Here is a 72,089-nt window from a genome sequence, read left to right as displayed (position 1 = left end):
GTACGGTGGCTTTGCAGAAGCATCAAACACAACTCTCAGTTTAGTGCTTGAGCTGGCCGGCCTGTAAACGGCATGATGCGGCATATAATACTTGAGCTTTCCAGGGGGATCGTCCGCTTCGGCAATTTCTCTGCAGTGTCCCAGTGATAAGTACTCCTCAATAAATTTCGAGTACTGGAGATGAAGTTCAGGATCCTTCAGTAAACGTCTCTCGAGAAGGAAAAAACGACGGAGAGCCAACGATCGATTATCAGAAAGCTCAGGCATATTCTCACGAGTTGGTAGTTTCACTATGTATCTACCGACATCATCACGCTGATATGTGCTGCGAAATAATTCCTCACATTCGTCCTCTTCTCCAGTGTGAACAGCACTGGGTTCAACTTCTTCAATTTCCCAGAATCGCTTAATCGTCTCATTAAGCGACTCAATGGCAACGCAGTTCACTTGTTGAATGCTTTCGATAGCTGCCACTTCGACACGAATTTCTCCGGCAACTACCCATCCAAGTTCTGTTTCACGCAACTCAGGAAGACCCTCGGCAAGAACGATGTGCCCAACCTTCAACAAGTCAAAGAAGTGACTAAGTCCGATTAGTAGATCTACCGCCGCAGGGACATGGAAATTGGGATCGGCAAGCTGTATATTGGAAGGAATGTTCCACTGAGCAATATTGATTGCCTTACACGGTAACGGACTTGTAATGGTTTCGGTGACCAAGCATTTGAGATTCGTTTCATAGTCACTGCATAGGGAGCGAAGATTTACATCAACGAGACAATAAGCTTTGCTACGGCTGGAGCTGACACCAACGATATCGACGTGCACAGGAACTCCAGCAAACCCTAACTTCCTATACATCGAGGTAGAAAGCAGGTTTGTTTGAGCACCAGAATCAAGGAAGGCTTTACAAGGTACAAGACGACCAGACTTGTCTACCAGGTTCACCATGGCAGTCAATAACAATACATTAGGAAGAATGGCTGGACAGCAGGTCGATGAAATAGACGTGGATACAGAACTTTCAACGGCGGAGGACTGTTGTGGAGGAGAAGACGCTTGGATAGAGACAGTTTGCTCTTGAGGCTTTGGATCAGTGTGGTCAGGATCATCAACCTTTTGCCCTTCTTTGTGCAGAAGAGTATGATGACGCTTGTGACATTTTGAGCAGTTACTCTTAGACGGACAATTTAATGAACGGTGACCGCGACGAAGGCAATTGAAACACACTCGAGACTCTTTCACCTTTTCAATTCGATCTGGTACTGACAACTTACGAAAATCGGAGCACTGGTAATTGAAATGATTACCACCACATAGTTGACAAGACTCGTTGCTGTCTGCAGAAGTGGACGCATGAATCTTTACGTTGACTGATTTAGACGTAGACTGAGAGGACTTGCCGAGAGATGGTTTCGTAGTAGATGGTTGATCAGTTTCACACCTTTCGAGGACACGACACTGTTCATTAAGAAATTTCAAGGTTTCAGTCAAATCGGGCAACTCACCATGAGTGAGGGACCGTTCCCAATATTTGCGAGTAACGGGATCAAGGCACGACGTAAGAATTTTTGTGACTATCAACCCAGATGTGTCATCAACTAGTTGATCCATGTACTTTAACCCTTCAACGTGTCGCGTACACGTGTCTAATAATTCACGTAACTCACGGTAAGACTCTTTTGTCATCTTTCTCAACGTCAAGAGTCCCCCAATGTGGGTGTCGATGATAACCCGTTTGTTTTCAAATCGTTCGATAAGTATTTCCCAAGCGTAATTGTAATTATTGTCCGCCAAAGTTTTGGCATCAATGATACCTGCAGCTGCACCAACAAGAGCTTTGTCAAGATGATGCAGTTTTATTGCATCAGAATCGGAACACCTCGAAATAATGTCTTGGAACATTGTTTTGAATCGCGGCCAGTTCTCATAGCGCCCATCAAAAGTAGGAATGGGTGCTCTGAGAGGCTGCTGTTGAATTATCACTTGGGGAGTATTGACTTGCGCTGTTGGTGCAGCAGGTACAGCGACATTTGAAGCTTGATCGATCAACATCTCCACACGAATCATAGCATCAGTGTGAAGATTCTCAAATTCTGAAAATTTCTCATCCTGCTCATCGAGCTTACCGGATGGGATAGCTGCTAAGATCTCCTTATGGAGGGCAACATACTCATTATAAAACGTTTCAAGTTTCTTGGAGTACACTCGCAATATTGGAAGGCTTACCTCGGTCGGCTCATCCTCGGCTTTCTCCAATGCTTTGACGATGGTGGTAACTCTGCTCTTCACTTGGCCGCGTTGATGGATGATCGGCTTGACAGACTCCATATTAAACTTCTTCGATGGATCTGGTGTGCGCGGTATTGACATCACGATGGGGAAACGTTGCTACGGTAGAGCAACAAGCACAAAACTCTCAATGATGACACCGTTAATCAACAGTAGCACAACCAGGGTTCTTTTTCAGTTCACTTTTTAAGCCTCTTCACAATGGCTTGACCAATGTTCACTTTTTGCATTTGTTAATGTTCTGGATTGTTCTCACTTTTGCAGTAGCAGTAGAAATCACATCAGCATTCAGTTCATCACAACTTTTTCATACTGCACTGGCATCACATCACTTGGACTGTAGTTCGTGTTCGTAGGCCTTTATCCGGCTCGAAGGACCACAATGTCGGCTCCACTAGCCAACGTTACGATGGGACAGCGGGATACTGGATGCTCGAAATCCACCAGCACCAATCTCGAACGGCTCAGAGGACCTTCGTGGAATAATCTCTGGCGCTGAACTGTTTATGCCCTTCAATCGTCTACTGTCCCTATGGCTAGTCCTGAAAAGGACTAACGCTAAACTCTTTCAAGGTGGAACAGTAGCGAGGAACTGTGGCAAGATAGCAGCTTCAGCCAGAAACTAAGAGAACTACGCAGCAGTGAAAGGTCCTCGAAGCGGATACGGAATCAATCAGCAGCAGCGGTGGTGGTGGCAAATAACGACAGCAGAACTCAATTTGCAGCAGGTCAATTCGGCGACAAAGACGAGCAGCAGATAGCTGCACTTCCCAAGGCTCTGGTTTGAATGAACTTCAACACTGCTACTTTGCTGTTTTATTATTTTATTCTGCACTGTATAGAATACAAATTACTTCTATCTTATTCTTCTAGACAACACTTCCTTAAATATCGTTCGTTGAAACAAAATTCGTTGCGATACAACAGCTCGTTCGATTGGTCCACCAATCAGGAACGTCGTTTGATTTGCGGTGTACAAAAAAAAAGTGTTAGCTTGGGTGACCGATTTCCCGCGGTCTGTTCGGGGTTAGTGTGTGTGTGTTACAGAAAGGAATGAGGAAAGGGAAAGGAAATAGAATAGACGTCGTACCGGCTTTGCTTTGTAGCATGGCTGTTGAGTGACGCGATGCTAGGTGCTATGCGACGATGGTTAGGCCAAGAAAATTCGCTATCGCGAACACTTCTAGACATAGAAAAAGCATTCGACAGTGTTTGGCATGAATGTTTGATTGCTAAATTGAAAAGTTTAATTTTCCACTTTATATTATGAAATTAGTTGAAAATTATTTAACTGACAGAACTCTGCAGGTAAATTATCAAAATTCCAAATCTAATCGACTACCTGTTAGAGCAGGAGTTCCTCAGGGTAGCATTCTTGGTCCTATATTGTATAACATTTTCACTTCGGACCTCCCTGATTTGCCTCAGGGTTGCCACAAATCTTTGTTCGCTGATGACACAGGCATTTCCGCTAAAGGAAGAAGTCTTCGTGTTATTTGCAGCAGACTGCAGAAAAGTTTAGATATTTTCTCTTCTTATTTACAAAAATGGAAGATTTCTCCCAACGCTTCTAAAACTCAACTTATAATATTTCCACACAAGCCTAGAGCTTCGTTTTTTAAACCTAGTAGTAGTCACATAGTCACTATGAACGGAGTTCCAATTTCCTGGTCAAACCAAGTGAAATATCTTGGATTAATACTTGACCAAAAATTAACTTTTTAAGATCACATTGAGGGCATTCAAGCTAAATGTAACAAATATTTTAAATGTTTGTATCCTCTTATAAACAGGAAATCCAAACTTTGCCTGACGAATAAACTTCTAATATTTAAACAAGTTTTTAGACCGGCCATGCTTTACGCTGTGCCAATATGGTCTTGTTGTTGCACTACCAGGAAAAAAAGCACTTCAAAGGATTCAGAACAAAGTTCTGAAAATGATTTTGAAGTTGCCTCCCTGGTACAGTACTACCGAGGTACATAGAATTTCGAAGGTTGAGACTTTAGAACAAATGTCCAACAAAATAATGAATAATTTCAGGCAAAAACCGTTGCAATCCTCAATTGCAACGATTAATTCCCTTTATACTTAGATAAGATTTAGTTTTAGTTTTTAGTTTTAATATATCAATTGTTATACTGACATGCAGGTTAAAAAAACCTGTTTAAAATACTTAATTGCCAAGACATGAACAATGTAAAAACACTTAGATATATATCATAACAATTAAGGCTGGTACGTTACTGCAGTAACTGGAGCACCTAGGTTAAAAATGAAATGTAATTTATTTTGAATTTGGAACAAATAAAGAGTTAAAAAAAAAGGCCTTGATGATTGTGTACACCCTGCCGTGGGTTTGGCTGACTGCGGGACGGGATCATCTGTGGTACAGAGTATGACCCAGTTCATCGCTATGCTGCAGCATGTCGTGGCGCAAATGGATCCGGCCAACGGAAAGTATATATGAGTATTGCCGTATGCCCGCGTTCAGTGGATTTCAATATTAATTGTGTATCTTATAATTGTGTTTATTAATGAGAAATAAACATTACTTTTTATTGGTTTTTATTTTATTGCAATTTTTAATAAAATGCGATGAATATATACGAAATCAACCATTGTTCCGGTGTATACAATTTAACCACTTTTGAGAAAAACGTATTTATTCATTAATGATTAAAATGTAATCACTTTCAAGAAAACCGGGTTTATTCATCCGATGAGTAAACAGCGTTTATTTATTTTATGAATATGTGCGGGTTTTCTTGAAATTGATTAAACTTTAGACATTAATGCATACTTTTTTCTTAGCGTGCAACTACCATTTGAAGGGAAACATCAGCTGATATTACCTGACAAAAGTCCTGTAGTTCGTGGTTTAATTGCTGACATCCACCGAGAAAACCTTCATGCCAGATGCAGCAGCGTTCAATATGCTATTAGACAACAGTTCTGGTTGATTAATGTGAGATCTACAATCAGAAAGGTGTTACGAGGCTGTTGTAGTAGATAGAGTTAGTGTTGAATAAATAATGAGTAGAATCAAGTGAGCGTGAAGCGTGATAGCAACAATCAATACAAAACTAACGATTTTAAATTGGCTCACTACTTGACTAGCCTATTGGTCCCAAGCAAACGATTAACGTACCCCATTCTAGTCGAAATTCTAGTACTACGCAATGTTTGTTTTGATTCGCTATGAAAGTTTGACAGATAAAATGAGGGGTTATTGGTTTTTCCTATGTTTCGAGGGGTGAATCGATTAGCTTGGGACCGAAGAGAGTACCAGAGCTGAGCCAAAAAGTTGAGCACGTTATTTCGGGACCTTCTAGTCTTAGAGTTATCTGTATGGTGATAGTTCGCATCACAAACGAAGTGACAGACGGAGCGGCTCGAAAACTTTGGTGACTAACCTGCTTTTGCAATTTTTCAGTGTACCACATGGCAACACCACTACTACTGGATTGTACCACATGGCAACACTACTATTGGATTGAACTAGCATTTTCACCAAATGTACTAGAATATTTTGGTTCTATCTCTTTCCCTCTACTCAAAACTGAAATGCATAAAAAAATGACAAAATGATACGCACTCTTTGCACACTGTCAAAGAATCATTGTACACAAAATCAACTTTGTTCAAATCAAAACAAAAAAACTAACCCATCTGGTGGATGATGGCACAAGCTTCCAAGAAAATTCTATTACAGTGAACCACATTATTTATATGGATTTCTTCGCCAGTTAGTCGTCTGTCACTTCGTTTGTGGTTCGCATGTAAGCAGAATCTCATTGGTTAGAGAATTTTGATAGGTTAGCAGGTATGAAGTACCTAAGCTCGTTGAAGTCATTCTTGTAACGAATTTTGGAGGTGACGGACCACCAGCAGCAGCAGAAACAGCAGCAGCAGAAACAGCAGCAACAGAAACAGCAGCAGCAGAAACAGCAGCAGCAGAAACAGCAGCAGCAGAAACAGCAGCAGCAGAAACAGCAGCAGCAATAGAAGGTCCTTAAGAAACGTGCTAAACTTGACACCTTGTTACTGTGCTGATAGTGTTTCTTGTGTGTTTTTTGGTGTTTCTGTGTCGAACGAGCTGTCAAAACGTTAAGCGGCACCATACAATGTTTACTGGCAACCATGATGGCAGAATTTTGAACCACCAGCAGCAGCAGAAACAGCAGCAACAGAAACAGCAGCAACAGAAACAGCAGCAGCAGAAACAGCAGCAGCAGCAATAGAGCACCCGTGAGAGCTGCATCGCTAATTCGTGTTGCCGTGGCCGAGGCTTGAAACCTCGGTCCGGTCACGACAGCTGTGTCACTTGCTTTCGGGCAAAATCACTACAATTGATCAACAGATGAGAGATTTGCAGCCCTACCGCATTTCCTCGGCCAAAGTCTTCGAGAGAGTCGGACTTGATTTTGCGAGCCCGATTTATGTCAAGCAGTCAGTGCAGAAGGCTACTCAAGTGAAGGGCTACATATGCGTTTTTATATGTATGGTCACGAAGGCCATATTTGGAAGCTGTGGAAGATTTGTCTGCTGATTCAGCGATAATGGAACGAATTTCATCGGAGCCAGGTCTGCACTGCGGGATCTGTACCGACTCTTCAAGGAGGAAACTACCCAAAATAAGATTTTTGAGTATAATCAAGCAAAGCAGATCGACTGGAATACGATCCCTCCAAATGCACCACATTTCGGTGGTCTTTGGGAGGCTGGAGTAAATAACGTGAAGGCAGTGCTGAAGAAGGTGTACCAAACTACATCACTAACGCTTTTCGAACTTTCCACCCTGGTATGCCAGATTGAAGCTATCTTGAATTCGAGACCTTTGTACTCCCTATCAAGTGACCCGGCGGAACCTGAAGTGCTGACTCCTGGTCATGTTATTATCAACCGTCCGCTTTTGGCAGTTCCCGAACCACCAGTCTTGCATATACGGACTAACCGCTTATCTCACTGGCAGCACATTCAAAAGTTACGCGAGCACTTCTGGAAGCGCTGGTCGCCAGAGTATGTCACCGAAATGCAAGTGAGAGGAAAGTGGACAAAGCAAAAGGCGAACGTTCGACCTGAAATTATCGTTGTGCTGAAAGAAGATAATCTTCCCCCATTGTTGGAGATTGGGAAGAGTGGTTAATGTCTATCCTGGAGCGGACAATTTAGTAAGAGTGGTAGATGTCAAAACGAGGACAGGTACATTCAAACGACCTATACATAATGTCTAGTCTGTCTAATGTCTTACCTGACTGGTAGGAAAGCATTCGTCCAGGTGAACTCAGCACGATCCAGGACCTTCTACATTCCATCTGGAGTTCCACAAGGGAGTGTGTTAGGTCCATTGATCTTTGTGCTCTTCATCAATGACTTGTGCCTGCAAATATCTTCTGGAAAGTTGTTTTTTGCCGACGACCTCAAAATCTTCAGAGTCATCAAGTCTGTTTTGGACTGTGTTGCTCTGCAGATTGACATCGATGCCCTTTCACGATGGTGCAAGGAAAATGGAATGTGCGTGAACATCAATAAGTGCAAGGTGATCACTTTTAGCCGTTGTTGGATTCCCATCAATCATCTTTACAATATTGACACTGCTCCGCTGGAACGTGTGCAGTCTATCCGTGATTTAGGAGTTATCATGGATTGTAAGCTTCGATTCAACGAACATATATCCACCGTTACTGCCAAAGCCTTCTCCGTTCTTGGGTTCATTCGCCGCAATGCATCTCAATTCACCGACGTGCACACATTAAAAGCCTTGTTCTGTGCTTTAGTGCGAAGTATCCTGGAATATGCTGCTCCCATTTGGGCACCGTACCATACATCTCAGGTGATCCGCATCGAACGTGTGCAGAAATCATTCATTCGCTTTGCTCTTCGGCACCTACCGTGGAATGATCCTGTCCATCTACCTGCATATTCAGAACGATGTCAACTAATTGATCTGGAACTGCTATCGGCAAGGCGGCTGAAATTGCAGCGGCTGGTTATATTCGATATCGTCCAGAATAACGTCGACTGTTCGGATCTTCTCCTGCAAGTATCACTGAACGTTCCACAGCGTCAGCTGCGGTACTCAGCACTTATCGCAGTTACCGCACATAGAACATGTTATGGTCATAACAACCCGCTCAGTTCTTGCCTCAGAGCTTTCAACAATGTTAGTGATTTGTTTGATTTTAATGTGTCCAAAAATTGTTTTAAAAATAGGATTAAAAACATAGCATAAGTTAAACTAGTCTGTACGACACTGTCGAAGACGAAGAACAAATAAACAAATAAACAAATAAACTTGCACCTTTACCTATTGACGATCTAACGATGACATAAAGCACCGCTTGTGGAAAATAGAAGAACTAGAAAAATTATGTTGGTTTCATAGTTTTGCATGACGAGGTATAGGAAAATAATTTTAATATGCTTTTATTTTACGAATAAAGTATTTTTTTTTATAAATTTCATCATGTATACGGGGTTATAAAATTTGAAATCTGTAGACCTAAGACGAAAACTAAGAAATTTTTTTTAAATAATACGTCTAGCTTTTGAGGTTTCTTCCCCCGTAGCAGCAGGTAAAAAAAAAATATTGTTTTCGGATAATGAATGCTTTTTAGGATTTCTCTCCGTGCAAAATTTTGAAACCATCATTTTTTATTCCTCCTATTCGTCACGAGCGCTATCGTTAGATCGCCAATAGTCGATAATGACCTTAAGGCCCAAGCGCAATGTGGGCGGAAGCGGAACGGAAACGGAAAGTTTGACAGTTGTCACAAATGACATCAAGGTGCCTAACCGAAGTCGAATTGGTTCTAACTAGTTTTCAATCCGACAAGTAGGCTTTCTCAGATCGGGCTTTTCCGCTGTCACTGCCGTTCCGCTTCCGCTGTCATTGCGCTTGAGGCCTTTACTGTGGTATCCATAAGATTGAAGATATGTTTTACTTCAGAGTGTATAAGAGGATGAATAAATATAGACGTTGTAATTACCAGAGTTGCGACCTATCACAATCACCATCATCAAACAGCTGATGGTAGTAACGCTTTGTACATTCCTATCAATGTGGTCGTCGAAGCTCTCTCTATGACCATCCATCAAGTTGACGAAAGAAGTAAAAAGCAACTGGTGAATCTCGTATTCTGTTGTGATCCATCACCGATCTGGTCATTCCTGACAATCACGACACTCATCTGTGCTCGTTTTGATGCAGTTGCTGCTTTGCTTGCTTATGTGAGTGTGTTGGTGAGTGAGCCCAACAGCTTCCGTTTAATGTTGCCTGTTGCCTGCTTTGTTTGTAACTCACACACTCGCGCCTGCCGAGACGAACTTGGAATGCGAAGGCATTGTTTTCATTTTCTTCTGTCGTTTTGCTTTTTCTCATGATCGTACTGCAGAAGTCTTCACTGTTTTCGTTGCGCTTTTCATTATTTGCAGCTAGTGTAACGATTTGCTTGTGAGCAGCGACCATTACTGGTGATTGTTGTTTGCCATGGCTCTAACTCTCACTGCGTGACAAAACGATCTGTAAGCGATAGTCGGTTGATGCGAAGACGAGTGTCGCGTGAGTGTCATGATATTTTGCATCACTGGTAATTACTGATAAAGATCCATAATCTTCATTATATACAAGAAATACCAAGTATATTCCAGGACATCACATTGGCGATCCTGCCTTAATATATGAACCATCTAATCGAGGATAAGGTTTTGAAAAGTAGTGATCTATAAGTGATTCGGTACTCCGAAAATAAATCTGGTAGTGGAAAAAAAGATGCTATGAAATAACACAGACATGGATGCCAATTCATCAAATATCAATATACTCGCGCTTGAAGCCAAAAGTGAGGTATGTATGTTGAAAAAAAAAAGAAATTTGCGCTGTGTTTAGCACCAAGCCAAATGAATAAATAAAAATATACTTGCGCAGAGTGTAACTTCAAGCTAAGTGGAAAAATAAGTAATACTTGCGCTGAGTTTAGCTTCAAGCCAAGCGGAAAAAATAGATTTGCGCTGAGTTTAGCTCCAAGTCAAATGAGTAAATAAAAAGGATACTTGCGTCGAGTTTAGCTTCAAGCCAAGTGGAAAAATAAGTAATACCACAAACGAAGTGACAGACGGAGCGGCTCGAAAACTTTGGTGACGCACCTGCTATTGCAATTTTTCAGTGTACCACATGGCAACACCACTACTACTGGATTGTACCACATGGCAACACCACTACTACTGGATTGTACCACATGGCAACACTACAAATGGATTGTACCACATGGCAACACTTAATGTACTAGAATGTTTTGATTCTATCTCTTTCACTCTACTCTAAACTGAAATGCATAAAAAATGACAAAATGATACACTCTTTGCACCACAAACGAAGTGACAGACGGAGTGGCTCGAAAACTTTGGTGACTAACCTGCTATTGCAATTTTTCAGTGTACCACATAACAACACCACTACCACAAACGAAGTGACAGACGACTAACTGGCGAAGAAATCCATATAAATAATGTGGTTCACTGTAATAGAATTTTCTTGGAAGCTTGTGCCATCATCCACCAGATGGGTTAGTTTTTTTGTTTTGATTTGAACAAAGTTGATTTTGTGTACAATGATTCTTTGACAGTGTGCAAAGAGTGCGTATCATTTTGTCATTTTTTTATGCATTTCAGTTTTGAGTAGAGGGAAAGAGATAGAACCAAAATATTCTAGTACATTTGGTGAAAATGCTAGTTCAATCCAATAGTAGTGTTGCCATGTGGTACAATCCAGTAGGATTGCTGGAGGACTACTGGATTGTACCACATGGCAACAATACTATTGGATTGAACTAGCATTTTCACCAAATGTACTAGAATATTTTGGTTCTATCTCTTTCACTCTACTCAAAACTTAAATGCATAAAAAAATGACAAAATGATACGCACTCTTTGCACACTGTCAAAGAATCATTGTACACAAAATCAGCTTTGTTCAAATCAAAACAATAAAACTAACCCATCTGGTGGATGATGGCACAAGCTTCCAAGAAAATTCTATTACAGTGAACCACATTATTTAAATGGATTTCTTCGCCAGTAAGTCGTCTGTCACTTCGTTTGTGCTTTGCGCACTGTTAAAGATCATATTGCACACAAAATCAACTATGTTCAAATCAAAGCAAAAATACTAGCCCATCTGGTGGCTGATGGCACAAGCTTCTAAGAAAATTCTATTACCCATCGATTTGTCGAACGTAAATATCGCCTTCCATAGCGCCCACCTTTGCAAGCGAGTCCGCCTTCTCATTGCCCGCAATTGAGCAATGAGATGGGACCCATGCAAAGGTGATGACAAAAGATCTTAAAGATAAAGCACTTAGAAGCTCTCGTATTTTCATGAGAAAATGCGAGGAGTGCTTTACCGGCCTCATGGAGCGAACAGCCTCGACAGAACTGAGACTATCCGTAAAAATAAAATAATGATCTAGTGCAAGTGAGGCGATCGTTTCTAGCGTATAATGTATTGCCGCCAGTTCAGCAACATATACGGAACAAGGAGCATGAAGCATTCGAGAGGCGCTATGAAATTCGTTATAAATACCAAAACCTGCGGACGCCTCTATTAGTGATCCATCTGTGAAGAACGATCTTGCGGAATCAACTTGGTCAAACTTTGCAGCGAAAATTGACGGAGCAATCATGGAACGATGATGCTCTGGGATTCCGCGAATCTCTTGCGTCATGGATAAATCAAAATGAACGGAATTGACGAAGTCGGAGAAGCAAACACGATAGGGAGTATGCTGCGAAGGGCTGACATCCTGTGTTATGTACACGTAGTACAATGACATAAAACGAGTTTGAGGGTTCAGCTCAAGAAGCTTTTCAAAGTTTTCGATTACCAGTGGGTTCATTACTTCGCAACGGGTGAGGAGCCTGAGGGACAATTCCGAAAACCGATCCGATAGTGGCAACATGTCCGCCAACACTTCTAGACTCATCGTATGAGTCGAGTGCATGCATCCTAACGCGATACGAAGACAGCGATACTGGATCCGTTCTAGTTTGATGATGTGCGTTTTAGCCGCCGACTGGAAGCAAAAACTACCGTATTCTAAAACCGATAAAATCGTTGTCCGGTACAACGTTAGAAGATCTTGCGGATGGGCTCCCCACCACGTTCCGGTAATTGTTCGGAGAAAATTGATCCTTTGTTGGCATTTTCGTCTCAGATACTCAATGTGGGATCTCCAGGTGCATTTTGAATCGAACCAGACCCCAAGATATTTGAAGGACATAGAATGAGTGATCGGCTTATCCAAACGTTGAAGCTTTGGTTGTGCTGGGCTATGCTTCCTAGAAAAAACGACCAACTCAGTTTTCTCCGTGGAGAATTCGATACCTAGCTGAATAGCCCAATTGTCTAAGGTATCCTGTAAGGGTCCTTGCAGGTCGGCCTCTCTGGGTCCTGTCATAGACACTACTCCGTCATCTGCAAGTTGTCTCAACGTGCAGTTGTCACTTAGACAATTGTCAATTTCTCTGACGTAGAAATTATACAGAAGGAGGCTTAAACATGAGCCCTGGGGGAGACCCATGTAGCTAAATCGTGAAGCTGTTGAGTTTCCATGAGAAAAGCTCATATGTTTCTCTGACAGCAAATTGTACAAAAAGTTATTAATTAATGGAGAAAGGCCACAAGCGTGGAGTTTGTCTGAAAGGACTTCAACCGATACTGAATCAAAAGCCCCCTTAATATCCAAGAAGACAGAAGCCATTTGCTCTTTTTTAGCAAAAGTCAACTGAATTTCAGTGGAAAGCAACGCGAGACAGTCGTTCGTTCCCTTGCCCCTACGGAAACCAAATGAGTATCTGAGAGTAGGTGGTTCAACTCAACCCATTTGTCCAGGCGAAAAAGGATCATTTTCTCCAACAATTTTCGAATACACGATAGCATCGCAATGGGACGATACGAGTTGTGATCTGACGCGGGTTTTCCGGGCTTTTTAATGGCTATAACTCTCACCCGCCTCCAATCATCCGGAACAATATTAAGCTCCAGGAACTGACCAAACAAGTTCAACATGCGCCTCTTAGCGACGTCTGGGAGGTTAGCGTTAGCGTTAGCGTTAGCGTTGTTATGATATACTTCGTAGATTGGATACTAGCGACACTCACGTCTCTTCTGAAATTCTCAGTTAGACTACTTTCAGGAATAATGCTGGGGAGTAAACATTGGTTCCAATCTAAACAAGAGTAACAGAAGCATGACTGTCGCTATTCCCGGCCACGCCCATCTTTACCATAACTAGGGATAGGGAAGGAAATGTTGATGTAGTACTTACTTAACGAGAGGCCACCGACTTAGCGACACCCTCATAAGTGCTACGGAGTTGGAGGGTTGGGTAGGGTATTCGGTTAGGATTCACCTCAAGTTGGCGATGCAACCAAAAGTATGTATTGTTTATTTGTTGTTTATTTAATCTATCGATAGCCGGCTATCGAAAGAACATATTCATTTTGTTTAGTGATCATGAATTTTAAGAGTCATGACGGAGAGCTTGGGATTAAGCCCATGATTTTCTGCTCAGTAAGCAAAAACGATCCCTTCAGGGTCATCGAGCATCTCAGAACCATAACGCTTCGCGACAATACAGGACTACGTTTTCGCTTGATATGCAAATAGTTTCCATGGTTAATGTTCAATATCAAATATACAAATGATGGTGGCGATTTATTGTGCTGTGGAAGAACTTGAAATAAAAATCCATGATTTTCTGCTCAGTAAGCAAAATCGATCCCTCCAGGGTCATCAAGCATCTCATATTTCACAGCGCTTCGCGTCAAAGTCCGAATATATGGATGAACTATCTATTATTGAATAACTATTATTTACGATAATTACATGAAAGAAATAAAATATAAACTACAAACAAAACGTGACTACTAAAATCTCAAAAAGATATTCTCACGAATATATTTCATGCAACCAGGAATCTCAAAACCATTAGACCTATAATGATACTCTGCACATGTTAGACACAAGAATAGGCCAAAAAGCAAGCGTCCGACTCACAAAACCTGCCAAATCCACTTGCAGTCAAAATCAACGGTTCTACGAATCGCGAGCGCTCACGAATCATAAAACCGCTGACTGCGACACTCTGAAAGCGAAATTGACAGGCTCTATGCGTCAAACACCCGCCCTCCAATCTCCTCCCGCATCCAAGAACACAAATCTCCACTACAACACCTAACGAATAAAACTCCGAAAATCACTTTTTCTGCCTATCTTTCTACTAGGCCTGCGGACATGCGTTAGCTTCGAAACTTCTAACCAAACTGGGAAAATTTTCAGATCACAAAAAAAAAAAAACTTTTAAACGTAATTACAAAATAAATATTGATTATTTTACGCAAAAACGAGCACTTTTGTATCGTATGCTAAAAATAGAGTATTAATATAATTAAATGCAAAATTTACTAGAAAATCATTACTTAATTGGTGAGAAGTTTCTAATAAGCCCTCCCAGTTCCTCGGTATACAGAACAAATCTGATACTATAATCAGAATTGCTCAGTCTGCATGAAGCAGCCGATTTCATCAAGGAAGTTCTATTGACAACCAAGAATTAATCGTTTGAGGTATACTGAAGCATTAAGAAGGTGATATGTGTCACTATAGGAAATCATCATCGTTGCAAATATAAAGAAATTAAACATAACCCTTTGCTTCAGTACCGTCAACCTCCATGTCAATGGGGAGGGCCTCTTAGCGACGTCTGGGAGGTTCTTCAACAAGTTGAACTTGATTCTATCAGCCCCCGGAGCCGAATTGCCACACGAAAGGAGCGCGAGTGAGAGCTCCAGCATTGAAAAAAGGCTGGCTGATATCGTCTACCGAATTCGTCGTTTCGCGAGGAACCATCTGTGCCGGCACAGAATCAGGACATACTTTTCGCGCGAACTTGAGAATCCAACTATCCGAGTACTCCTCGCTCTCGTTGTTTGAAGACCGGTTACGCATCCTTCGCGCCGCATTCCAAAGCGTATTCATCGACGTTTCGCGCGATAATCCGTCCACGAATTGCCGCCAGTATCCGCGTTTCTTGGCTTTGATGAGGCTCTTGAGTTCGCGTTCAAGAGCCGAGTACACTTCGAAATGTACGGGTGTTCCACGTTTCCGGAAAAGCTTAAACGCGTCGGACATTTTACGATAAACCTCAGTGCATTGCTGGTCCCACCAAGGGGAAGGAGGTTTCCTACGGAAAGACGTTCCTGGAACCGGCCGAGTTTGAGCTTGAAGCGCGCTGTCCAAGATCAGATTGGAGAGGAAGTTATATTCCTCCAACGGTGGAAGCCCTTCTACCGACGTTAGGGCATCTTCTATCACATTCTTGAACTTTGTCCAATCGATATTACGGGTAAGATCGTACGCGACGTTAACGGGTTCCGACGGATTGAACCCACTGGCAACTGAAACTTTGATCGGCAAGTGATCACTACCGTGGGGATCTTGGATCACATTCCACGTGCAATCCAACGATAATGAGTTAGAGCAAAGTGTGAGGTCTAATTTACTTCCATTCGAGGATGGGCCAGCCAAACGTGTTACTTCTCCATTGTTTAGAATTGTCATATTAAAGCTGTCGCAGAGGTCATATATCAAAGTAGAACGGTTGTCATCATACAGTTGCCCCCAGCCTGTACCGTGGGAATTCAAATCTCCCATAATCAACCGTGGAGCAGGAAGTACCGAACAGACATCTGAAAGTTGTTTGCGATTAACAACGGCTCTAGGAGGAATATAAACAGAAGCAATACAAAGGCTCTTATCTTTAATAATAGCCTGACATGCGACAACTTCAATACCTGGAAATTGTGGAAGATTCACTCTATAGAAGGAGTGGCACTTTTTGATCCCCAAAAGTACCCCTCCTCCACGCGAATCCTCACGATCCAGTCGAATAATGTTAAAATCATAAAAAGGAAGATCGATATCTGAAGAGAGCCAAGTTTCACAAACAGCAAATGCATCACAATCATTATTGTGAACTAAAAACTTAAAAGAATCTAATTTAGGAATGAGACTTCGACAATTCCACTGTAGAACAGTGATCAAATCCCCGACCTCGTTTGGAAAATTATCCATCGAAGGAAATGATTGCTGCAATGAGGGGCCACTTCAATGTCAATTGCTTCAAGAGGGTCTTCACAGAAGGAAGCATTGCCAGAACAATGCTTTTGAGAGGATCAGAAATATTGAGGTACTTGAGAATATCGTCCACAATTTTATCAAATGAGAACAACCCGGAAGAAGAAGGGGCTTCTGTTCTTAAAAATGGGGCATCAGGGGTTTTTGATGTCCCCGGGAGAGATGGAAAATTCTGGTTATAGTCAGTTCTGCGGAAACCAGGAGGAGTTGAAACTTCCTTTTTTCCATCACTCCTTGATTTGGGCAAGCTGATTTGGGGTTCCTTATCTGCAACTTTCCGCGAACGGATGCGTTTTCGTTTCCGTGCAGAACCTTCCGGAAAACTGAAAGAAACTCCCTCCTCAGCCAAGTCAGAGTCAGACTCGTCATCAGACAAAACAGCAAAGGGATTTTTGTCGTTGGTTGATGGTGTGGCTGTTTTTAGCATTGCTGCGAAAGACTGCCTGGAACGCTCCTTAAGAGAGCGTTCTAGTTTTTCCCCGTGTTGTTTGTACGCCGGGCACGATGAGAGACCATGAGGAGTTCCCTTACAGTAGACGCATTTTGGTGCAGTGACTGTGCAGGCGCCATCCTCGTGCTTCTCCCTGCATTTGGAACAGCGTGCCTTGCTGCCACAGTGAAAGGCCGTATGTCCCAACTGTTTGCAGTTTTGGCAGTTCATGACCCGAGGAACAAACAAACGCACAGGTAGCCGAAGTTTTCCCAACTCGATGTAGTGAGGAAGAGCTGAACCAGAAAAGGTCACCCGAAACGAGTCTGTGGGGGTAAAGCTCTTTTTACCCTCGCTGAAAGATACTGAGTTCAGCTTCTGGACTTCCAGTATCTCAACCGTGGGAAGCAAGGGGTTCTTGAAACGACCAACCGCTTGCTTCGCCAAGATCTCGGGGGTCAGACTCGCTTCGGTGACCACACCTTCGATCTCCACATTACGAGCTGGGATGTACACTCTATACTCGAGTGTAAAGAGCTGGGAGGCAGCAATCTCGTTAGCTTGTTTCAGGTTAGAGACAACAACGCGAAGTTTATTGTACCTCACCTTCGAGATTTCGGTCACGGCCGAGAACCGCTTCGTCAGATCATGAGTAATTTGCATTACATTCAAAGGTTTCTTTTTGGGCTGAAAGTAAACAACCCATGGGGCAGTCGAATCTTCTGGGTAGGCTCGCGATCGGGGGCTTATCTGTCCCTGTCCATTACCAGACTGAGATGACGAACCAGGGATGGCATCAACTGATTTCTGGGATGACAGACGTTTTCGAACCTTCTTGCTATCGCGTGGCAAAGTGGTGTCATCTTCTGACAAAACGTCCATTTCGTCTTCCGAAAAAATGTCCATTTTGCCGTACTAGTGAGAGCGAAAAACGCTCTACCACTGCAACGATAATCAAAATTACTCTGACACAATACACGAAAAAAAAAAAAAAAATTGGTTGGCGAATTGGCAATCGCAAAAACAATTTTCCTTCCGATGATGCCGAAAACACACTTTCTTCTCAGAAAAAAACTCACTTTTTGATAAATTTATCGGGAATTATGCCAGGAATCACTAAGCGAGAAAAAACTGATTATTTACGTCAGATAAAAGCGAGAAAACTTCCAAATTAATGGAGCGCGAAACAAGTCGACCGTACTTCTTGCTAGGACGCAGTGAGATGATTTTGGTGTGTTTGTTTTGATAAAAAAGAGCGAAAAATTTCATCGCTACCGAGGGGGCAGCAAAACCACAAAATTACCTTGAATACGGGGGGTATTCATTGGATGAAAGGGACCGTGAAAAAGGACACTAAAATAGAAAGTTTTTCTTCCGACAGTTTCATCTTAGTATTCATCTTTGAGTTTAGTGTCAAACAGTTAAGTTATTATTTTGTTTTAAATCTTGATTTAAAAATCGAGATGAAAGTGTGTGGGTTCGAAAAAAATATCGCTGTGCTCCAAAAACGAAGCTCTTTCAGATGATGTATAAAAAACGATACATTTTTCAAAATTAAAGAACCCAATTGTTGGTCGAGTGTGAAGCCATTCAAGTGGAGTCCGATGTGCGGTTAAGTTTCTGTTTTTTTTTTCAATTCGTTTGTTCACGGTGTGCCGAGAAATATTGTTAATCGGATATTGAAAGCATTGAAAAGTAATGCTCAGGTCATGTGCCTCCTAAACGTTTACAAACTAAGTTTATTGTTTTTGGTTTTCCAGAGATGAGTGGAGTTTGGCAAGAGACCGATGTTTCGTCAGCCGATGACACCGATGGTGTGAGGGCAGCAAAAATTCCTATGCTTGCTTCCCGACAGAACAACGTGAAAGAAAAATCGGAATGGCTGACAGGGTCGTGGCCACTAAAGCAGTTTGATGGATCACTGCCGGCAAACAAACGAAAAGCAGAATGGATCAGATATCGGGATCAATTTGAGCGTATCGTTTCCTGTAAGGCCCAGGCTGATGCAAATATGAAACTTACGGAGTTGAAGATTTTCGCTGGAGATTATCTTCTGAGCGTTATTTTAATGCAGCAGAAAACTGTGTTTGATTTTGCTGGAGATATTTACCAGGCTACGGTGATGGCGCTCAACGAGAGAAGGTACCATATTGGGAAAGCATAATTTTCATAGGGTTCAGAGAGGCTGTTCGTTTGTAGTTTGACCTTCCTTCAAAACCAATTTGGCACTAGAACAATTTAAACTTGTTCTGCATTATTCACATGTTGCAATTATTGAAAAGAGCTCGATATAAGATAGCCACAGAAAACAGACGTTGAGGCTCCAAAATTTCTCTAAAAACTTGTGTAAACATTCCTATTCGACTTAAGCGCCACTAACGGCGACTTCCCTACTTAAAAACCCTCTTTGATAACATGATGGCGCTGGCGTTGTAAAACTTACACTAGACACTAAGTGCTGGTAGCGCCAAGTGGCAATTTTCAGCAGGTAATTTATCGGTACTAGCGCCAAATTGGTCGAAAGTGATAAATTTATAGAGGAAATCAGGAGATGCTAGCGCTACGTAACGGCAACGTTTCCACTTAACTTTACACAAGTTTCTGACCGAACTTGGACATCTGGTCTCTGTGAGATAGCTTAATACAATTAAATAGAAATGCCAAAATCTTTCCGAGTAGTTTAGCTGTTCTGATATCGGTACAGTTTGTTGAGGTCGGGTAGGTATAGTTTTTGAGTATGGATGCCCATTTTGAAATAACTCATATTAGCACAGAGTAATAGTTTTATTGCTAGGGAACTTTCTTTTGGGATCGTCTTTTCTTCATACAATTCTCATTATTCATACTATACTAATCATGTTCAGTATTAGAAAATGTTATATGTTTAAGCCCCGTTCTAGATTTGTTTGTTATTCATATCTTATGCATTGCAGCTCGCGAGAGGTTACCAAATATGGGTTCTTTTTCTCATCCGCAATAGTTTGGGGGGAGGGGGCGATCTGAGAGCTGAATAGAGGCAAATAAAATAGGGAACACAACACCATGACCCAAACGACTAACCAACGCATGCAACTCACACTTAACTTGTTCTATTTCTTTTTCCCCTCATGTACCAATATTACCTACCTGAGAACAAATGGGAACACGGCCAGATTTTCAATAGGAAGAAGGAAAAAAGCGAGAAAACGTAAGAGAGTAGGCAGTCAGAAAGGATTAGGCCATTTGGAAACAGGCAATTTATACTGGACGGAACTGGTAAGTAGGATAAGAATTGTAAAAGGTGTGTGCTTGCATGATTTACCTATTTTAGAATTACCTATAAGCCACATGAGAACCTCATTTCGTTCAATTACTACTCCATTGCAGCACACACCTAATAATGAACATTCATATAGTTTCAGCATTATCGACATTTATAATCAAAAGGTGAGTTGCAAAGTATAATTACCATGCATAGATATAAGTTGATGTACCAGAACCTGGACAGACACGAGCGAAGAGGATCGAAGTGTGCTCTGCTTCTGTGTGGACGCGAAAAATTTCCGAGTGTCAAATTTATGGTTTTATTTTTTCTTGGCGTTTTCTAATTTTAGTGCAAGAAAGTGAAAGTGATTGGTTGGAAATGCATTCGAAAGTGTTTTCGTTTATCATAATCCTTTTCATCAGAACTTTTATTAGGCGATTGGCAATCTGGCCAGATGATTCTGATTGGAGGCAGGCGCAAGAGCTTCTTTGAAGATCCGACGGAATGTTGTGAAATGTTAAGCTAGAATTAGGAGATGCAACAGTCATTGAAGTATTGGCTTCACGTGCAAACCATCGTTCATTTGGTGAGTTCGTTCCTGTTTATTTTTTCACTTGTTTCGATACCATCTATCAGTTTTCTACAATTTTGTCTTGGACATCTTTTCGAAGAGCCACGTTCATACTGTAATTTATCGAGCGCACAATTTTCACATGTTGAGATCGAGTGGGAACGTCAAGATAGTCATCCAAGTGCTTTTGTTTCTGATTTTAGACGTTTGATGTCTTCAGTTCTGTTTTTGTACTTTAAAGTTCCCTTTATCTGTGATCATGGTGGGTCTGAAGAGTTTTTGTTGAGCACGCTGAGGCTGAAATTGCATACCCCCGACCGAAGGTCCCGAAATAACGTGCTCAACTTTTTGGCTCAGCTCTGGTACTCCTTTCGGTCCCAAGCTAATCGATTCACCCCTCGAAACATAGGAAAATCCACTAATCCCTCATTTTATCTGTCAAAATTTCATAGCGAATCAAAACAAACATTGTGTAGTAGTAGAATTTCGAATAGAATGGGGTACGTTAATCGTTTGCTTGGGACCAATAGGCTAGTCAAGTAGTGAGCCAATTTATAATCGTTAGTTGCGTCACAAACGAAGTGACAGACGGAGCGGCTCGAAAACTTTGGTGACTAACCTGCTATTGCAATTTTTCAGTGTACCACATGGCAACACCACTACTACTGGATTGAACCACATGGCAACACTACTACTGGATTGAACTAGCATTTTCGCCAAATGTACTAGAATGTTTTGGTTCTATCTCTTTCACTCTACTCAAAACTGAAATGCATAAAAAAATGACAAAATGATACGCACTCTTTGCACACTGTCAAAGAATCATTGTACACAAAATCAACATTGTGCAAAACCAAAACAAAAATATTATCCCATCTGGTGGATGATGGCACAAGCTTCTAAGAAAATTCTATTACAGCGAACCACATTATTTTAATTGATTTCTTCGCCAGTTAGTCGTCTGTCACTTCGTTTGTGGTTGCGTATTGATTGTTGGTGTCACCTTAAAGATGAAGCCGAAAAGCATTTGGTCAAACGAGGATATTTCGATGAAAAAAAAATACGACTATTCTTTATACGGATGCTTTGCCTTGGGGCCTTGGAGCTGTCCTAGTCCAAGTAGATCTAAATTCTGGACAACAACGCATCATTGCGTGCGCATTAAAAAGCTTGACAAGTGCAGAGTGTAGATATCCTCAATTACATCGTGAGGCACTTGCCATCTTTTGGTCCATGGAGCAATTTGTCTACTACCTCCTTGGCCGTCGTTTCATATTGCGTTCCGATAGTGAAGCTTTGATGTTCATGAAGAAGAACAAAGGTTGTAAAGATGTAGGAAAAAGAATTATGTCCAGAGCGGAAGGCTGGCTTCTCCAGACAGACCATTTCTGTTATGATTTTGAGCACGTAGCAGGTTGTGATAATATAGCCGATGCCGCTTCGAGGATTGGTATTCAAACAGATGACCCCCAATACGGTGCAGATGCAGAAGCTCACGAATTGTGTTCGGTTACTGCGAATCCTGGCATAATCAGTGATCAGCTCTTAGCTTTGACCAACGGACAGGTAAGAAACGAGTTGCTGAAGGATGTTGAACTTCAGACAGTAATTAGTTGGCTCAACAAAAGTGAAAAGTGTCCAGCTGAGACAGCGAAATACCAACCGTTCCAAAGGAAGGTGTACCTGCAGCGAGATATGCTGATGAAGGAGGAGCAAATGGTGTTACCATCAGCACTACGTACAGGGGTTTTGCAAATAGCGGCCTTGTATGGACCGTGAAGTGGAAGTGTTTGTGAAGAGCCCTGAATGTCAGTTGGTCACGTTCTACAGCCATCCACCGCCTATCACGATGACAGAGCTGCCGACTAATCCGTGGGATTATGTGTCAATAGATTTCTCATCGGCATCTGATTTAAACAACTGGAAGGCATTGGTTCTAACTGATAATTATTCGCGTTTCCTAATTGCTATCCCAATGGAAAAAAAAACTGACACAGATTCTGTCAAGAGGGTTTTGAAAAGAGTTTTCAACACATATTATATTCCCAAAACGCTGAAGGCGGATAATGGCCCACCGTTCAACACTGTGGAGCTTAAGATTTGGACCAAAGAAAAATGGGGAGTGATAATGATACACAGCACGCCATTGAATCCAACTGAAAATGGACTGGTTGAAAGAATCATGCAAGGCATAAACAAAACTACGGCAATAGTTAAGCTTGGGAAGCAGAACTGGAAGAAAGCCCTTGCTGACTACGTAGCTGCATACAATTCATGGCCTCATCATGTGACGAAGGTTCCACCAGCTGAACTAATGTTTGGGTGAGTAGTCAGAGGTTTTCTACCAGATTTCTGTACGAATATAAGGCATAAGGATGATGGAGAACTTCGCGACCGAGATCAAATTGTAAAGTTTGATCGCAACACACGAGAAGACAATCGTCGCCGTGTTCAGGAATCCGAGATTTAGGGTTGAGATATGGTGTTAGCTGCTCAGCAGAAGAGAGATAAAGCGGATACTGTTTATAAGAACGTGTTATATAAGGTTGTGGATTTGGTCGGGGCTGGACGAGTGACAGTTATGGATACGTCAACGAACAAAACTTTCGATCGTATTGTCAAATTTCTTAAAAAGTTTGTTCAGCGCACGGAAGAGGATAGTAACAAATCTGTTTTACTAGAGGAGGAAGCGGCGGCAACTGAACGAGATCACGTCATTCAGGAATTACCGGAAGTGGGATCAGCAAAACAATATCACAAGGAGAATTCCGAGGAAGAGCAGCGTAGGGTTCCACGGCAGATTAGACCACCAAAGCGGTACATCGATTCAGTGATTCTCGGAGATGATGGTATCAAATAAATCAGTAATCGATGTTATACTATTTTAATGCTTTTTGTGTAATGGGAGAGTGTGGTATCCATAAGATTGAAGATATGTTTTACTTCAGTGTGTATAAGAGGATGAATAAATATAGACGTTGTAATTACTGATAAAGATCCACAATCTTCGTTATATACAAGAAATACCAAGTATATTCCAGGAAATCACACTTACTTCCAAGGTGACTATATATAGGTGTTCTAATGTGTCAAATTCATGCTTCAGCCATGTTGAATTTTTGTATGGGACAGCGACCGATTTTGTTTATACCTTGTACAGACCACCCCGGGAGCTATTTGACAGCTCCAGTATAATGTCAAGTTACCTCGAAAATTCTGGTCCTCTGGTTCTGTCAGATCGAATAATGGTGGAGTAAATTTACAATTGGTCTTATTTTTGATCAACTAATTTTAAACATTTTTAAGTTTTGTTTTTGTAAAAAACATTGATATTTTTTCTCATAGTTATGCAATCGACTAAACATGACGGGATTGGAAAATGTCTGTCTGTATATGTGCGTGTGAGAGCGCGTAACACATTTTTCTTAAACGAATTTCTCGGCAACCACTTTACCGAATTGAACACAACAGCCATCAAATGAAAGGTACCATGATTCTATCGAATGCACTAATAAATATGTACCATACACAAACGATATCATAGATGGTACGACCATACCACATAAAGATGGGATGATAACCCGAATTGGAGGTTAGGCGCTTCTTATGGTTATTTTTAATGCGGGTGTTAATTAATAGATTTTCAATCGAACAACTGGTCCCGGAGATATGGACGGAACAAGACCCGAAAATCGCGAAATTCGCGAACTAAGTGGTGTTGGTCAGCAACCACATAACCGAATAAACGAAATAAAGGGTGATACGGTCAAAATTTGGTCAAGGGAAAACGCGTGTAAATCGGTGAAATCGTTTATTTAAAAAATCAAATTAAATTTCTTTTTCAAGTTCAATTAGTATAAAATTCAGGAAAAATATTCAGTTAGGCTTCCGCTTTTCCAAATCCGAATTGCCGGGCCTTACGCTTGACCCCTGCCATCAGATTTTGTACAGCCACCTTGTCCACCTTCTTCGCCGCAGAAAGCCAGTTTGCCTTGAACTGCTGCTCGCCCTTAGCAGTTTTTTTGGTCTTCTTTAGGTTCCGCTTGACAATAGCCCAGTATTTCTCAATTGGGCGGAGCTCTGGCGTGTTGGGAGGGTTCTTGTCCTTGGGAACCACCTGCACGTTGTTGGCGGCGTACCACTCCATGGCCTTTTACCGTAATGGCAAGATGCCAAATCCGGCCAAAACAGTACGGAACAACCGTGTTTCTTCAGGAAAGGCAGCAGACGTTTATTCAAACACTCTTTCACGTAAATTTCTTGGTTGACAGTCCCGGAAGCTATGAAAATGCTGCTTTTCAAGCCACAGGTACAGATGGCTTGCCAAACCAGATATTTCTTTGCGAACTTTGACAGTTTCATGTGCTTGAAAACATCTGCTACCTTTCCCCTTCCTTTTGCCGTATAAAACTCCTGTCCCGGAAGCTGCTTGTAGTCGGCTTTGACGTAGGTTTCGTCGTCCATTACCACGCAGTCAAACTTCGTCAGCATCGTCGTGTACAGCCTCCGGGATCGCGCTTTGGCCGTCGTATTTTGTTTATCATCGCGATTTGGAGTCACTACCTTCTTGTAAGTCGATAGTCCGGCTCGTTTTTTGGCTCGATGCACGGTTGTAGACGATACACCCAGCTTATTTGCGGCATCTCGGAGAGAGAGGTTAGGGTTTCGCTTGAAACTACCGGCAACTCTCTTTGTCGTCTCAGTGGCTTCCGGTTTTCGATTTCCTCCCGATCCAGACTTCCTGGCTGTCGACAAACGTTCCCCAAACACTTTAATTACATTTGTAACGGTTGATTTGGCAACTTTTAGCGATTTTGCCAACTTTGCGTGCGAGTAGCTCGGATTTTCGCGATGCGCGAGCAAAATTTTGATACGCTGCTCTTCTTGCTTGGACGGCATTTTGACAACTGAAGAGTGAATTCCAAAATCAAAATAGGAGCAACATTCTACACACACACACCTTCAAAATGAGGGGTGTTCAGGTTTTTTAAATGCAAAATTCAAAGAAATACGTCAAGTTGATATTGACCAAATTTTGACCGTATCACCCTTTAACTAGCTAACAACAGGTATTATGGTCACATTGAATGCTGTTGATCAAATTTAGAATCGGTCAACTGTTTCCGATAAACATGGATTTTTGGAGCTCGTATCTAATGCGAATTGCAAGCAACAACCTTCAAATGAAAAGTATCATGATCCCATAGCCTCATCCATAGAGCATTATTGAACAGATTCAGAATCGGTCAACTGGTGCTGGAAATGTGACAGGAACATGTTTCGGGGAATGTGAGCCATGATACTAAATTTGACCGGTAAGAAATAAAACCTATCATGTGACAAAACCAATTACTTCAAAATATGTTAACCATTTCAATTGTAGGCATTTCGAGCCCCGTGGATCACATTGGTCAGTTCCGGGCATGTCCCAGATGCCCCCGAGGAATTAACCAGACCATACCAAATAATGAATTTTGATTTCATCAAATCGATTAAATTCCAAGATATAAGGAAAATAATGCAACATCAGTAATACGTCTCACTCAAAATTTATTCTTGGCCTGCTTTCGACGTCCACATGAAGTGAAACAAAAACATGTTTTCTGATGTGAAAAAAGTTGTGCCACCAACGATGGCTGAACCCATTGTTTACGTACGGTGGAGACATCTACGATTTGTAAGTGGGTACGTGAAACTAAGGTTTTCTGTCTAGATACTCGGGGGGTGGTACAGACATACAAAGAACACTGTTGTAGCATAGACTAGAAGGTCCCGAAATAACGTGCTCAACTTTTTGGCTCATTCCTAGTTGAGCACTCAGTCGGTTAACAACGTCCCGGTCTCAGTCACGCGGCATCTAGTTTTTTCGGTGTTTTTTTTCCGCCCGAGCGGTTTTTTTCACCCCCCATTGGGTGCCCCAAGTGACCAGTGTGCAACAGAGGAAGTGGAATTCCATGGGCCGAGCCCCTTGGAGTTGCCATCCATCTTTAACCCATCCCGGTAATCCATAACCGGAGGTAACGGCGAGCCCATCATTTCATCGTATCATCATCGGCACGACCCACCAACACCAACCATCACCACCAGCAGCAGCAAACGGACGATCTAGCTGCACCGGCTGATAGGTTGTTTACAACCGGCATAAGTATTAGACAATACATTTTGCAAGTCCATTGCCTCCCTATTGTAGTTTAATTTTGCCTCGTGGCGCGTGACTCTGTCTCTCACACGCAGAAAAATTTACCGTCGAAACAAAAATATTTGAGGTAAATTTAAACGTAAACTCAGTTTGTTCTGGCCACAAACATAAACTAGGTTGATTTCAAACGTATTCTACATTTGAATCCATTGATAATAATGTTTAAAACAAAAATAATGTTACGTTTATTTTAAAAATATTCGTGTTGAAAATAAACGTGAATATTTTTGATTTATTTGAAAACTATATGCGATCAAAAATGAATATGTTTATTTTAAATATGCTTTTCATGTTTAAAATAAACAAACATATTTTGAAATTATTTTAGCATTTGAATGCTGAATAAATCAAAATAAAATGGATAGCAATATATGGAAATTAGTGCGATTATGGAAAGTCTGTGGATGTTTGGATCCGGGGGGCCGTCGGGGTGGGTTTCTGATCCGATCCAGTTCAGTAAAACCGGTGAAACTTTGTGATATTACCGTCATTTTGTCGTTTCTGACGCTGGTCCTCATACCGGCCTCTTTCTAAGTTTAGTGTTCGGGGATGGTCTGTTTTTCTTTCGACGTCGGGTGGGGGGTGAGGATGATATGGGGATCGGTATCAGAAACGACGAATTGACGTTAATATTGTGATGTTCCACCGGTTTTGTCGAGCTTGGAACACTTGCTTGCGTGGGTTTCCGGAACCTCTACTTCGGTTTCGCCGCTTGCAGGCCGTTTTCGGTTAAGTTTGCCGAATGTAAACAAGAAGGAAAAAAGGACACGCTAAAAATTGATTACCCAGATTATGAATTGTTGAAATAAACATGCTTTTGAATTTAATTTAAACATACATATTTTTGTAGAAAACATGTTTTTAATTTACTTTGAACTATTCATATTTTTAATTAATAAACATATATATTTTTAACTTAAATGAACAAAATTTGGTTCCGTGCACCCCTGGTAGGGGAGTATGGGTCATAGTGAGACAACTTTTTGCAAGTAAATATAAGTTTTTTTTTTTTTTTTTTTTTGTTTCGATTTTTTTTTTCTTTTTGATTTGTTTGTACGTCGGGCAAAAAATTTAATTACTAGTAATTAAAATTAATTAATTAGTGAAGGTTTTAATTTTTTTTTTTTTCCTTTTTAAGTGGTTGCGCACCGCTTTTGCGCAACACTTATGGCATCTTCCGATGCCTACGTTACGCGAACCAGATACTATGAACCGTCTTCGAAAGGACCATGGGTTGTCTTTTTTCGGCCCAAAAATAAACCTTTGAAAACTCTCGACATTACGAGAGATTTGCTGCGTAAGTATCCGGGAATCTCGGTACACAAAGAAAGATTCAACAAACTGCGTGTAGAAGCACCGACTTACACGCAGAAAAATATATTTTAAACGTAATAATATTTGACGTAAAATCAATAAGAATTTCATTTTGTTTTGGCTGCAAAAAGAAATCATTATTGTTTCAACAATCCAGTATTTTTGTTCCTCAAAACCCATGGATTGTTAAATCAAAAAGAAAATCTTTTCGAATTTACAAGAGCTTTCATGGTTTTGACGTAAGCTGTCAAATTTGGCAGCTGGGTCATCAACAAAAATATGTTTGTTTTTAAAAGAGATTTCTTGTTGATGCAATCATATTTATTTTATGAAGTCTGACAATTCACGCAGTAGAAATAAAAATATGTTTATTGATTCAAAAATCCGGAGTGATTTGAGATTTGGGCGTAATTACTTTTGAAAACAAACACGTCAATAACTAATTTCTCTTGAATAAAAGCTCAATCTCACAAACAAACTATACCAAATAATAGAGGAATCATTCCTCTACCTCATAGTGTTATTACTTTTCGGGATTGAGCTTTTATTCGCGAGAAATCGGTGATTGACGTATTTGTTTACAAATGCAATTACGCCCAAATCTCAAATCACTCCGGAAATAATATGGCAAATTTTTTTATGTTTTGTTTTCTTTTTCACTGATCATCCTTCGGAAGGGAAATAAAGCCGTTGGTCCCCAGTTAATTAGTTGATGGGTCGATATGTAGGGTCCAGGTGTGGGAGCTGCCTTCCTGGCGTCAGGAGCATTGGTACTCAGTACGGAAAACAAGATCGACGGAAAAAAAATCAAGGAAAAAAATTGATTATATTTAGCAACTGTAGCTCAAACTGCAGCATACTTACTTACCTCAAGTCTCAAGATTTTCTGAAATTTTGACTTATTTCCCGAAATTCACAAGTTTTGTTATTGTTTACATTTTTTTTCCGGGTGAAAACGAGGGAATGGTTGGTAGTTATTTTTGCATTCATGGCCCGGGGAACGGACACAGCAAATAAATGCTAAATTAAAATGAACTATTGTTGGATTAATAATAGAATATTGTTATTTTTACAATAGTTGCAGTTGAAAAGTGGCTTATTAAAACAAAAAGAATCCTATTTTGAATTTATATGAATAAGTATTATTGAAACAACAAAATGCAATATAATTTCAACCGGAATTGTTTGTTTAAATACAACTAAAGTTTTGTTTGGTTCAATGCAAACAATTTTCTGTCCGTGTATGATGTGGCAAATAAAATTGCTGAACACGAGCTTTTTAGTGTTGAGTACAACATCTACATCCCTTCTCGAGATGTGGAGATAGAAGGCGTGGTCTCCGACGCGAGTCTAACTGTCGAGGACTTGAAACATGCCTCGGGAACTTTTAAAAACTCGACATTCGCTACCGCGCTAGTGAAGATACTGGATGTAAGGCAACTGCATTCAGCATCTTTGCTAGACGGTAAAAAAGTTTATAAACATTCAGACTCGTTCCGGGTGACTTTCGCAGGTTCAGTTCTCCCAAACTTTGTTAAAATTGATGGTGCTTTTTTTCCGGTGCGGCTGTTTGTACAGAGGGTATATAATTGTACCAACTGCAAAAGGCTGGGACACTCGGCCAGCCATTGCGGCAACAAAACTCGTTGTGGCAAATGTGGTGAAAACCACAAAGAGGATTCTTGCCACAAAGAATCAGTAAAATGCGCTTATTGTGGCGAGAATCCTCACCCCTTGCAGGAGTGCCCGATGTACAAGCAGCACTCCGATAAAGTGCAGCGTTCAATCTCTGGACGCTCCAAGCAGACTTATGCGCAAATGGTGAAGGCTGCATCAGCCGTCCAAGATGCAAACCAATTTTCGATTTTGTCAGCTGAAGAATCGGACTCTGACTCATCGGATGAAGGTGATTCTACGGTGGTACACGCACCTTCAAAAATGGACGGATCCTCAAAAAGAAAATGCCCCTCCCCGAAAGTGCGCCGTAAGAAAACTAAAATCACCTCCAGAAGATTGCCAAATTCCCAGGGTAATGGGGATGAAAAAACAAAACCGAAGGCTCCTGCTGATCCAATCCCTGGATGCAGCAAGAATTTTCCGCCATTGCCCAACAAAGATAAAAAAAATAAAAAAGCTGCTCCTCAAACTTCTCAAAAGAAATCCAAGTCCGAACGAGGTTTGCTAGCTTTTTCGGACATTGTGGAATTCATATTAAACATGTTCAACATACAAGACCCTCTAAGAAGCTTAGTTTCTGCCTTGCTTCCAACGTTAGAATCATATCTTAAGCAATTGACTGTTTCATGGCCCCTCCTTGCATCAATCATATCTTTCGATGGATAATTCGTCGAACGAGGTTGAAGATATGATCACTGTGCTACAGTGGAACTGCCGTAGTCTAGTGCCTAAACTAGACTCGTTCAAATTTTTACTTCACAATTCTGATTGTGATATATTTGCTCTCTGTGAAACATGGCTTTCTTCCGATAAAGAACTCAACTTCCACGATTTTAACATCATTCGCCTGGATAGAGACGATTCTTATGGAGGAGTACTTTTAGGGATCAAAAAGTGCTACCCTTTCTACAAAATTTCCCTTCCTCCTCTATCAGGCGTCGAAATCGTCGCTTGCCAAATAAATGTGAAAAACAAAGATCTTTGCATAGCTTCAGTATACGTTCCACCAAGAACCTCCATTAGCCGTAGTCAACTCTGGAATCTAGTTTCGATTCTTCCATCCCCAGTATTAATTCTGGGTGATATGAACTCCCATGGTACTGGGTGGGGCGATCTCTATGACGACAATAGAGCGGCTATTTTTTACGATTTATGTGACGATTTCAATTTGACTATTTTGAACACTGGTGAAGCGACACGTATAGCAAATCCTCCGGCTCGAGAAAGCCGACTCGACCTATCTTTGTGTTCAAGATCGCTATCATTGGATTGTCAGTGGAAGGTTATCAATGATCCCCATGGTAGCGATCATTTGCCAATCATCATTTCAATTAAGTGTGGCCCTCACTCTGCAGAACCATCTCGGGTTCCATTTGATCTTACAAGGAACATCGACTGGCAGAAATATGCAACGGCGGTGACAATCGGTGTCGAATCAATAGATGCGCTTCCACCATTGGAAGAATATCGATTCCTAGCCGATTTGATTTACAAAAGCTCACTGGAAGCACAAAAAAGAAAAGTTCCAACTGCACCCTTTAAGAGGAGACCAGCCACACCTGGTTGGTACGAAGAATGCACAAAATTGTATGTAGAAAAATCTGATGCTTTCAAAGCTTTTCGAAGACACAAAACCTCCACTTACTTCGAGGAATATTCAAAGCTTGAGACAAAGCTGAAACAATTAATCAAAGCAAAAAAACGTGGTTATTGGCGCAATTTCGTCGAGGGACTCTCACGAGAAACCTCAATGAACACCTTGTGGAGGGTGGCTCGCAACATGCGTAACCGCTCATCTTTCAATGAGAGTGAAGAATACTCCAACCGATGGATATTCGATTTCGCTAAAAAGGTCTGTCCGGACTCAGTTCCAGCACAAAATATTCTTCGAGAAGCGTCTCCTAGCGGCGGCTCTCTGGATAGACCATTCTCAATGCTGGATTTCTCTATGGCTCTTCTTTCATCGAACAACTCCTCACCGGGAAGCGATATGATTAAATTCAATCTTCTGAAAAATCTCCCAGATATCGCTAAAAGACGCTTGCTAGATTTATTCAATTCCTTGCTAGAAAACAACATTGTACCGCCTGAATGGAGACAGGTAAAAGTAATAGCCATTAAAAAATCTGGCAAATCAGCGTCTGACCATAACTCATACCGTCCGATTGCTATGCTTTCGTGCATTAGGAAATTGTTGGAGAAAATGATCCTTCGGAGACTCGATCACTGGGTCGAATCAAATAACTTGCTATCAAATACACAGTTTGGGTTCCGCAAGAGCAAAGGAACAAACGATTGTCTAGCGCTGCTTTCCACAGATATTCAACTGGCCTTTGCACACAAGGAGCAATTGGCTTCAGTATTCTTGGACATTAAGGGGGCTTTTGATTCAGTTTCCATTGAAATTCTGTCAGACAATCTGCACAGATGTGGACTTCCTGGAATTTTAAATAATTTCTTGTACAATTTGTTGTCAGAAAAGCAAATGAACTTTTCCCTTGGACAACTGACAACTTCCAGAATTAGCTACATGGGTCTGCCCCAAGGCTCATGTCTCAGCCCTCTTCTTTATAACTTTTATGTCAAAGATATCGACAACTGTTTGGCAGAACAATGCACGCTAAGACAACTTGCAGATGACGGTGTGGTTTCCGTAAGAGGTCCACATGCCGTGGACTTGCAAGGACCATTGCAAAATTCCTTAGATAACTTGTCTTCTTGGGCTATGAATCTAGGGATCGAATTCTCGCCGCAGAAAACTGAACTGGTAGTGTTTACTCGAAAGCGGTACCCAGCCCAAATGCAGCTTAATCTTTTGGGCAGAAACATTACCCAATCATTGTCTTTCAAGTACCTTGGGGTCTGGTTTGATTCAAAGTGCACTTGGAATACCCATATTACGTATTTGAAGCAAAAATGTCAGCAGAGGATCAACTTTCTCCGTTCAATTTGCGGCACATGGTGGGGTGCTCATCCGGGAGACCTCATTACGCTTTATAAACCAACTATTCTCTCTGTTCTAGAGTACGGCTCTTTCTGCTTTCTCTTGGCAAGAAAAAGTCACCTAATAAAATTGGAACGAATTCAATATCGTTGTCTGCGTATTGCTCTAGGCTGTATGCACTCAACGCATAACATGAGTCTCGAGGTTCTGGCAGGAGTAACACCCCTCCAGAATCGTTTCTGGGAGCTCTCTCTCAGAATACTAATCAAATGCGGAGTGACGAACACACTTATAATTGCAAATTTTGAAGAAATTCTTGGGCTGAACACACAATCTCGATTTATGAGAATCTACCACCACTACATATCATCAGATATGTGTCTTCCTTGTTATACTCCAGACCGTGTTCACTTCACCAATCGCAGTTCCTCAATTGAATATGATCTGACCATGAAACAAGCAACTCATGGGATTCCCGATCAACTTCGACCTATTATTATCCCACGTATTTTTACTGAAAAGTACCAACAAGTCAATTGCATGAAAAGATATTTTACAGACGGGTCCCGTCTTAATGGACCCACTGGCTTCGGTGTCTTCAATGAAAACTCTAGCGTCTTCCGCAAACTTCAGGAACCTTGTTCCGTTTTTGTTGCTGAGCTGGCAGCAATCAACTTCGCATTGGGGATGATTTCCAATATGCCCACAGACCATTACTTCATCTTCTCGGATAGTCTCAGTTCGATTGAGGCTATTCGGTCGATGAAACAAGGTAGGCACTCATCTTATTTCCTTTCAAAGGTAAGGGAGCAGATGAGTGTACTGGTCGAAAGATCATATATGATTACCTTTGTATGGGTCCCCTCACATTGCTCAATCCCAGGCAATGAGAAGGCGGACTCTCTCGCAAAGGTGGGCGCGCAGGAAGGCGAATTATATGACAGGCAAATTTCACACGATGAATTTTACCATTTAGTGCGTCAGAGTACCCTTTCGAGTTGGCAAACCGATTGGGACACTGGAAATCTTGGACGGTGGTTACATTCAATTATTCCTAATGTTTCTTCGAGAGCGTGGTTTAAAGGCTTGGGCTTAAGTCGTGACTTCATTCGGGTGATGAGTAGACTTATGTCCAACCACTACTCGCTAGATGCTCATCTCAATAGAATAAACCTCGTGGACAGCAACATCTGTCAGTGTGGAAACGGTTACGATGACATCGAACACGCAGTTTGGCAATGTACGGATAATGACGCCGCCAGAGAGCGACTTTTGAATACCCTCGAGGCCCAAGGAAGACAACCCTATGTTCCTATCAGAGACTTGTTGGCAACTCGCGATGTCTGCTATATGCAGTCCGTTTATGTGTTTCTTCAAATGTCTAGTATAAGAATTTAATTCCTTTGTCTTTTGTCTCTCTTTATTAGTTTTTGTTTGTCTTGTCCCCCCGTCTCGATGAGTCTCATCGTCGCCCACTGGTCACCATAGCCGGTCGAACGCCAGACGAAGCTAGAACAGCACTACTATTCATACTGGCGACAATGCTCTGATGAGACAACGAAACCCTACCCCAAGCTCCTCCCCTGATCCTATCCTTCAACAATGTACCCCTCTAACCTCGAGTAAGCCGCGAGTAATCGGCCCAACTCCTACTAGACATAGAATTAAGTGAATTTTGTTACAAACAGTGAACAATGAATTATCGGCTCCGTAAAGCTAACGCGATTGAGCCTTCCAAATAAACGAAATGGATAAAAAAAAAAAACTTTTTGGCTCAGCTCTGGTACTCTCTTCGGTTGTTGTTGTTGTTGTTGTTGTTGTTGTTGTTGTTGTTGTTGTTGTTGTTGTTGTTGTTGTTGTTGTTGTTGTTGTTGTTGTTGTTGTTGTTGTTGTTGTTGTTGTTGTTGTTGTTGTTGTTGTTGTTGTTGTTGTTGTTGTTGTTGTTGTTGTTGTTGTTGTTGTTGTTGTTGTTGTTGTTGTTGTTGTTGTTGTTGTTGTTGTTGTTGTTGTTGTTGTTGTTGTTGTTGTTGTTGTTGTTGTTGTTGTTGTTGTTGTTGTTGTTGTTGTTGTTGTTGTTGTTGTTGTTGTTGTTGTTGTTGTTGTTGTTGTTGTTGTTGTTGTTGTTGTTGTTGTTGTTGTTGTTGTTGTTGTTGTTGTTGTTGTTGTTGTTGTTGTTGTTGTTGTTGTTGTTGTTGTTGTTGTTGTTGTTGTTGTTGTTGTTGTTGTTGTTGTTGTTGTTGTTGTTGTTGTTGTTGTTGTTGTTGTTGTTGTTGTTGTTGTTGTTGTTGTTGTTGTTGTTGTTGTTGTTGTTGTTGTTGTTGTTGTTGTTGTTGTTGTTGTTGTTGTTGTTGTTGTTGTTGTTGTTGTTGTTGTTGTTGTTGTTGTTGTTGTTGTTGTTGTTGTTGTTGTTGTTGTTGTTGTTGTTGTTGTTGTTGTTGTTGTTGTTGTTGTTGTTGTTGTTGTTGTTGTTGTTGTTGTTGTTGTTGTTGTTGTTGTTGTTGTTGTTGTTGTTGTTGTTGTTGTTGTTGTTGTTGTTGTTGTTGTTGTTGTTGTTGTTGTTGTTGTTGTTGTTGTTGTTGTTGTTGTTGTTGTTGTTGTTGTTGTTGTTGTTGTTGTTGTTGTTGTTGTTGTTGTTGTTGTTGTTGTTGTTGTTGTTGTTGTTGTTGTTGTTGTTGTTGTTGTTGTTGTTGTTGTTGTTGTTGTTGTTGTTGTTGTTGTTGTTGTTGTTGTTGTTGTTGTTGTTGTTGTTGTTGTTGTTGTTGTTGTTGTTGTTGTTGTTGTTGTTGTTGTTGTTGTTGTTGTTGTTGTTGTTGTTGTTGTTGTTGTTGTTGTTGTTGTTGTTGTTGTTGTTGTTGTTGTTGTTGTTGTTGTTGTTGTTGTTGTTGTTGTTGTTGTTGTTGTTGTTGTTGTTGTTGTTGTTGTTGTTGTTGTTGTTGTTGTTGTTGTTGTTGTTGTTGTTGTTGTTGTTGTTGTTGTTGTTGTTGTTGTTGTTGTTGTTGTTGTTGTTGTTGTTGTTGTTGTTGTTGTTGTTGTTGTTGTTGTTGTTGTTGTTGTTGTTGTTGTTGTTGTTGTTGTTGTTGTTGTTGTTGTTGTTGTTGTTGTTGTTGTTGTTGTTGTTGTTGTTGTTGTTGTTGTTGTTGTTGTTGTTGTTGTTGTTGTTGTTGTTGTTGTTGTTGTTGTTAGTAAGTTCTGCGGAATCCAGGAGGAATAGAAGTCTCCTTTTTTCCACCACTCTTTGATTTGGGCAAGCTGATTTGGGGTTCTTGATTGTCAACTTTCCGCGAACGGATGTGTTTTCGTTCCCGTGCAGAAGAACGGAAAGAAGTTCCCTCCTCAGCTAAGTCAGAGTCAGTCTCGTCATCTGACAAAAGAGAAAAGGGATTTTTGTCATTGGTCGATGGCGTGGCTGTCTTAAGCATTTCTGCAAAAGACCGCCTGGAACGTTCCTTAAGGGAGCGTTTCATTTTGTCCCCGAGCTGTTTGTACACCGGGCACGATGAGAGAGCATGAGGAGGAGTTCCGTTGCAGTACACGCATTTTGGTGCAGTAGCTGCGCAGGCGCCATCCTCATGCTTCACCCCGCATGTGGAGCAGCGTGCCTTGTTGCCGTACTGGGAGGCCGTATGTCCCAACCGCTTACAATTCTGGCAGTTCATGACCCGAGGTACAAATTTTCCCAGCTCAATGTATTGAGGATGGGCAGATCCAGAAAAGGTCACCCGAAACGAGTCTGTGGGGGTAAAACTCTTTTTACCCTCGCTGAGCGATACTGACTTCATTCTATGAACGGCCAGTATCTTTACCGGAGGAAGCAAGGGGTTCTTAAATCGGCCAACCGCTTGCTTCTCCAGTATCTCGGGGTTCAGGCTCGCCTCAGTGACCACGCCTTCGATCTCCACATGAGAGGCTGTAATGTACACCTTATATTCCAGTGTGAAAAACTGGGAAACAGCAATTTCATTGGCCTGTTTCAGGTAAGCGACGGTCACACGAAGTTTGTTGTGCCTAACCTTCGTTATTTCGGTCACGGCAGAGAATCGCTTTGTCAGATCATCAGATATTTGAACAACATTCAAGGGTTTGTTTTTGGGCTGAAAATAGACAACCCATGGGCCAGTCGAGTCATTCGGGTATGCCTGCAATCTGGTGCTTTTCTCAGCTTGCCCATTGACAGACTGAGACGACGAACCAGGGATGACATCATCAGTTTTCTTAGATGAATGGTCATCCATGTCGTCTTCCGACAAAACATCCATTTTGTTCTACTAGTGGGTGCGCAAAACGCTCTCCCACTGAACTGATGTTTAAACTCGTACAGACACAATACACAGAAAACACTACAATACAGAAATACAAAATGAAAATTTAACTAATGGGGGTGTAAAAGAAACAAGAAATAAACAAAAACTTATCTGATAATCCTATACTACTACCACCGAGCGTTATATGTGTAGGCGTTTACACAGATGGCTGGAAGCGACGCGCAGCGTGGATGATCTTCATTGTGGTGCACTTGATCGAGGCTCGGTACTCAGCGCACACAGGCGCAAGATGATTGATGAACGATGTAGATGTAGAAACGGGTGCTCACACTCGATGATGATGATACGTGAGCGGGTATGCGTGAGCATGCGTGAGCGCGTATACGTGACCACGCAACGATGATGCCCAAATTTGTTTACAAATTACCAATAGCACGGATTAATCTTTCCGAAAATGACACTTTCTTCTAAAAAAAAGCTCACTTTTCGATCAATTTACCGGGAGCTATGCCAGGAGTCACATAGTGATAAAAAAACTGATAATTTATATCAAGCGAATACCGAGAAAACTTCCAAAACAACGGAGCGCGAAACAAGCCGACCGTACTTCTTGCTAGGACGCAGTGAGATGTTGTTGTTGTTGTTGTTATTGATATTGTTGTCTGTTTTGTTCTTGTTGCTGAACTTATATGAATTTTCTTGGTGATGTTCCTTTCGTTGCTTTCGCCTACGTCTGGCCTTTTCTTTTTCTTTTTCCTGAAGGCGACGGGAACGCTGTTTGGTGTCATATGCAGTCCAGTCGCGTTTCCATATTTTTTTTATTTCCTAGTATTTGCCTGCCGTCGTTCTGCAGTTCAATTTCTATGTTGTTACATGCAATTGGATTGCAAGTGTGTACTGCTGCAGAAAAGATTTTTGCCATTTCTTCCATATGTGCTTTTACGTCGGAAGCTAGAATAGCATTTGAGTCCGCTAAGCCGTTCTTACTTTCCGTAAATAATTGCGGAATTAGGTCAATTGAGTGCACTGTTGGTGTTGTTGTTGATGTGATGGCTTCTACTGCTGCTGTTGCTGCCGAGTTGACCGCCTTTTCTACAGCGATACAGGCGTCTGCTGGAGGTGTGTCCAAAAGTGTTGACAATTTACTTTTTATTTCAGTGGAACTAGTCTTGCTGCTGCTGGCGAGGTTGGAAATGGTTTGTTTAACGTCGACAAGCATTTTCTCAATGTGGTCGAGCGTTTCGTCATGAGTGGCGCTAAGGTTTTTGAAATTCATGAGGAGTTTGTGGTTTGCTGCCAATGTATGTCCGATGTTTTCCGTGATATTTTGGAAAGACTTGGACAGTTCCTTCATGTTGAGTTCAGCAGTGAACTTTTCCTGACAGTCTTGGTAAAGAGGCAGCATGAAGGTCCGCAAAATTTGTTCATGATTCCGCTGTGCGCCTACGCAAGCTGCGTGGAAAGTTCGATTGCAGCCACCATGGCAGCGTCATAGGAAGCGATTGTCATTTTGCACGCAATTCACGATACCGCACTTCATTGCACTCACGTCGGGTGATAAAAAAAGAAGACCACATGCTCCGGCGTTTCATCGACGTTGCCACACTCCTGACAGAGGGAGATGACACTGCGTGTCCGAACCGATGCAGGTATTTCCTGCAGCAGCCGTGGCCAGACAAGAACTGCGTTAGGTGGAAGTTGACTTCTCCGTGTTTTCTGTTCACCCAGGTCGAAAGAATCGATATTAGTCGATGTGTCCATCTACCGTTCTCCGTCGTGTTCCACTCCTGTTACCACTTAGCCGATGACTCCACTCTCACAACTTTCCGTACTCTTCCGGCTTCTCTCCGCCTGTAGCACTCGCTGTTCTCCGCCAAGGACTCTCATTCTCATTCGTGCAGCCTCTTGCAATATGACCTTTCTCTCCGCATTCCTTGCACAGATCAGATCTGTCAGGACCATTGCAGTAGCATCGCTCCAGTTGCTTGGTAACCCGAGGAGTGACTTTCAGCGAGCACACTGACCTTGCCCGTCTCCAACAGCTTATTCGCTGCAACTGTTGAAAGCCGTATCACCGCCGTTTGCATGCCGCCGTTTGCATGCCGCCGTACGCTTTCCTCATCCGGATTGACATCGGGGCATCTCCCAGATCGCAGTGCACTTTTAACGCACTTCTTAGCTCCTCTTCTGTAGTGATTTCATCCAGGTCCCTGCACTCGACCACTGTCTCCTGGGATAGAGCTCTTACACTCGCCCCTCGCCCCTTCACTTTTCGACGAGCTCCTTGAAGGCTGAGCTCTTGATCGCAGGATCCTTCTGCAGCTCAAAGAGAATCTTGCCTTTCCCGGTGCGCCTGGTTTTCACCACGTTCTCTCCTATTTGCTTCCACTCCGGATCCTCTGCCTTCCGGAGGAGTGCCGTTTTTTCCACTTCTCCTTTGGCTTATCGACGGTACGCCATCCTTCCTCCTTGTTGTCTTCCTTGTCGTTCTTGATTTTTTTCAACTCCTCTTCCTCTCCTGGTGTTTCCCTTTTCCTCTTCTCCGAGCGTGGATTTCGAGGTTCCTTCAGCGTCGCCTGTCTTTCAGTTGCTGTTTTCTCGTTGACATCGATCAGCGCCCTTTCGGCAGTCACGGATCTCTTCCTCAGCGCATCCTGTTCACGTTCGGCAGCCATCATGGTGGATTTGATGCCCGTCACCATTTCCTTTATTGCCTTGTGGACGTTGCTCTTATCCTTGATGAAGTCATGGAGTTCATTGATCCTCCTCCTGACCTCCATCAATTTGGTCTTCCCAAGTAGCAATCCTTCTTGGGGTGTGCTACTGCTGGATTTCGGTGTGAACATCTGGCTTAGCATAAGACCTAGCTCTCCTTGGTGTCCTTGTTGCTCACCTTGGGGTTTACTGCTGCTGTTGGAACTCGCTGTGGCCTCCAGGTTCAACACTGGTGATCTCTGAAATATTCCGCTCCTTGCGAACACGTTCGATCTTCCGTTTTCACTTTCTGGCGTCTTGCCGTCGTCCTTCATATTTTTTTGGGTTTTCTCATTTTCTTCTTTTTTGTTTTTTTCTCCGTTTTCTCCATTCTGTTGGGTCCCCCCTCGGGGCCGCTATCTCCACTCGTTGAATGTAGTCGCCTATCGTGATCCCATGCATGCTTGGCTTACACAGTTTTGCTCACGAACTGCTCATTTGCTAATAACTTTGCACAGAGTTGACGAAACATAGTTCTGTTTGAAGCAGTCGATAAAATAGAGTTTAAGGGGAGGTTTACTTGGATTTGGCTGAAAAACAGTTGAACTTTGGAATTTTTTTTCAGGAGAATGAAAAGACATACGAACTTCCGGTTTCGATAATTATATTTGTCCACTATTCCTGAATACTTGGAAATTTTTTGAAGGTAAAAAAACAAAATGGCGGCTCGCGTGGAGGAGTGTCAGTCAGGTTTTGCTGCAGAACTTCGAGTGCACACCCTCTGGTGGTGAACTGAAATGAAATTTTTTTATTGTGGTTAAAGTTGATAATATTCCCTATGGCTTATACCTAACTAGAACGAAATCCGTCAAAAATTGACCAAATTATGGACATTTGAAAATTTAGTGCTTTTTTTACCCCTTTTTTTCTCACTTTGACCTTGCTTAAAAAATAGTAACTAACAATTTTTTTTTCATTTTAGGTATAAGCCATACAAAAAATAGTATCCTTCAAAGCGCAATTTTCCGATTGTAAATCGGATCATTTGTTCAAGCCCTATGCTCTAAGTTGTTATAAAAAATATGGTTTCGAGAAAAACGCGTTTAAAGTTTTTGTAGCGTCCCTCAGCGCGCATGACAAAGGTTCACTCAAAGCACCGTAACTCGCTAAATATGTTTCGGATCGTAAAATCCTTTTGGCCACATATTCTACACACTTGTAGCTTTCATTTTATGCAAAAAATTATTTTTTTTGAAAAAATCCAAGTAAACCTCCCCTTAAGCTTTTTATAGGTTTGTAAAAAAAGGAGATTTTAATTATAGTAATAAACTGTATTTGATTTTGCGTTGCAAAAATGAAGTGAGAAATGCTCGCTGCACATCTCGGACTGTAAAAATTCACTGGTGTTGATTCAAATTATAAGATTTACCTACTCTTTGCACGTCTACAGTAAACTATGATCCTAATCTATCAATTACTTTGAAGAAAACTAAATTTCCACAACTGAGTGAAAAGTTATTAACAAATGAGCAGTTGGTGAGTACAACTGTGCATGCCAAGCATGATCATCTATGCAAGCAGGGAGGCCATGCTATGGTTGACACGGTCCTTCATGGGGGCCGTGTCCAGAGCAGAGCTGGTAAATATCACGGCCGTCATGTGACCATGAGAAAACAGGTCCTCTCACTATCACGAAACGAAACTACCTATCATTAGCTTTCTTGTCATTTTTCAATAATCAAGCATTCATGAGAATAATTCTTATGCGGTTTTGACATCAACATTTCTAACTGATTTAGATGAATTTAAGCAAACAACCGTATGTAATCGGTAGAGTGAATATATTATAAAGGTTTCCTCGGTAAAATTAACTTTAAAAGCATTAAATGAGCTAGTAATTACGATGATCACAACACTGTCACGTTTTGTCACGACAAAAAATTCGATGAGATTTTGAAGAAAATCTCTATCATCGTTTTCTCATCCAATGATAGTGACAAAAGTATTTCTGTAAATATCGCGTGAGATCTTTAATTGAAAATGACATTTGCCAGCCCTGGTCCAGAGTCAGGAATGTTACATCTGAGCCTACTACTCACCAACCACCAATTGGTAACGAGTTTTGAACGTATCCGGTGTGTGTGTGTGTGTGTGTGTGTGTGTGTGTGTGTGTGTGTGTGTGTGTGTGTGTGTGTGTGTGTGTGTGTGTGTGTGTGTGTGTGTGTGTGTGTGTGTGTGTGTGTGTGTGTGTGTGTGTATGTGTGTCATCCTTTATCCCTCACCCAGTCGGGGGCGTTAGACAAGTCAAATTGCGAATAATTTGATCAAATCTCAAGCTCCGTTATGGTGCCCTTGTGAAGACTAGTACTTCAAAAAGGGTAACTTTTGAGGCAAGACAGGGTATCCTCAACTAGTTAAGGGAACAGGATGCACTAGACATCCACAACAGGTACAGCAAAACATCACATAGACGGCCTTATTCACACTTAGTACTCAGGGGGTAGAAGGTCCAGAAGAGCCACCGTCGCCAACTAAAGCTTGAACCGGGTACCTGGGACTTCCACGATATACCCGCGGCAATAGTCAGCAGACGATTCCCTGTGCGTATTTAGTATGTAATATGTTTTATTTGGATATGCTGAATGTTTGAAACCATGCGTCATCAAAACGATAATTTGCATCACCACAAATACACTTTTCAACAATCTTCACCTGGAATGTACTCACCAAATCATTACACCCGGGAGCGCATTCCCGATGCTTCCACGCATATTTTGACGTAGGATTACGTCTTTCGGCAACATATTAGGGGTGCAATTCCAAAAAAATCTAGATCGACCGCGTTACGAAAAGTTGTCAGGTTTTGACCACTTATAACTCTGTCAATAGCGGATGGATTTTAATTCTACATGAGGCAATCGATTGGAATTTTTTCTACAAATCTGCTAAAGTGAACTTTTTTTTATCAATTTTAAAAAGGTCATTATTAACAATTACCCAAATGGTCAACTGTTGCAATGGGGATCAAAATTATCACCGATTGCCTGCAAAAAGTGCTTTCCCTAAACAGATTTCAAAATCGAATTCCATCTGGTCTCGCCAAACAGTGCTTATTCAATCACCGTGTGTGGTGGTGTCCGAGCGGTCATCATCAGCAGCAGCAGCAGTGCTTTCGGCACGTGGCATTGAACATTGTTCTCCAATACACAATGAAAGGCTGATCGCAAGCAGCTACCTGCAGCTCAGTTGCTCCTGAAATTTCATGCTGGTAGACGCTGATGCCCTGTTTACATTATGCTAGTGAGCTTTTTGCTAGCAGCTAGCTAATTAGCGCTAGTGAAATAGCATAAGTGTAAACACCCCTTAAATATCACTTTTCTACGCTTGTCTTTTTCAAGTAACTCTGTGCACAAAAGCAATGCATATAGCAAAAACTTTACAATAGATCAGCGCGGTCGAGTCACTCCGACAACAAAGGGAAGCGAGAGCACACCAGGCACATAAGCAACAGGGGGAAATATCAGCACAAACCATTCCAAATAAAATTATCGCGCCCGGGACAAAAAACTATTCAAACCTGAAATTAAAAAAGGATCACTAGCGATGCCTCAAATTTCTGTTCCGGGAGCATAAGCGAAGAATAAAAAACAAACAACGCAGATAACGACATCTCTTTTGATGCTTGGAAACATGATGAATCACGTTTTCTTTCTCGATTCTAAAACTTCCCAGAAAGCAAGAAAACCACCAATTACACACGTATAACCATCCGGGAGGCAGAGTGCAGAGTTAAAAGCAGCCGAAAACTACAAAAGCAAACGCACGCACAAAACATATAGCAAACTTTAAACACAACCGTATCCGAAGGGGTTCGAAGCTGAACTCATGTTCTTTTAATACATATTTACAGATTAATTGGCATATTTTATTTATTGGCCCTAGTGATTACATGATGATTTACTAGCATAAGATTATCTTCGATTTTCAATTAAACAGACAATTATTATATCTAAAGTAAGGGTGCGACTCTTGTTTACTGGCCACAAATTAAAAATAAATGCAATTCTAATTGTCATGTCCATTGCTTCACATTATCCGAACAGCTCAAATCTGATAGTTCGACAAAAGATTTAGCTGTCAATTTGTCGCAACGTACCAAATCCGGGTACCCTGTACGTTGCTATTAAGAAAAAATATAAATATGGTTTGAGATTTTAAGATCTGAGTACAAGCAAAATAAAGTCATTGGAGACGTGTTGCAAAAATTGGACTCTCACTGTATTACAAACTAGGTTGATTGGTCAACAACAAACAACGTACACTCAGCTATTTATTTGCCAATCGTTGAAATCTAGACGTTAATTTTAATCATGTTCTCAAATTAAACTTTTGTTAAACAGCGTTAATACCTAATGCTAAGTTATACTAATCCGTTAATTATATACATTATCTTTCGCAGTAGCATTGTTTATCAAAATAAACTGACTGCTTATTTATGTTCTATACAATGTGCAGTCCAGTAGCATCAGCCAAAGCAGTTACAATTTTGTGAGCTTGTGCAGTTGCTTTGCATTGTGGAATAAGTGAAAAATGTACTGTTTAATCAACGTATGTTATGTATTGACGTATTTAAGTGTCTTTTTTATTCGTCGCGTTTGTTGTCATGAGCTGAGAGTTCTCGGTCCTACATAACTTACAGTGATGGCCTTTCAATTAGCACAATAGGCCGATTTTCATACAAACTAGCCAACTTTGCCATGTTGCAACTATGTTAACGGGTGTTCAATAAAAAATGAGAATGATTTCAGTGCCGTCCAGCGCTCTTGTGAGAGCATCGCGACTAAGTTGCGTCGTACGGCTGACCAGGGCCCCTTTAATCTCGTTTTTTATTGAACACCCGTTATACTGCTACTACTACTACTGGTAGATCACCGTTTTGTGGTACGTTACGGGATGTAAGATCTACCACCGATTCCTAGTCTTGACTACTTCAAACAAGGGGAACAGGATTTTTCAGTAATCAAACCAACGCATCTTAGTCCTTGTTGATAGTGATAAGCCCTCGGGTTGCCTGGACCGAGGATGATCTTGAAACAAGGAAAAAATGAGTTCATTAGTCTTCACCTATGTGATTCCAAATTTTCTATTCGTTGTTCCCCAGTTTGAAGTAGTTAATACTAGGGTTCTGATGTATGGTCATTATCGGTGTCATTGCTTATATTTCTTGCTACGGAATTCAATTTTGACTGAAAAAGTGGCGCACCTTTGGAGGGTGTTCCAACACTCCGAAGGGTATAAATAGCGGGACCATTCAATTTCAAAGAACAGATTCCTTGCGATAAAAGCAAGAACTGTATCAAAACCGAATACTTCATCATTTCTCAATAGTAATGAAGTAATACGACATGCACTAAACTAAGGACACGGGATATACTACAATAGATCAAATTGCTGGTCGCAGAGGTGTTACGTCCCGAATAGAGGAAAAAAAATGCTGAATTTTGCGTGTACGTAATATCAAATTATAGGAAGCACTTGCTGAAAATTGACAGGCTGGTTGAAAATGGCTTACTAATTAGCACATTTATAATTCAAAATTTCCAAAGTGTTATAGTTTTTAAATTTTTAACCATATTGCCAATAAACGACGGCGTGCTTAAGAAAGTTATTTTCGATATGGTCAAACATTTCCGAAATAATAGACTTCGAAAATTTCGAATTATAGATGTGCTAATTAGTTGGCCATTTTCAACCAGCCCCTCAATTTCCAGCAAGCGCTTCCACGCAAAATTCAACATATTTGTAGTTCTGTGTCAAAATTTCAGCTCATTTGATCATAAAAAAAACATAGTTGCAACATTCCAAAGTTGGCTCGTTTGTATTAAATTCGGCTTATTGTGCTAATTTAAAGGCCACCACTGTATATCTTTCTCGCACCACCGAGAATTCATTGGTATGCTCAAAACGCACATTGTATATACACATTATAATTAACTATTTTGAACTAGTACACTGGAAGGCCAACACACATAAAGCATCACTTAATTCTCTCATGCTATTTCTGGGAAGCACAAAACATAGCCACAATTTATGTGGGGATGTCAACGCTCGTGGGCTGTTTCTCATAAAAGGCTGTTGGTGGGATCGAAGGTGTGAAGTACATACATTTGTACTGTCAAAGTCTAGTTCATATTATTTTTAAAGCATTGAGTTTATAAGCAAACATTTGGTTGTACCAAATTTCCAAATTTGGTGAAATTGGATTGGAAAATCAGCCTTTAAAATAAATAAATTAATCCCGTAGTTTTCAGAAAGATTTCAACATTTTTGCACATTTTCTTCAAATATCGCAGGGATCCAAAATAACGGGATTATAACTTAAGTAATAAAATAGAATTTTGGGTTGAATGAACTGAAAGCACCATAATGATGACGCGCTGTTAAGTTGACGTGTTTATGTTTTGCTGTGGCGTTTTCGTGTTAAATTTGCATTTTTAATAAATCATAATTTGAAGTGATATTACAATAATAGTGTTCAAAATGTACTACGCAACACTAATCAATTCGATTTCCAATCTTTTATGTTACTTAAGAAAATATTAAGGTTCAGGAAGACGGCAATTTGTTCCAGATAAATTGTTGTTATTTGTCTTATTCGTTCACGCAAAACAAATGGCATGAACATCAACTGTAAGTGTGGATTTCTTACATGTTATATATATATTTTTTAAAGAAAATGTAATGGCTTGCTTACAGTGGACTGTAGTGTATAATCACTTTTTTTTTCTGAAATGAATATTTTTGTAGAGAACCTTCACGAAATGATTTTTTAGTCTTCGTGCATTTGGACAAACAATCTTTGCTCGAAAATTTAGCTATCACAAAAAATACAAAATAATAAAAAAAAAAACCTTCCGACCACATTAGAGAATATGTTGATGATGTGAAAATTTCAAATTGTATAGAATTATTATGCAAATCTGTAATATAATCGCACATTCGCGGTTGGAAACTTTTATAATAATTTTATAACTAATTAAATACGCGTCAGTCAGGTGTTGGATTGTTGGATTGAAAGTGTCAGTACAGTATCAGTGGCTGTGCTGATACAAATCGTTCCTTCTACACTCAACATAGCTGAAAATGAAGACAACCTTTAAGGCCCAAGCGCAATGACAGGGGAAGCGGAACGGCAACGGCAGCGGAAAAGCCCGATCTGAGTAAGCCAACTTGTCGGATTGAAAACTTGTTGAAACCAAATCGACTTCGGTTAGGCATCTTGATGTCATTTGCGAAAACTGTCAAACTTTCCGTTTCCGTTCCGCTTCCGTCCACTTTGCGTTTGGGCAAACAGATGGACAAACTACCAGCATGAATCTGAATTTTGACATAACAACATTCTCTTGATCAAGGCAACCTCTGAGTATCGTACACGGTAAGAAAAAAGTACCCAAAATTGAATTCCTTTCACTAAGTTCATTAAGTTCATTAAGTTAAAGAAGAAAACTCAATTTTGAGTAATCCTGATCATGAATCCACGTTGACCAAGTTGACAAAAAAATAATAAAATGGAGCAGACTGGAACCGAACCATGGACGTTGAGATTACGGGGCCCGTGTGTTGACCACTCGTCTATCAACACTTGTGAATATGAAATGGTTAAAGGCGCATAAGAGCAACCTCAATGAAAATAAACTTATATTTGAGTTCATTTATTATTACTCAATAGTTGAGTAAATTTTAACCAACGCCGCTTTTCTGATTCACTCAACGGCGGACCTCAAATGATAGAACCCAACGTTGAGTTTTTTTTAACTTAATGTTGAGTATTTTTTCTTACCGTGTAGTCAACATTTGTTTTTCTTCATTCGTGGCTGGATGTTCATTATCGCCTCCGTTGTTGTCAATATTAATATTCATCTTCATCTTGGTGAGGATGATTTTGAGGATCAAATGCAAAATGATTATTTTCGTTTTACTCAAATACAGCGCTGAAGGACGTGTTAGTTTTTACACACAAACCGATGGCAAATTATTGTCTCAAGCTGAACTGATGATAAAATCCCCGTTTTAGGCTCTGTAGTCGACAATATTAAAAAAAACAAATCATTTTGCCCTAAATGAATTTGATTATTTTGCTTTTGAGGATCATTTCTGATTTTGATAATTTTGGGTTGGATAATCAAGCACTGGAGAATATCAAAAAACGCGTACTCGTTGATGTATAATGAACTCATTTGTTCATTTCGCTCGTACGTAACAGCGAAGATTTTCAAAACAAACGCAATTCATCTACACCGGGTTGAAGCGATACTCCTTGCGTGTGATGGTAAATGATAAAAGCAGACACTGATCAGTGGTATATTAGTATCGATTATTTGTTGGGGCAAGGGCTTATCGTGTGTGTAAAAGCTGCGGAATGCTTGCGTTCTTGAAATGGGCTATTGGAGCTACGGTAGAGCTATAAACCTTCTAACTCCCAGATTAAGGTGGGTCAACTTAACAATCCCTCCTCACCACTGCTTTTTCGATCTGTATTGAGGTCCCCAACTGCTGTGCAAAATTTGAAAGAATTTAGTTTCGTTCGGGTGAACTTTGAAGTTTGTATGTGAAATGGAAAGAAACACTTTATTTACGAGTCTAAAATTAAATTTTGACCAAACCAGAGATTTAGATTGGGAAAGCATGCAGAAAAAGTTTGTCAAAGATTTTGCCTTTGTTATGGCAACTCCCTTAAATTTAGTTCTTAGATCATACATTTTTGGTGATTCATTTCTTCAGCACTCAATTTTCTAGACAACTATTAGAACCGCTAAATACACGTAAGAGACTGAAATACTCTAAGTCGCTATAATTATTCCTTGAAGAGTTATAGCACATTTTTAATGTATTTTTTGTTAACTTCAAGCGCTATCAGGGGGAATGAGGCAAGTGGAATTACAAAACTTCCTGTTAGCTTGACGCTTGGGTTAAATACTATAAAGTTATGAAGGTTTGGTTTGTCACTTTTCTCCGATATTTGAGTACGGTAGCTTACATGTTCATTGTTTCTCATATATTTTCAGTTTTTTATACATAACTTTTCTGTATTTAATTTTAAAACATACAATGTTCTAGAGATCGATTGAAATAGTAAAAACATATGTGTTGCGTACGCCCTTCGTGCGACACCGCACCTACTCATTCAGGTCATTGATGCAGCGGCGCTGTATCGATGCTTTGCGCAACGGAGTGAAGTTAGCGGTGGAAATCTACAAGCAGGTCTACTGTCACTTCACCTGTCAGAAGAAAATCGGCAAATCATCGTGTGTGAGATTTAGGAAGTAGCCTGAATAATAATCAAACATAATATCACAGACAAACAGACGTAACTCTTCAATGTGTATCTTCGTTCATGCATTTAACGGTTGATTTGAATATTATCAGTTCCGCGAACTACTCGCCGCAGCGCTGGCATCGGATCACTTTGACGTTTCTATATATTCTATAGAACTTTTATGCAATATTGTTTAAGAGTTAGCGAGCAAGCTTGTTTTCCGCGAGAAGCCAGAGAGATGTCGTTACTGAGGTTATATGTTTTGAGATACTATGTTTTCAAGAACAAGTTTTTCAAAGAGTTACGTCTGTTTGTCTGTGATAATATATTACCTAGTGATCTATCTACCTTAAAACTAGCTTAACATTATTGAATTCTTATTATCTATCGCTTAAAAGTAAGGTAGGGAAATATATACAAACATGAAAACTAAAACTAATACGAAAAATTTGTGTAGGTTGTAGGTCAAGTAGTGTGGTAAAGCTACGTGCACCAGAAGTGCGTCGGAATTTATGAGCTGTAAAGTAGCTGAGGTAAATTTTAGTTAGATTCTTATGTTATCTCTAACTTGTATTCTAAAAATAATGGTCTACAGGTATTATTCAAGCGCTGCATACATAAAACCGATCTGGTTAGCGAATTGGAAACCTGCACAAACGTAAGATATAAACGTATGTAAACAAACAGTTAACTAACCTAAAACTCCATGTTTCACAGGAAAATTTTAACCGTTCCCAATAAAAAAAGACGCGTTAAAATTCGGACTGCATTTTCATTTGTTGCCCAAGCAACACATATGTTTTACTGAAGATAGTAAATATAGTAAATCTTGACTTTATTAAATTTTTTTTTATTTTATGAGCTCATAGGGGAAATACATAGTCATTTCGTCTTCTCGAAGCATAGGTCAAGAACTATAAAGCTGTGAAGGATTGATAAAGTAGCCCTAAAAACGCAAAAAAATCTAAATTGCACATGGTACACATCCTAAATTGTTTTGAAACATTTAAATATTTAAGGCAAAGTTTAGAATTATAGCTCAGATTTCATTATACCAAATCACGACAATTTAGCATAAACAATAAAATCTTCAAATCCTGCGACTCATCTAGGACAGCCCACTAAATTATGTTATTTCTGTTCATATGTTCCAATTCCCGAACAAACTCTTGCCTCTTTTTTTTAAATGTATAGTTTTTAACCATATTTTTTTTTAATCTGATCTAATTTTGATTTTTTGTGGATCCCGAGCACGAGCACATATGTATTGCATTATTGTTCAGTCCATCTCGAACTCGTGATACTAAACAACGCGAGCTGAAATATTTTCCGCACAAGCACAGCATTTTCCCATTCACATTTCATTCATTCATGATGATTTCCTCAAATCCACAAATACGCATGAGAGCTCATCGTCATCGTCGAGAGGGAGAGAATACGCACCACCGAAGGAGCAGAGAACGAAGGAATCCAATCAAAACATAAAATTCACGACGCTTATGGCTCTCGTCCGGGTGGTGTACATCCCGCCGGCGTACTCAACTATGATCATTCAAGTCTGTAATACACGAACGTGCTGGCGGAGTCCCCTATCCATACCATGCCATACCCAGTAAAAGACCCGATCGGATGTTGAACATATGCAGCCACAATACAAAGACGACACGATCTTGAGACTTTGCCCAGGCGGCAGTGGATGTGTAATTTTCTCTAACGATATCCAGAAATGTGTATACTCTTCGGTCGATACCATGCGGGATAAGACGGTACAATTTAGATAATTCGTTAAAGAGTGCTCCTTTATTCACAGAGTGAAACAGTGTTCAATGGTTTAGTGTTACGCTAATGTGGTGTATTCTAAGAGAAAAAGAATACGTTCCTGATGGCGTCATGACGCAATACATTTCAAAATGTGATATGCAAGCCAAATGCAAAATTAGTGAAACGACGTTCTTTTACGATGTGCAAAAATGATTAAAAGTGTGTCATATATCCAGATGATGAAAATTAAGTGAAGGCTACTTCTTTTCTGTGTGCAAAATAGTCGTGTTTGTCATAATTAATTCACTGCTTACTCGTTGTTTATTCGTTCGACATATTTGTAGTATACATTTGCTGCCGATCACCATGTACTCAGGTATGTTCAGCTTCTAATCCACAAATTACGTTATGAATGCTAAAAGATACCTAGTCGATCAACTTTAACTTGTCGTAGGGGGAAATGTATCCAGCATTTTTTTTTGGTTTTTGAAATCATTGTCGTCTGTTTGAAATATTTGGATAACACAAATATATGATAATCAAACTTGTACATTTGATGCAAGTTATGATTGGTCTTCACAAATACGATTTCTAGAGCTCAGTTTTGTTATTATAAATGGAAATAGGGATAGGATTTTCAAACAAAATCTAATATTATATATTTTCGATAATTTGGTAAACAAGACACACGATAAATGTAACACACACGTTATGAGTTTTTTAGATAAATGTAGCAAGTAGTACAGCATGCAATATTCGCTTAGTATTAAGAGATGAGATAAGTGTAAGAAAATGACTTCCAAAAATATGGTGTCACAACCATCTTCTTCTTCCTGGCTCATTCTACTAGAAGTTATGTTTGCTTGCAACTTAGTATTCTTTAAGTGCTTCCACTCTTGTTAAGAGTGGAAGTTTCAAGTCTTGTAGTATGTGTAAGCACAATTATACTGAAGATCTTTCTGCGCCAAAAGATTAACATATATGGTATTTAATCAAGATTAAATATGCGGACTACATGGATTGGCTTTTTTTAAAAGATATATGATTCAAGTTATACATAAGATTCAAATTACTTTGAACATTGGCGCAAATACAAGGAAATATTCCTACAAATCCATTACCTACACCCACAAATTAATGATGTGATTTTTGTAGCATTCCTCTTCATTATATTCACTTCAATGTACCAATCTTGTGAAAAGATGAGTAACGTTCTAGTGATGAAGCATTGTCCTTTATAGGATAGAGAGTCCTCATCTAAAGAATGAAGTGTGTTTTTAAATTATTCTCCTCTGTTCGGCACATAATTCGAGTGTGACCAATAATTTGATCTATTATGATATATTCCGTGTCCTTAGTTTAGTGCATGTCTTATTACTCCATTACTATTGAGAAATTATGAAATATTCGGTTTTGATACAATTGTTATTCTTGCCTTTATCGCAAGGAACCGATTCTAATTGAAAGGTCCCAATATTTATATTCCTTTGAAGATTTAAAACGGATTCTCTAGTAACAAAATCAAGCAATGACATCAATATTGACCCAAACGAGAGAACAAAGAATAAAAGATTAAGAAACAAATAGGGTTAACTACCCCATTTCCGGCCTATTAAGCACAACCCACACTTAGTCTTTCTTTATCTAGCGCAGTTTAGTACCAAATGGAATGTTATCATTACTGATGGCTTCCAAATTTATTTACCTTTCCGTACGTACCAAAAGATTTGATAAAGAGAAACAAATCGTTGAGATATTGTCAAAAGTCTAACACTGCTTCTTGACGCCAAACTCGGCCTACGGATTCTAAACTCGGCCTAACGCTTTGAAACGCCATTGAAACGCCAATGAATTCACTTCGGCCTATCGGATGAAGATAAAACGTGATTCGGTCGGAGCACTTCTTTTGTTTTTGGGAATAATTGATGCAAACCTTCATATCACGCGTTCTCATTGACTTCGCTCCTTAGCTTATAAACTAAAGTATCGTACCAAACGCACAATTGACTTGTTAACTCTGAAATCAAGGATTTATTTGAAGTTTTTTGCTCGATAGGCCCAAAATGGGCGATTAGGCCGAAGTAGTTCTCTACCCTAGAAGAAAAAATTACTTGCTAATTTTTTCCTTGTTTCAAGATTATACTCGGTGGAAAAACCCGAGTCTTGTCACTATTAACAAGGGATAAAAAGTAACAAGGACTAAGATGTGTTCCTTTGATTACAAATAAAATCCTGTTCCTCTAGTTTGAAGTAGTTAGGACTAGGCCTCGGTGGTAGATTATACCAGTAACGCATGGTGAAAAGCTCATATACCAGCGTTACTGGACAGAACGGTGTATTACTCTTCATTTCAAAATCATCTAAAAAAAAACATTCAAAAACCACAATACAAAGTTAGGTCATTCATTGAAGGTCACACCTTGCACATTCTTACGTTTCTCGGTTGAATGCATTACCGTAGAACCCCGTTAGTTCGAATAGCTAATATCGCAATTAAACGGGGCTCTTTTAGAATTTGTTTAACGCTCTGAACACAATGCCCCCAGTAAAATGTGTGACGGAAAATATGCAATGTTTGAAAAACCATAGCCTGAACTATGGCTTATCAAACATTCATTAATAAATAGCAGACCACTTATTGACTTGAATTAAAAATCTATTGACATGATTTCAAACTAAATACTTTAAAGATTTATTCGATTCCAATAGATTTAAAATCTATAGATAAATTAATGAGCAATGATTTTTCAAACATTGCCAATTTGCCGTTACACATTTTACATGAGGCATCGTGTTTAAAGTGTTAACTGGTACCCCTAGAGAGGTAGCCAAGAAGCATCTAAAACAGCACGTTATCAGCAGCAAATGCTTCTTAAAAACCACTTTATGCTAAATATACGGCTGCTTAATAATAATAAACAAAACCATCTTGAATTTATTTAAGCATATCGTATCTCATATCGAAGCATTGACAATGCGGATTTGCGACTATGATGCATTTTAATTGCTGATTTACAACAGATATGCATTTATAACGCTTATATTCAGCAAGAAGCATCTGCAAGATATACTGCAAATTCTAATGGTTAGTGGTTACCTGGGTAGTGTAGGTACCAGTTCTTCTTCTTCTCCTTCTCCTTCTTCTTCTTCTTCTTCTTCTTCTTCTTCTTCTTCTTCTTCTTCTTCTTCTTCGAATTTCAAGCTTATTGCTTATCGCATATTAGCATATTGCGTGCTCTCAACTTAGTGTTCTAGGTGCACTTCCACAGTTATTAATTAAGAGTTTTTTCAGTCCGCATCGTGCTCTCTTGCCGTGCGGATCTATTTGCTTTTTGCTGAAGGAAGTGTTACTACTACCTAAAGCTACAACAAATTTAAACAGCACTTTTCAGTTCTCAACCTGTAAAAAAAATTTCTACCTTGTTCAACTCTTATTCCTCTTCGATCCTTGTTTGGACCCTACCCGAGGTAATCCTTCTTGGATATCGATTTGGAAAATTCCTCTTCGATCCTTCAGATTCTTATAGTAATCTGCTTGGAAGTCGATTTGGATAAAAATTTACTGCCGCCATGGCGCCTAAACGCAAAAGAAAGGGGCAAACACTTGACCCCCCTTCTGATGAAATTAATTTGAGTAATCAATTTGATTTGCTCACGGATGATGAGAATGATCCATCATCCAAGAAAAATTCTAGTAAACTTTCCCGGCTTAATGCCAAGAAGGAAAAGATTCCCCCTATTGTGATAACCACTACCGATTTCCATGCTCTTCGCATGGAACTTTTGAATTTCGTGAAAGTTAAGTTTTCACTACAAATTGGACGTCGGGGTGAATGCCGTGTATTGGCTGAAACCTTGGACGGATTTAAATGTCTTCTCAAGTATCTTACTGAGAAGAAGCACAAATTTTTTACTTACGACACCAAAACTGAACGTGTGTTCAAGGTTGTCATGAAAGGACTGCCCAGTGGTGAATCCCTGGATCAGATCAAAGATGAACTGGCAAAATTACTTGGAGTTGTGCCACTCCAAGTAATCAAAATGAAAATGAAATCCCGTCCTGGCGATTCGCGCAACGGGATTTCTAATGATTTTTATTTAGTTCACTTCAAGTCTAGTGAACTAAACAACCTTAAGGCCTTAGAAAAAGCTAGCCTTATGCTCCATGTTCGAGTGAAGTGGGAACACTTCAGGAAGACTGGAGGAAATTTCCAAAACCTCACTCAGTGCCGTAAGTGCCAGGGATGGGGTCACGGAACTAAAAATTGCTACATGCCAGCTAAATGCATGAATTGTGGTGATTCCTCTCACGCAAAGGACGACTGTCCTGTGAAGGAAGATCCTAAGAAATTTAAATGTTCAAATTGTGGTGAAAACCACAAATCCAATTTTTGGGAATGTAAGACTCGCAAAGCGATCCTACAATCTCGTTCTAACCGTCAGGTAGGAAACGCTCCACGTTTCCGACCAGGTACAAATTCCTCTGCTGTTAACAACGGTCAACGAGGAACAAATTCTACATTCGTACCCGTAGGTACAAATATCTCCCCTGCTTCAAATGTTTCATCTGTACCTACTCCCCTCGCTGCTAACAATGTTCAGCGAGTTAATGGAGCTACCTATGCTGCTATTGCAGCGGGTAGAAATCAAAATACTAACCAACGTTCTAACGGAAATTTTGACAATTTTGACTTAGGAAGCATTACTGCCCCCAAAATGGAATTTTTACAGAATTCATTAATTGACATGATTTCTGATATGCTTAAATCTAACTCCATGTTTGATGCTATTCAAACTGGAGTAAAATTTGCAAATAATATTGTCATGACTTTAAAATTCAGTAATGGATTTTAAAGCATTAAATATTGTAAATTGGAATGCTCGATCTCTTAAAGATAATGAAGACGAGCTATTTAACTTTTTGAGAGTTCATAACGTGCATATTGCCGTTATAACTGAAACGTTCCTTAAACCTGGCCATAAGGTTAAGAAGGACGCAAATTACTTGATTTATAGAAATGATCGTCTTGATGGACCCTGTGGTGGCGTTGCCATCATTATTCATAGACGAATCAAACATAAAATTCTTTCTTCATTTGAAACCAAAGTTTTTGAAACTTTGGGGGTTTCTGTTGAAACAAAATTTGGACAACTTACGTTTATAGCTGCCTATTTGCCATTCCAATGCGTAGGCCAGCAAAAGAATTTTCTCAAGGGTGACCTCCAGAAACTTACCCGTCATAGGTCTAAATTCTTCATTATTGGTGATTTTAATGCAAAACACCGCTCATGGAATAATGCTCAAAGCAATTCCAATGGTAATATTCTGTTTGATGATTGTTCTGCAGGTTATTATACTATTCAATATCCAAACAGCCCAACATGCTTTTCTTCTGCAAGAAATCCCTCCACTATTGATTTGGTCTTAACTGATTCATGTCAACTTTGTAGCCAATTGGTTACCCATGCTGACTTCGGTTCTGATCACCTTCCAGTAACTTTTGAAATATCCCAAGAAATAATGTCCAATCCCAACAGCTCTACTTTCAATTACCATAGAGCTGATTGGGAGCAGTATCGAACATTTATGGAATATAACTTCGATCCAAACATTCCTTTGCAAACCAAAGATGAAATTAATTATGCTCTTGAATCTCTGACTACTTCTATAGTTGCAGCAAGAGCTGCCTCAGTACCAAAATGCGAGGTTAAATTCGATTCAATTATAATAGACGACGATCTTCAGCTCTTGATCCGTCTTAAAAATGTCCGTAGGAGACAATATCAAAGAACACGCGATCCTGCCATGAAGGTTATCTGGCGGGATTTGCAAAAACAAATTAAAAAGCGATTCTCTGCCCTGAGGAACAAAACTTTTGAAAATAATATTTCTAAATTAGACCCGAGTTCCAAACCCTTTTGGAAACTCACAAAAATTTTGAAAAAACCTCAAAAGCCTATTCCAGCGCTTAAAGAAGGTGGTAAAATTTTGATCACAAATTTGGAAAAAGCTCAGAAACTTGCTAAGCAATTCGAGAGTTCCCATAATTTCAGTTTGGGTCTTACTAGTCCTATTGAGAATCAGGTTGCTCGGGATTTTCTGAATATTTTCTCTCGGGAAAATATTTTTGATGATTCCTGGGGGACTGATTTGGACGAAGTAAGGTCTATAACTAAAAATTTTCAAAATATGAAAGCTCCAGGTGATGATGGAGTTTTCTATATCCTCATCAAAAAACTCCCAGAGAGTACCTTGTCTTTCTTGGTAAAATTATTTAACAGATGTTTCCATTTGGCATACTTTCCTGATAAATGGAAAAATGCAAAAGTTGTTCCAATTTTGAAGCCGGATAAAAATCCAGCTGAAGCTTCTAGCTACCGTCCAATAAGTTTGCTTTCTTCAATAAGTAAACTTTTTGAAAAGATAATTTTGAATAGAATGATGCTTCACATCAATACGAACTCAATTTTTGCAGATGAGCAGTTTGGATTTCGCCATGGGCATTCAACTACTCATCAACTCTTAAGAGTTACCAATTTAATTCGTTCAAACAAATCTGAAGGCCACTCAACTGGAGTTGCTCTTCTAGACATAGAAAAAGCATTCGACAGTGTTTGGCATGAAGGTTTGATTGCTAAATTGAAAAAGTTTAATTTTCCACTTTATATTATGAAATTAGTTCAAAATTATTTAACTGACAGAACTCTTCAAGTAAATTATCAAAATTCCAAATCTAATCGACTACCTGTTAGGGCAGGAGTTCCTCAGGGTAGCATTCTTGGGCCTATATTGTATAACATTTTCACTTCGGACCTCCCTGATTTGCCTCAGGGTTGCCACAAATCTTTGTTCGCTGATGACACAGGCATTTCCGCTAAAGGAAGAAGTCTTCGTGTTATTTGCAGCAGACTGCAGAAAAGTTTAGATATTTTCTCTTCTTATTTACAAAAATGGAAGATTTGTCCCAACGCTTCCAAAACTCAACTTATAATATTTCCACATAAGCCTAGAGCTTCATTTTTGAAACCTAGTAGTAGTCACATAGTCACTATGAACGGAGTTCCAATTTCCTGGTCAAACCAAGTGAAATATCTTGGATTAATACTTGACCAAAAATTAACTTTTAAAGATCACATTGAGGGCATTCAAGCCAAATGTAACAAATATATAAAATGTTTGTATCCTCTTATAAACAGGAAATCCAAACTTTGCCTGACGAATAAACTTCTAATATTTAAACAAGTTTTTAGACCGGCCATGCTTTACGCTGTGCCAATATGGTCTAGTTGCTGCACTACCAGGAAAAAAGCACTTCAAAGGGTTCAGAACAAAATTCTGAAAATGATTTTGAAGTTGCCTCCCTGGTACAGTACTACCGAAGTACATAGAATTTCGAATGTTAAGACTTTAGCACAAATGTCCAACAAAATAATTAATAATTTCAGGCAAAAGTCGTTGCAATCCTCAATTGCAACGATTAATTCCCTTTATACTTAGATAAGATTAGTTTTAGTTTTTAGTTTTAAGATATCAATTGTTATACTGACATGCAGGTTAAAAAACCTGTTTAAAATACTGAATTGCCAAGACATGAACAATGTAAAAACACTTAGATATATATCATAACAATTAAGGCTGGTACGTTACTGTAGTAACTGGAGCACCTAGGTTAAAATGAAATGTAATTTATTTTGAATTTGGAACAAATAAAGAGTTAAAAAAAAAAAAAGAGTTTACGATGCCTGTACCATTTTTGCAATAATATAATTGTGTGGCAAGTATAGTCATACCAACCGGTGGAAAGTAACGATTTTAAATTGGCTCACTACTTGACTAGCGTATTGGTCTCAAGCAAATCGATTAACGTACCCCATTCTAGTATAAATTCCAGTACTACACTATGTTTGTTTTGATTCGCTCTGAAAGTTTGACAGATAAAATGAGGGGTTCGTGGATTTTCCTATGTTTCGAGGGGTGCATTGATTAGCTTGGGACCGAAGATAGTACCAGAGCTGAGCCAAAAAGTTGAGCTCGTTTCTTCAGGACCTTCTGGTCTTAGAGTTACCTCTATGGTCATACTCTATTTATGTCCAGGGAAGTCGAAAAATTTTGAAACTCGGAAAATTCCTAGACCGGACCGGGAATCGAACCCAGCCACCTCCAGCATGGTCTTGCTTTGTAGCTGCACCTTTACCGACTGAGCTAAGCGAGGCCCCGGAATGCGCAACCCAAGTAATCACTAAGCCCGTTAATAGCATTTTAATCGCCTTATTTGCAATATAAGGTTGTCATAGGGTTTTAAAACTTTATATCAGCCATATATCAACATTATATTGCAAAAAAGGCGATTAACGGGCTTGTTGGTTACTTGGGCAGTTAAACAAGTTGTAAATAAGCACCGTTTAATTGCGATTTTAGATATTCAAACTAATGGAGTTCTACGGAAAAAAGTGTATTTATTGGCTCGCGTATGTGGTTCGATTTGTAACAAATCGGCGTTCAAAGTGCTTGCTTGCAGGTTTATTTCAGTTGAATTTATCATTACACAATACAGGTTTAAACTACACCTGACGTGAAAGATGCCATACAAATTTCTAAGGGAATAGTTTTTTTCTTACCGGCATGAGACCCAATGAGCTAATCAGCGAGCCAAATTTGTATATGTACAACTCAAAAGGCGGCACATGACGATATGTGATAAGCCAATCGTGATAGTAATAATTGTAAAGCTTCTTTAACCGTTAACTTGCATGATACAAATGACGACGGTCATTCTAATCCCCAGTGATTTTTATGATCCAGTACTTATTGTTTTTACGTTATTTGAAATTGGAAAAACACTAGATAGAGTGTCAAGTTTCGTTATTAAATAGTTGTCAATGTCTTAGACGGCGAAAACAATTTAAGTATGCAACTAGACTACCATGCGTCTCCATTGATTTTTAGCGACTGTAACATGGTCAAATTATCTATACTTATTAAGGATATTATGATATTTAGGAGTATTGAGCGAAAACCCAAAACTTGACATCTTAAAAAAATATTACTCAAAAACGAAATAAAACACATCGCTGATGTTTTTTAATAAAGTTGTGAAAAAAGCCTACATTTTGAAGGAAAAAAAAAAAAAAAAAACATATTGCGCCCTCTGTAGAGGGGTGTGTCCCCCCCGCCACCACTGGCAAAAAGAGATGAAAACCGACTGCTCAAATACCAACGGTGTGTTTGAAACAGTTCTACCGATTTTTTACCGCACTTCAGTTGTTATTTGAAGGAAGGCATCCAGTCGTAGGTTTGGAAATTGCAACACCCCTCACCATCCCTCTCCAAAGGGGGAGTTTGGTAAAGAGAGATGAAAAAACCGATTTGTACCTTCCTTAAAAGTTGTCCTAGCTCGCTATTCTAATATCTATATGCAATTTTCACACTGCCGTACTCTAACGGAACTATCAACTGTATGCTTTCATCTACTCCATCTATCGTATAAAAATTACCACTACAGTCTGTTATTTGAAATTAGCATCTTCAACTATGAAAAATATTGAATGTACAAGCTTGTTGATTACCAATAAACTTGAAAATTGAAATTTACATGGGTCCAAGATATTCAGAAATTATCGAATGATGATGCCCAGGACATCAGTGAATATGTTGTTTGGAGTTGTTCGTTGGATAAAAAACACTTTTTTCTGGAATCTATGGCTTATTGAATTTAAGGCCTGAATTCAGTGAACATTTCTGATGATCCAGGATCATCAATACAAATTATATTTTTATGTTGATGCCATAGCGCAATCGTATGGGTCAACATGAGCACGGTAAAGCATTAAACTTTCTTTATACACTTGTTGAATAGGTACTACGATTACCGAGAATTTCAATCGTCCAAGATATTCAGGAGATTCAAATTTTGATAACATACTTGTGTACCCGAGCAGGAACAATCTTCATTTTGCAACTTGTAGCATAATTAGCTTAGTCATGCTTTTTTCAGTTTAACAAATGTTTAGGCAAATCAAGTGAAAATTCGTGTGTTCATTAAAATTCGAAATTTATCACAATGTAGCATTTCAATCAGTTTATCGGAACATACTCTATATGAATTCTAAACAAACTAAGTAAGGAAAAGAAACACTCATATACGACCCTTCATCGTGGCTTGCTGCATCTAAATCCAAACTTCCGGTTCCTCGTGACGAATAATAAAAAATAAAAAAACAGATGTGCTGCATAATAAAATGCACTCGACAGATTTTCATCGTTCCCTCATGTCTACGCGTATTTCTTCGGTGCACCCTTATTGTTACTTGCTGCGAAGAAAAGAAACACTTCACGGCTTGGCAGGCGGCCTCCAGTTTGTTTCGAAAAACGTGAGAATATTTGAAATATTGCCACTTTACTTTCTTGTCGAATCGTCGATCTCTAGCCGAGCACACCCGCGTTGTATTTTGAAAATAGCTACAACTGCCGGAATGGTGTTGAATTGCAGTCTTCTTCACGCAGGTATCCACTCAGAACAGTAATTCCATCAGCGGTCGTAAGTTTCTTATTGTCAACCGATTGTCGTACAATTTTGCACAGGTAGTAAGGGTATGATTTCTCAATAGTATCTAGGTTGTAGGATGATTAGGTGACTGTTATTGTCTCAAGAGTGCATTTTTGCTCTATGGTTGAAGGAAATCATTGAATATTTTACGATAAGTAACGCAATGAAATACATTTTCAGTGCATTGACCATTATTTAATTTAGATGCAAATTTTGAAATTTTCGCTACACAGTACTCAAACGGCTTCAAATTGGGTTTTGATAATTTTCCCACAAATTGAATTTATTTGGTTAAAAACTGACTATGCACAAATCATTTGAGGTTTATATGGAACAAATTGATAATCACGCGCCATCCTAAGAAAACTATGAAAATCCAAGCTTTATGATCATATAACACTTATGCTGTGTTGCAGAGTTACAACATGTTACAAGGTTATCTTGATGGCGTTTTTCTTGCCGATAATTATTATAACATATTATAATTGCTCAGTCTGTCCAGTGTTTTATCGAATATATGCTTCAAAGCTACAACAGAAATTTAAATCAAAACTTGATTAAACAATTATGCTCGTGTTCCTATAAGCTTAAGAAATGTGCACAACAATTTTCCCTGCTTGTAATTAATGTAATTAAATTATATCTTTTATTGTAATAATTGTAACTCACTCACCCATTAACTGTAATCAAATGTATGCATCAAATGCAAATGCCTTTTCTGACGTTAGGTGGTGTATCGAACAGAAAGTTTCTGTCACCTGCGTGATGTATGGAAAATCGATGAGTGAACTAGGGGAAATGACTCTAATGTTGGCCTTTGGATCTAAGATTGGGCCCATCGCTAAAAATCTGCTATTTCTAGATAGAGCTGGAATTAGGACGTAACAGCTTTTGTAAACAATTACTTCTTTCGATGATTTCCAGAAATTTAAAGCTCGTCAACGCAAATCAACATCACCATCGAGTAGAAGAAGACTTCTCATACTCGACGGTTATGTTGGTTTGTGTGGGCGTACCTCAAATTACTAGAAATCGTCGAGAGAAGTCATTGTTTACAAAAGCTGTTACGCCCTAATTCCAGCTCTATCTAGATTTATCAATTTTATCTAGATGAACGCGTCATTGGGACGGTACTAATGGATATTTTTGGTCGCTATTGCAAATTAAGTCGATTGCTGAATTTATGTATGGACCCAAATTAGGGGCATTTAGGCCGACATTACATCCATTTCTTCTAGTTTGGTTTTATCAAAGATATTTCATTAACAAGATATCCCACAAATCAATTCCTCGAACAAGGCAATGGATACACCACCCTTATGTGATCGCAGTGCCATCTCGTGAGTGCACATTGAAACTGTTGGGAGTCCCCCGCCAACTTTACCACCAGGGCTCAATAAATGACAGGTGTCAGTATGACATATGCCAGCGTGGACGTTGATGATCAGCCGAGGGAAGAGGATGATCGATGTCATCATCATTATATTGCGATAGCAAGATTCTCACTTCGTTATGATTGCATCCATTTTCAATCATTACCACGTTATACGCATCAGAAAACCTTGAGAAAACAATAATAAATGCAGATACGTCTCTTCGAAAAAGTAATCGAGAATTGATGATTTATGAAGCTGTTGCTCAACATAATAGAAGTTGCATAGAAGTATACATGGAAAAAACGCAACGTATCGAAATCATTGCTAAACAAACGTAATAAAATATGCCGTCTTCCTTGGCCAACGCTGCACGCTATTGGCTATTCAAAAATTACGTTGGAATAATGATTACTTTTCTATTTTATAAAGAAGGTATTTTTCAATGACGGCGAATTAAATCGTAAACTAAAGCTGCCGAAGCTGAGTGATGACGATGAGTAATGACACCACTTCGTGTTTTGATTTGCGCTGTACCCTCCGCTCAGTGGTGTGGGTTCGTACATGTATAGATGATGGTGTGCGTGTTTTCTTTCAACGCTGCAGTTCAACGTTGTATCGCCAAAGACCTATTGGCGCTGTTATCTGTCTCTATAAATTCCAAAGAGTGAAGGGGGTCTGGTTGTATGCTATGTTCGCGCATGTAACAGGGCAATTTCGATGACATTGTTTCTTGTTGATAATTATTATAACATCCTTGTAACATGTTATAACTATGTAGTTGGGTTCTCGGCTCCGTGGAGTGGAGACAAGTGTGTCTTAATAAATAAACCAATCGGGTAAAAAACTCTGTAGTCTGAACAAGACATTAAACTGTAATAGATTCCCCCGATTTTCATGAAACTATAACATTGTTTGTTATGGTCCATCATTTGAGCTAAAATTAGGCTATTTTGAATTTCGTAAAATACTTCAAAATAGCGTATTCAATATTTTTCAACAAATCATTACTCAAACACGTCACTTCCAATCTATTTATTTATTTATTTTATGTGTCGTCATCAATGTTTGTAGACCGTTTTTGTTACATTGATTATCTTACACTAGTTCACTTAAATTTATCCAGTTTTGGTTTAGTAAAATATGTATGAGCATATAAATAGTTTTAAATAAATGGTTTTCCTAGCTATCTTTACACGCGGAAACATTGTTTTAGTTTGGTTTTGGACATTGAAAAGTCAATAGTATCGCAATGTTTGTTGTACATAGCAATAATTTGGTTAATAGGCCCACACTTGGCATAGTTCGTACGATAATAATTCGTTGAAAATAAATTTCTATGCCGTAAATGCTGTGATGGTATGAAAAAATTTAAATTTGATAAGAGTTCCAATAAATCAATTCTTTGCGAAACGATGTCATTTATGCATGAATCCATTGCAAATTCCCGACGCTCTTCGAAATGACTTTGAGATAAAGTTGTTCGAAACAATAATTCTTTTTCAGGAAAAATATATGCGGAAAAAAATTGAAGTAATTTTGGGTAATAAATCCAAAAATGTCTTTGAATAAAAAAAAAACACTGAATATCTATAAAAACAAATTTTAAAGGTTATGAAAAATGCTATCTTCTGTGAAATAGTAATATGATGTTATTTAAGTTTTCATATTGGTTTAGATTTATTTATTTTTCTTTGTAGTTTTCCTATACCGTGATTTAATAATTTTCTAATTTATTTATCATTTCATTATAATACTGCCTCCCTGGCTTCGGTAGCATTGGTGCTCAGCACGGAAAACAAGATCGATGGAAACCAAATCAAGAAAAAACAATCAGTTCTGTAAATCTCATTTAATGGTAGAAAATTAAATTTGTCGATTTAATTGATTCCTTACGGATAACGGTCATTTGAATTTTTACAGTAAAAATACTGACTCCTGTAAAATAATCTATGTGTGTACCCGACTTCGAATGCCGGAATAAATATTTTTGAGAACGTATATGAAGGCTTTGAGACGGGGAAGCTGACATGATCTGCGTTATTGCTCTGCTGACGGCGTTAAAGGTGCCCTCCTCTCGACACATTTCTTCGATGACATTCTTCGCGCTAGGGGCGAGCATCTCCTATCGCACAGCATCAAATCTAGGACATTCGAAGACCACGTGCTCTGGTGATTCTTCCACATTCCCACACTCCGAACAGCAGGGTGACGTTGTGTGTCCATACCGATGCAGTCATGACCAGACAGGAACTGCGTCAAGTGGAAGTTGACTTCTCCATGCTTCCTGCTTCAACCCAGGTCGAAAGAATCGGTATTAGCCTGTGTGTCAATCTACAGTTCTCCGCTGCATCTCACTCCTGCTGCCACTTAGCCATCGACACTGTTCTCACCATTTTTCGTACTCCCCTGGTTTCTCTCGTCATATAGCACTCGTAGTCCTCCGCCAAGGTGATGACGATAGGGATCATTCCGGCGATAACGCATGCTGCCTCCGTCGAAATGGTTTTGTACGCACTCACGAATCGCATGGTCATAAGCCGGAACGTACTGCTCAATTTCCTTTGGTTCTGCTTCGTTTTCAGTGCTTCAATCCAGGCTGGACCTTTGTACCTTAGTATCGATGAAGACACACTAGCCAGAAGACGCCTCTTGCTGCTGCTTGGGCCAGAATTGTTCGGCATGATTCTGGTTATTACGTTGATGACCTTCGCCGCCTTCTCGCACGCATATTCGATGTGGCTGTTAAAGTTCAGACGGTCGTCGATGATCACTCCCAGATACTTCAGCACGCGCTTCGAAACAATGGCGTGGTCTCCAACGGTGATTTCTGCCTGCCTCACTGCATTACAGTTACTGGCCAACATCAGTTCTGTTTTTTGGTTGGCTAACTGCAGCTTCGCTCCTTGCATCCAGTTACCAATCGTATCTATCGCCTCGGCCGCCAGCATTTCCACTTCTTCCAGGGTCTCAGCTGTTACCGTCAAGACGAAATCGTCCGCAAAGCCAACGATCTCAACTCCTTTGGGCAGCCATTGTTCATTCCGTTCCACAGCGTGGGACCTAGAATGGAGCCTTGTGGAACTCCCGCCGTGATTGTAAGCTATTTCTGCCCCGTGTCTGTCTCGTAGATCAAGACCCGGTTCTGGAAGTAACTACTTTTTTTTTCTTTATTTAGGAGATTTTCAGCCGTAGGCTGGTTCATCTCCGAAAGTAACTACTTAGAATCCTGCAGAGGTAGTTTGAAACCCTCATTCTATGGAGCGCCAGTTCGTTGGGTCATGCTGTGGGTAAAGTCCCTCCACGATGACTTTCAGCTTGTTGGGACACATTTCAACCGGCATCGTTGGACCTCTGATCTTTGCCATCGCGACTCGGTATGCGTTGCCCCAGGGGTTGGCATCGGCATTGCGGCACAGCTCCTTGAAGCTGTTTGACTTGCTCAGCTTTATCTTTCGTTTTAGTGCAGCTCTGGTCTCTCGAAACACCACCCTGCGCTGCTCTCTGTCTACTTCTGTTCTTGCTCTCTGAGCACGCCTTCTGGCTAGAAGACAAGTAGCACGGAGGGTGCTAATTTCCTCGTTCCACCAGTAAGCTGGACGCCACCTGTCCATTGGCTCCAGTTTTCTCGGCATAGTTGTGTCACATGCTAATTATTCGGTCAACGCTTAGGCCCAGAACGCAGCTGTCTACCCTTAGAGCTTCGATGAAGAGATCCTTATCGAATGCCTTCGTCTTCCACATATGCCCGCTTACTTTCGTCCACCCAACCGTGATTCGGCCTGTCTTCAGCAGCTCGTTAACTGCGTCCGAAGAAAGTCGTATCGACGCCGTGTGCGTGCCACCATACGCCTTCCTCAACCGAATTGCCATCGGTATGTCTCCAAGGTTGCATTGCATTTTCAGCGCACTTTTCAACTTGGCTTCTGTAGTGATCTCGTCCAGATCCCTGCACTCGACCACTGACTCCTGGGATAAGGCTCTTACGTTCGCCGTCTCGCCAAGAGATTTTTCGACGAGCTCCTTAAAAGCTGCGCTCTTAACCGTAGGGTCCCTTTTCAGCTCGAATAGCATCTCGCCTTTCTGGGTTCGCCTGGTTTTCACCACGTTCTCACCTAGTTGTTTCAACTCCGGATCCTCTCTCACTGTGCTGCGTAGGACGTTTTGTCGTGCGCCTCAACAACCAGAGCGTCACCCTTGCTTCTTTCCCTACGAGGCCTTGGCTTCTCTTTGTTCTTCCTGTAATCCTTCTTCTTCTCTTTCTTCTTCCTCGCTTCCTATTCCTTCTTCCTAGCTTCATCTTCCTTCTGTTTTTTGGTTCTCGACTTTACGCCACCCACCATTTTCTCCCATTTCCTTGGGCTCCTCCTCATCTCCTGGTGTGTCCCTATCTCTCTTTTCAGGACGTGGATTTGTGGGTTCTTTCGGCGTCTCAATGTGCTTCTGCCAGTCTTATGCTCTCCTTGGCCTCCAGGAGAGCCTTTTAGGGATTTTCGGCTCTTTTTCTCCATTCTCGGAATTCCCGATTTGCCACTCTTTGATTCCAGTCACCAGTTGCTTGATCACTTTGTGTACGTTGTTTTTTTTTACCCTTTATGAACACATAGAGTTCATCGATCTTCCTCCCGACCTCCGTCATTTTGGTTCTCCCAAGCTGCAGTTCTTGAGATTTGCTACTGCTGGATACCGGTGTGAATATCTGGCTTAGCCCAACGCCTGGCTGCTCTTCTTGAGACTTACTGCTGCTGCTGGAACTCGCAGTGGCCCCCAGGTTCGACACTGGTCATCTCTGCAATATCCCGCTCCTTGCGAACACGTTCGCTCCTTCGTTTTCACTGTCTGGCGTCTTGCCGTCGTCCTTCATATTTTGTTTTTGTTTTTTTCTTTTTCTTCATGTTTGTTTTTTCTCCGTGTGTGTGTGTGTGTGTGTGTGTGTGTGTGTGTGTGTGTGTGTGTGTGTGTGTGTGTGTGTGTGTGTGTGTGTGTGTGTGTGTGTGTGTGTGTGTGTGTGTGTGTGTGTGTGTGTGTGTGTGTGTGTGTGTGTGTGTGTGTGTGTGTGTGTGTGTGTGTGTGTGTGTGTGTGTGGTGTGTGTGTGTGTGTGGGTGTGTGTGTGCATTTCTGTGTGTGTGTTACGCAATTTTGGGTGACGTGTCTCTTGGCTGAATCGGACGCAACAAACGCCGAATGAAAAGTATTGAGATCTCATAGAACATTTTTAAAATCGGTCAACCAGATATGGTCGGAACATGTTCTGGTGAATACGGGTCCCTCCCAGGGTAGAAGAAAACATCTCAGTCATATAATCAAAGCACAATTTGCTTTGCTAAAATATTTTGGTATCATGGATTCAAGACCTGATGTGATCGTTAAATTGATTGATTTAAGCAACATTACAATACCTTGATGAGGTATAAAAAAGCAAAATTTGATATAAATTTGCTATTCTTTAGATACGGCAACAACTTACTTTGCTATTACTCAGTTATGTTCGCATAGATTTTAATATTATTTGTGATATTTACATCTTATATCAATCAAACTAATAGCAATTTTTGATATACTGTTCCCCAATTTAAATAGTAAAATTAAGGGACAACCCCGACGTTGTGGTTAATCCATATCAACTTTAGATATCAATTGTTACGTTTCTACCCTGATTGTGAGTCTATAATCAGCCTGAAACGTGTCAAACCCATCATTTGCCATTTCAAATCAAATGAGCTTTAAAAAAGAAGATTAAGTGGTGGGCATGTTGAGCATCCAGAACCTATTCGGCTACATCCAACATGTTCCGGGTACCCCCGAGGAAGTGGCCTGGTTCTAACTAGTGCAAAAACCCATCATGACACTTCTTCATTTGAGAATTCAAAAACAAGTGCAATGGTGGTTATATCAAATGCTCAGGACCACATTGAACATATCCGGGCATGTTCTTGGCACCCCCGGGGAAGTAGCCAGTTACAAGAAAATAACAAGTGCAATGGTGGTTATATCAAGTGCCCAACCGTGGACACAATTGGGTATGTTCCACATATTTCATGGCCAATATCTGCGTGAAAATTCAAACACAAACCCACATATCATTCAAAAATTATTCTATTTCTCTTCCTTCCATGCAGACTTGAGTAATTCAGTAGGAATTTATAAACGTAAGTGTCATGGACCGATGGAGCACACCAGTCAATCCAGCACACCACACAAAATAACATTACAACCGTTCGTACAAGTCTTGTAATGGATATTGTAGCGAATGGTTGTAATGTTATTATTATTCCATACCAACCATATCTACCACAATAAGAAAGGTCAGATCTCATCATAGGTGGATACATTTAATGAATGGAGATTCAGCTTGAATTAATTCCTTGCAGCGTTCTTTTTCACATTACACATCACAAATTCACATATTAAGGTTTTTGTGAATGCACATAGCTGATACTACTAGGGTAGATGTACCAGTCATGGCTAAACGTTCCTATTATGGTGTGTATGGAAATCCCATGACCATAATAGGAATGTATAGCCATAACTGGTACACCTACCCTACCTACTTTAGCTGACATTTTTAGATTTATAAATCTTGTAAATCTTGAGATTTGTGTTCTTGAAATTGTGAAGAAACAGCACTCTACAACGAAACACCTTGAGTGTAGCATCTTTCACTGTAGCATTTAATACATTTGGGTTCATATTGGATAGATTTAACTGGGATATTGTTGATTGCAACTGGACTACCCAAAAAGTGCAAAAGGTGTGATAGAAGTGGTAATTTTCTTCAAATCGTCTCGATGTCTTCGACTCGATTACGACACCGAAGACACCAAGATCATTGGTGGGAAATGTGCTATGTTTGGAACTACCTAATTTCAATTGTTTTTTATAATCTCCTTTCCATTTCAGACAACCCAAACTATTTTGACGAAGAAGTTGCAACGAGAAGTAATGAAACAAGCAGCAAAAGTTTCTTCCTGTTTAAGAAAAGAAATTCCTCCAATAAACTCACAGCAACAAAGTCAGTTCCTGTAAATAATGATCATCAGCCGGCGGCGCACAAACGGCGTGGAAGTTTTAAAGGTTTATTGCGCTCACGCAGTAATAGCACAACATCGCCCTCGGTCAAGTCTGGTACGAATACTAGGAAACATAACACGCTAGACTACCGAAACCATGGAGCTGACAGTATCCGTGACAGATGGGATTCCTACAACGAATCATTTTCCGAAAACAGCGCCAATGATGATGTATTTTACTCGAATTCCATGTGAGTCATTTACCTTGGTCTTCTAAAATTACCTATTGTTTACATAATTTTTTCTCTCCAGTGATTCAAAATGCACCAGCTTATTTCAAGAAGGCAGAGAGAATCCACTATGCGAGGAAACGGTATCTGGCGAGACAAGGAGACATTCGATCGGAACGTTTATTATGAAGGAGCACATGAGGACAGGTTCAATTTCAGATGAGGTATGTAACATGATAATGAAATCAGGCTCCAAGGATTTAGGATTAATTTAGAATTGTCATTAGTATCAGTAAGGTATGGCCAGCAGTTTATTGTAGAGAGCGATTAGAATAATGTGATCATATCATACTATCATCATATTTATTGGTTCGGGGTATGGGTTAACCACATCGCCGGGGTCGTAAATTGTTCCGAATAATGATACAATATGATCCGCGTTCTTCCAAATTCCCGGATACATACCCAGCAGATAATTGTGTTCTAATTTGCTTCATCGTTTTGCAACTCAATTAGCTCCATTTGCAAGCTGGTAGGAGAATCTCCTACCGAATGGAGTAGAATCATACGATAGGTTGTTTTATTCTTTCAAAATCTTGAAATCTCTCATCAAAATCGACTTTCATGAAATGGTATCGATACATTTACTTACAAAATTCACTTTACAAAGGAAAACTCAATTTTGATTTGACAAGTTTTCTTGTGCACCAAATTGCAATTTGCTTGCTGACACTTCAATCAGGTTCATTTCATTCAAATATTTAGAAATGTCAACTAGAGCTGCACCGAATAGCACTATTCGGCCATTAACCGAATGACGAATACATGCTCATTCAGTAAATTGAATATTAGGCCAAATACCTGAAGAATTTAGTGGAAGTGAAAATAAATTTTAAAAACTAGTTTTCGTTCAAGAGACTTTCTGAAAGTGGTTAGACAATTTCAAATAATGGATTTATATCTGAATAAACCTTGCATCAAAATCTTTTCTGTCTGAAATCTTCGTCGAGAATTCTTATGGAATATCGTTTGGATTATATTTTATTAATTTGAAAACAAAATTTCATAATTTACAATTGCCAACATTCATCAGCGTTTCAACTATCAACTACTCCATAGCCAGAATCGAGAGGGGCGGCACATCTAGCGAATCAATCTTCGAAAAATCATCTTTCATTTCTCGCATCTACTTGCATCGTGCTTCATATTTTTGCAGGAAATCTTCAAAATCGACATAAATCTTCCTTCTATCTACTCAGCGTGCGTGCAGCTAGCCACAGAAAAACACAATCTATTCTGCATCGTAGATAGAGTCGCCCTCCTCGGCCAGAACGACGTTCTTAAGGCAGAGCCTAGCAGCCTTCTTCTTCTTCTTCTTCTTCTTCTTCGCATTTTTTTTTGGCTTATTGCGTGCTCTCAACTTAGATTTCTAGATGCACTTCCACAGTTATTAGTTATTAGTTACAATTTTTGCATTAGTATGATTGTGTGGCAAGTACAATCATACTATATGCCCAGGGAAGTCGAGAAAATTTCCAACCCGAAAAATTCCTAGACCGGACCGGAAATCGAACCCACCCACCTCCAGCATGGTTTTGCTTTGTAGCTGCGCATTTACCGACTGAGCTAAGGGAGCCTAGCAGCCGCTGAGCACTAATCCGACTTTAAGTCACATAAGGAGCTGTATATTTCGGAGAAAATGATCGAATGGTTTGCTAACCCATACACCTGATGGAATGCACACAAATTCAATTTTCATACATTGGGTCACATCTATCACTCTAATTTAGTATTTGTCAGTACTCTCATAAGTGAACGGTTATTATCAATTGAGAGTATGATATAGGCACAACATCGCAACAGTCTTCTTTAGGAAAATGCAGAAATGCGGAAGAGTGGAGAAGTGAGGATAAAATGAAAATGGCTTTTTTATATTTAGCAAACATGTTTCACAATCGATGCTTATTTTATCATTTACATTTGAAAATTGTTGAAAATTTCACCATTTTTTCATTTTATCTACTATG

General features: G+C 40.0%; 1 long non-coding RNA gene across 1 annotated transcript; it reads left to right on the top strand.

Annotated features, from left to right (window-relative positions):
- Positions 1-50,581: 50,581 nt before the first annotated feature.
- On the top strand, positions 50,582-70,186 carry LOC135701473 (uncharacterized). The gene is made up of 3 exons (XR_010517623.1): positions 50,582-51,277; positions 69,723-70,083; positions 70,145-70,186. It is a non-coding gene; the product is annotated as an uncharacterized LOC135701473 (long non-coding RNA).
- Positions 70,187-72,089: the final 1,903 nt, after the last annotated feature.

This window comes from Ochlerotatus camptorhynchus, unplaced genomic scaffold (genome assembly GCF_037179485.1).
Source record: "Ochlerotatus camptorhynchus isolate MF236.1 unplaced genomic scaffold, CSIRO-AGI_Acam_v1.1 ptg000164l, whole genome shotgun sequence".
NCBI classification, from domain to species: Eukaryota; Metazoa; Arthropoda; class Insecta; order Diptera; family Culicidae; genus Ochlerotatus; species Ochlerotatus camptorhynchus.
Note: the sequence above shows the minus strand (reverse complement) of the source record. Positions and strands in the feature narration are given on the sequence as shown.